The 72,089-nt window shown below is 47.1% G+C and overlaps 2 protein-coding genes and 1 non-coding gene across 3 annotated transcripts; 1 reads left to right on the top strand and 2 right to left on the bottom strand.

The window, feature by feature from the left end:
- Positions 1–14,815: 14,815 nt before the first annotated feature.
- LOC123171349 (serine carboxypeptidase-like 51) lies at positions 14,816–51,681 on the top strand. The gene is made up of 13 exons (XM_044588885.1): positions 14,816–14,945; positions 15,025–15,119; positions 15,208–15,315; positions 15,421–15,573; positions 49,403–49,514; positions 49,653–49,696; positions 49,809–49,876; positions 50,006–50,111; positions 50,216–50,452; positions 50,575–50,646; positions 51,171–51,223; positions 51,328–51,466; positions 51,613–51,681. Exons 1-13 carry the CDS (start codon positions 14,816–14,818, stop codon positions 51,679–51,681), a joined length of 1,386 nt encoding a protein of 461 aa, XP_044444820.1.
- A 1,856-nt stretch (positions 51,682–53,537) lies between these two features.
- Positions 53,538–53,619, bottom strand: TRNAS-AGA (transfer RNA serine (anticodon AGA)). The gene has a single exon. It is a non-coding gene; the product is annotated as a tRNA-Ser (tRNA).
- Positions 53,620–55,107: 1,488 nt separating this feature from the next.
- Positions 55,108–56,150, bottom strand: LOC123167704 (ethylene-responsive transcription factor RAP2-13). Its single transcript, XM_044585560.1, has one exon. The coding sequence runs from the start codon at positions 56,007–56,009 to the stop codon at positions 55,506–55,508; it is 504 nt and encodes a 167-aa protein (XP_044441495.1). The 5' UTR covers positions 56,010–56,150; the 3' UTR covers positions 55,108–55,505.
- Positions 56,151–72,089: the final 15,939 nt, after the last annotated feature.

Below are 72,089 nucleotides of genomic sequence, written 5' to 3'. Positions count from 1 at the left end.
GCCGCAAGCCTCTGTAGCCACGAGAAATCAATCTAGGACCTCTCTGGCACCCTGCCGGAGGGGGCCATCATCACCGGAGGCCATGGAGGAGGATCCCGGAGGGGCCATCATCGCCATGAAGGCCAAGGACCAGAGAGAGAACCTCTCCCCGTCTAGGGGGGAGGCCATGGAGGAGGAAGCACAAGGGGGAGAACCTCTCCTCCTCTCTCCCGGTGGCACCGGAGTGCCATCGGGAGGGGAATCATCGTCGCGGTGATCGTCTTCATCAACATCACCATCATCATCACCATCCTCATCTCTTTTACGCGGTTCACTCTCCCGCACCCCGCTGTAATCCCTACTTGAACATGGTGCTTTATGCCACATATTATGATCCAATGATGTGTTGCCATCCTATGATGTTTTGAGTAGATATCCTTTGTCTTTGGGTTAATTGATGATCTGGATTGGTATGAGTTGTGTGTTTTATTATTGGTGATGTCCTATGGTGCTCTCCGTGTCGCGCAAGCGTGAGGGATTCCCGCTGTAGGGTGTTGCAATACGTTCATGATTCGCTTATAGTGGGTTGGTGAGTGACTGAAACACAAACCCGAGTAAGGGGGTTGTTGCGTATGGGAATAAAGAGGACTTGATACTTTAATGCTATGGTTGGGTTTTACCTTAATGATCTTTAGTAGTTGCGGATGCTTGCTAGAGTTCCAATCATAAGTGCATATGATCCAAGAAGAGAAAGTATGTTAGCTTATGCCTCTCCCTCATATGAAATTGCAATAGTGATTAGCGGTCTTGTTAACAATTGCTTAGGACAATTCCGCACACCGACCCATCATTATTCCACACTCTCTATTTATAATATTTAGTAATATATTCTAACTTTATGATAACATCACCTACTTTTATATTTTAGCTCTCCGATATCATACAAAGTTATCCTCTTCATACCCACAACGTAGTTTTATTTCTCGTTTTTAGTTGGAAGCAAACGTTCGGTGTACGTAGAGTCGTATCAGTGGCAGATAGGGCTTGAGAGAATATTGATCTTACCTTTAGCTCCTTTTGGGTTCGACACTCCATACTTATCACTTCCACCTTTGGAAATTGCTATGGTGATTCCCAGCACTTGGGGATTATCAGCGTACAATTGTCGTATGGGCTCTGAGAATCAAATTCTTCGTTAATTTCTTCACACTTAGACTGTTAGTCTTGATTGATTGAAGAAAAACGTTTCTTCGTGTGTTGCACATCTAAGTCATCAATTTTGCATAAGTGTTAGGATGTGTGTCCTTTTCAAAGGACATTCGAAGATTCTAGGATATTTAGCTCACACCTCAACTTGCTAAATCTCTTATCATCCAAGAGCTTTGTGAAGATATCGGCTAGCTGTTCTTCAGTCTTCACATGCTCAATAGAGATGTCGCCCTTCGACACATGATCATGAAGAAAATGATGACGAATCTGAATGTGCTTTGTCTTCGAGTGCTGAACTGGGTTATGAGCAATCTTGATGGCACTCTCATTGTCACAGTAGAGAGGCACATTCTTCATGTTGACGCCGTCGTCCTTGAGGGTTTGCTTCATCCACAGCAATTGAGCACAGCAAGTAGAACCAGCAGCAATGTACTCAGCTTTAGCAGTAGACAGTGATACACAGTTCTGTTTCTTCGAGGACCACCAGACCAAGGATCGTCCAAGGAAATGGCATGTGCCTAACGTTGACTTGCGGTCCACATGATCACCAGCATAGTCAGAGTCTGAATATCCAATGAGATCAAAAGCCGAGCCCTTGGGATACCATCATACAAGTGTTGGTGTGTGAGCTAGATATCGAAGAATATGCTTCACATCCTTATGGTGTGATTCCTTTGGTGTAGCTTGAAATTGGGCACACATGCAAACATTAAGCATAATATCTGGCCTAGATGCACATAAATACAATAAAGAACCAATCATGGAGCAGTATACCTTTTGATCAAAGTCAATACCATTTTCGTCAGTGCAGATGGCCATTTGTGGGCATAGGGATTTTGACGCCTTTGCAATCTTGCGTGCCGAATTTCCTCAATACATCCTTGAGGTATTTCTCCTGAGATATGAATATGCCATTGCGCTGTTGATGAATTTGAAGACCTAATTCCCATCATAGACATTTCATATTCCTCCCTCATCATATAACCAAATTCGTCAGTGTAACATTGGTCAGTACAGCCAAAAATGATATCATTAACATATATTTGGCACACAAATAATTCACCATCATAAGATTTAGTGAAAAGAGTTGGGTCAAGTGAACCGGGTATGAAGCCTTTCTTCATGAGGAATTCCTTCAAAGTAACATACCACGCCTGAGGCCATAGAGAGCCTTATTGAGTCTAAAGACTTTGTCTGGATGCTTTGGATCTTCAAAACCTGGGGGTTGAGCAACATATACTTCTTCCTCAAGCTTACCATTGAGGAATGCACTTTTCACATCCATTTGATATAAGGTGATATTATGATGGTTAGCATAAGCAAGTAATATGCGAATAGCCTCAAGATCTAGCAACATGTGCAAAAGTTTCATCGAAATCAATTCCTTCAAGTCGTGCCTTATTCCTCACCACAAGGCCATATTATGATTTGGCTGTGTGTAGCCTTGAGCTACAAGTCATGCCTTATTCCTCACCACAAGGCCATTTTCATCTTGCTTGTTGCGGTAGATCCACTTTGTGCCAATGATATTCTGCTTGCGAGGATCTGGACGTTTGACCAGTTCCCAGACGTTGTTGAGCTCGAATTGATGTAATTCCTCTTGCATAGCTTGAATCCACTCAGGCTCTAGAAATGCTTCATTTACCTTAGTGGGCTCTGTGATAGAGACGAAAGCAAAATGCCCACAAAATTTAGACAAATGTGAAGCTCTTGAGCGTGTGAGAGGACCTGGAATGTTGATGTCGCTGATGATTTCTTAATCTGCACTTCATTTGCGACGCGAGGATGAGCGGGTTGTCGTCGAGGAATTGGATCAGCATTTTCTTCAGCACCGTTTTCCTCGGGTGCATCAGCATGACATTCTTCACGTTCTGGAATGACTTCTTCGGCAGATTCTTCGGTAGGAATGACATCCTCAGTAGCCTTGAACTTGATGGATTCCTCAGGTGATTTTTCATCTAGCACAGGAGGTAGGTGCTCTCTTTGCGAGCCATTAGTTTCATCGAACCGCACATCTACAGTTTCAACAACCTTTTGATGAACGTTGTTGAAGACTCTGTAGGTGTGCGAGTCCTTTCCGTAACCAAGCATAAAACCTTCATGTGCTTTCGGTGCAAATTTAGAATTGTGAAGAGGATCTCTATCCAACATTTAGCACCGAAGACTTTGAAATAACTCACATTGGGTTTCTTGCCAGTGAGGAGTTCGTATGCAGTCTTCTTGAAGAATTTGTGAAGATATACTCTGTTGATGATGTGGCACGTAGTATCAATTGCCTCAATCCAGAAATGACGAGGCATCTTGTATTCGTCAAGCATAGTGCGAGCCATCTCAACAAGAGTCCTGTTCTTGCGCTCCATGATGCCATTTTGCTGAGGAGTATAAGGAGCAGATAACTCATGAGTAATACCAAGTTCATCAAGATAGTCATCAAGACCAGTATTCTTGAACTCAGTTCCATTGTCACTTCTGATGTGCTTGATCTTCACACCAAAGTTGGTTGAAGCCCTCGAGGAAAATCGTTTGAAGACTTCCTGCACTTCACTTTTGCAAGTGACAATATGCACCCGTGTGTAACGAGAATAATCATCAACAATAACAAAGCCATATAGAGATGCTTCATTAGTGAATGCAGAGTAATGGTTAGGACCAAAGAGATCCATGTGATGCAATTCAAATGGTCGAGTGGTAGTCACGATAGTCTTCGCTGGATGCTTGGCCTTGGTCATCTTTCTGGCTTCACAGGCTTCGCATAAGTGATCCTTGAGGAATTTGACATTTTCAATGCCAATGACATGCTTCTTCTTCGCGAGCGTGTGCAAGTTCCTCATGCCAGCATGACCTAGTCGTCGATGCCATAGCCAGCCTTCTGAAGCTTTTGCAAGTAGACATATAGCTGGTTGTGGTCCTATAGAGACAATATACATATCTCCTCTCCTAAAGCCTTCGAAGACTTTGGAATTGTCAGCTTCCATGATCACAACACAACGATACTTGCCAAAGATAACAACCATATTAAGATCACAAAGCATTGTGACTGACATGAGGTTGTATCCTAAGGACTCGACAAGCATGACTTTGTCCATATGTCGATCCTTTGAGATCGCAACCTTACCTAGACCCAATACCTTGCTTTTGCCTTTGTCAGCGAAGATGATATGCTTCAGATGCGATGGAGATAAGGGAACGTCCATCAATAGATTCTTGTCGCCATTCATGTGATTAGTACATCCACTATCGAGGACCCACCCAGTGGCTTTGGGTAGATCATCCTGCAGATGAATTAGTGCAACTTACGAACTCATATACTTCATCAGTGAAGAATATGACATCAATTCATCAGATCAATTTCATCAAGCAATAAAACAGATAAAGCAGTATGAGGACGTGAGAAATGAGGATTCATTTCTTCATGATTAGCCTGCGTCCTTTCAGGCGTTTTTCAGGTCTCCAGCAAATTCTTCAGACGTTTAAGTACGTCTGGAGACCTGACCCTGCATAAGAGATTAGTTCCTTTTCTTCACCACCCACATCTGAATGGGTGGCAAAGAGTTCATCATTCTGCGAGCTCCATAAGAGAACGGTGGCATTGAAGCCAGTCCACTTCGTTTCACATAAGAGGAGTTAGGGTAAGCATATGAATAAGCAGAGAAATTCTTCGAGGATTTATGAACATAATGGTTAGAAGAATAGTGCTCATATTCATAGCCCTTAAATCTTCCCTGCGAAACAGAAGTGTTAGCACCATGATGTTCATATGAGGACTTTGATCTTTTGAGGAATTTGATCCTCGTGAGGAATTTGGTCCGTATGAGGACTTGGATCCATATGAAGAATTTGATCTGGGGTTCCTATTCTTCACAGGTGGTTTCATGATGACATTCACCTGAAGATTTTCAAGGCACCTTTTGGGAACCCAGATTTTCTTCATAGGGGAACCGTTCCTGCAGTTAGTGCCAACATATCTAGAAAATACTTCACCATTCTGATTTTTGAACATTTTATAGTTAGAGTCAAATGACTCATCAGAAGAATGAGGAAATTCACATATAAAGCCAGATAGAGTAGATGGATCTACTGGAGGTCCCTTTGCAGCAACCCATGAGGTTTTGGGATACTGCTCAGGCTTCCAGTATGTCCCATCAGCATTGAGTTTCCTCTCAAAGGCAATACCCTCTTTCCAAGGGTTCCTGTTGAGGATCTGCTTTTTAAGCACATCACAAAGAGCCTGATGCCCTTTGAGGCTTTTGTACATGCCTGTCATTTACAATTCCTTCAGCCATGCATCATCAGTGATACTAGCAATGTCCTCAGATGAGGAATTAGTGATAGCAGAGACAGGTGAAGAATTTGTAACATTAGAAGCATTTGAACATTCAGGTGAAGAATTAGCAGACTCACGTTCAATGCACTTCAAACATGAAGGAACAAATTCTTCCTGGGCAGCGCTGATTTGTTGAGCAAGTAATGAATCGCGCTCCTTTTGAAGATCTTCATAACTCACCCTTAACTTTTCAAGATCTTGCTTTCTTTGAAGAAATTCATAAGAAAGCTTCTCATGATCAGATAAGAGAGTGTTATGATGACTTTAAAGGTTGTCAAACTTAGACTGAAGTCTCTGAAGATTTCCAGTCAAGGTTTTAGTGCGATCCATTTCTTCACCCAACATATCATCACTTTTGTCTAGCATGTTTTGAACCTTTTCAAAAGCCTTTTGTTGTTTCACAGCAATCTTAGCAAGTTTAGAGTAGCTAGGCTTGAGGTTTTCATCATATTCATCCTCACTTGATTCAGAGGAGGGATATTTGAGTACCTTGGGACCCTTTGCCATGAAGCAATAGGTGGGAGCGTACTCATCATCATCGTCATCAGCCTTGCTGTAGAAGCCATTTTATTCAGTGTTGAAGATGGACTTGCTGACGAACGCAGTAGCGAGGGCTAGGCTCACCACACCAGATTCTGACTCCTCAGATGCCTCCTCTTCTTCATGTTTCTCAGATTCAGCTTCAAGTCCATTTCCTTGCCAATGAATGCCCGAGCCTTCTTGGAGCTGCTCTTCTTGTGAGATGAAGACTTCGAGGATTTTGATGATGAAGACTTTGAAGATTTCTTCTTCTTCTTTGAGTCATCAGAACTGTAATCCTTGTATTTCTTCTTCTTTGATTCCTTTTCCCACTAAGGACAATCTTGAATGTAGTGACTGGGTTTCTTGCATTTGTGGCATAGCCTCTTCTTGTAGTCACTGGATGAGGAATCATTACTCCTTGAGGATTTTTCAAAACGACCACGTCTCGAGAACTTCTGAAATTTCTTCACGAGCAATGCTAGCTCCGGCTCAGTTCTTCGGGATCACCAAGGCTACTGCCAGAATCTTCACCTTCAGATTTAGAGACAGCCTTGGCCTTCAGGGCACGTGATCTTCCATAGCTTGAACCATAGAGATTTCTCTTCTCAGCAAGCTGGAACTCATGAGTGTTTAGCCTCTCGAGGATATCAGCGGGATCAAGTGACTTGTAGTCTCCACGTTCTTGTATCATCAGTGCCAGAGTGTCAAATGAGGAATCAAGCAATCTCAGCAATTTCTTCACCACCTCATGGTCGGTGATGTTAGTGGCACCAAGTGCTTGAAGCTCATTTGAGATGTCGGTGAGACGATCGAAGGTTTGTTGGACATCCTCATTGTCGAGTCTTTTGAAGCGGTTGAAGAGATTGCGAAGAACATCAACACGAGAGTCACGTTGTGTTGAGACTCCTTCATTTACTTTGGACAGCCTATCCCAGATAAGCTTAGCAGTTTCCAAAGCACTCACTCTGCCATACTGCCCTTTACTCAGATGGCCACATATGATGTTCTTCGCTTGAGAATCGAGTTGCTTGAATCTCTTCACATCAGCAGCATTCACAGAAGGTGTGACTGAGGGAACACCATTTTCCACAACATACGAGAGATAGTTGTCAATTGCCTCAAGATGCATTCGCATCTTATTTTTCCAGTAGGGGTAGTCCGTCCCATCGAAGGTAGGACACCCAGCAGAGACCTTGATCATACCTGCGGTCGACATAACTAAAACTCCAGGCGGTTAAACCAAAATCACACAGAACAAGGGAGTACCTTGCTCTGATACCAATTGAAAGTGCGTTAAGTCGACTAGAAGGGGGTGAATAGGCGATTTTTATGAATTCTTCACTGATGAAATTCAGGGTGAGGAAATTCCTAAGCGAAGAACTACTTGCAGCGGAATAAGTACTCAGATGCATACATGACATAACATAAACATGGACATCATGATGAAATGAAAACAGATACAGAGTACAGGAAGCATAAGCACAGGATAAAACAAGATGAAGACAAAACAGACTGAAGAAATTGAACTGAGGAATTTTAGAAAGTCTTCAGTCAAAGTCTTCAAACAGATATGAACAAGCACACAACACATTAATGAGGAAATGAAAGAGTTGAGGAAATAGAACAAGTAGGCTTGGTGAAGACAATGATTTGGTAGACCAGTTCCAACTGCTGTGACAGTCATACGTCTGGTTGGAGCGGCTAGGTATTTAAACTTGAGGACACACAGTCCCGGACACACAGTCCTCACCGTATTCTCCTTGAGCTAAGGTCACACAGACCTCGCCCAATCACTCGTGGTAAGTCTTCAGGTGACTTCCAAACCTTCACAAACTCGGTCACTCGGCGATCCACAATTTCCTCTTGGATGCTCTAGACCAGGACGCCTAACCGTCTGGAAGATGCACAGTCTTCAAAGGTAACAAGCGTTGGATCCACGCAAGATCAATCTCTTCAGTGATGCTCAATCACTTTGGGCTTGTAGGTGTTTGGGTTTGGGTTTTCCTCACTTGATGATTTTCGCTCAAAGTCCTCAGAGGATGGGATGCTCTCAAATGACAAGTGTCAGTTTCTCTCGGCGCAGCCAACCAGCTAGTGGTTGTAGGGGGCGGCTATTTATAGCCTAGGGAGCAGCCTGACATGATAAGACATAAATGCCCTTCAATGATATGACCGTTAGGTGGGTAGATATTTTGGACAGCTGGCGCGTAGCACAGCAACGGTCGGAAATTTGACTATCAAATTCCTCAGGGCTATCATGTTCCTCACTTGTAGGCAATCCGCACTGGCGAATTCCTTACTCCTCAGTCAGAACAAATTCCTCGGAGACCAGAAGAACTTCGTCTCTGTCACTGAAGAAGTTGACTGAACTGTACGAGATTTCCAATGGCTTCACTCGAAGGGATTGGTAGGTCTAGGATTTTGAGATGAGCATCACTTGGAAATTTTTCCTTAGTATTTCCTCGACCCTCTTTAACAGTATGGTGTTTCCTATGACACAAGAAAGAGAAAATGAAACTACGAAAACAAGAGTCTTCACGCTTCATGTTCCTCGAATGAATACCAAGTCTTCAAGGTCACACCAATTTCTTCACTTTTAAAGTCTTCAGAAATACAAAGTATTCAATTGAAGAACTTCATTTTTAGGGGTTGACTTTCTCTGTAAATATCAAACTCTTCATAGACTTATAGACCTGTGTACACTTACAAACTCATCAATCCCTTAACCTATAAGTCTTCAATACGCCAAAATCACTAAGGGGCACTAGATGCACTTACACCTCTCATGAAAGCAAAAAAAAGATTTGTTTTCTCCCTTTTTGAGAGGCACATCACAAGAAGCAAATATGTGTCTCTCGTGAAAGAAAGAAAAAAGTTTTTTCCCTTTCCGACAGGCACATGTATGCCTCTCGCGGAAGCAAATCTGTGTCTCTCATGGAACCAACATATTTTTTACACGCAAAAAAATCAAATATTTTTCTCCAGAATCTAGGGAAAGCTGGGCGAAAACCGAAATGCCAAAAAAAGCCCAAAAAACATCTATACCCAAAAACGCGTCTAAAAATAAAAATAAAAATCCTGATGGAGTGCCCAGCACGCGACTCATGTTGGCGGCTAAGAGTGGCGTGCTCTCACTAGTAGAAAAAGGGCCTTTAGTCCCGGTTCATAAGGGCCTTTAGTCCCGGTTCTGAAACCGGGACTAAAGGGTCGTTACTAAAGCCTCCCCCTTTAGTCCCGGTTCTTACACGAACCGGGACTAAAGGCCGTCCACGTGGCCGCAGCCTGGAGCTCCACCTTTAGTCCCGGTTGGTAACACCTTTAGTCCCGGTTGGTAACACCAACCGGGACTAAAGGAAATTTTATGATTATTTTTTCAAAAAAAAAATTGAAATTTTTTTGATTTTCAAATTTCTGAATTATTTTAACCTCTAATCTCTAATCACCCCTCATCACTGCTCAATTTAACCTCTAATCTCTAATCACCCCTCATCATTCCAAATCATCTAACTTCCCGGACGGTCACCCATCCTCTCACTACTCCAGTCTAAGCACGCTTAACTTCCGGGTTCTATTCTCCCTCGTTTTCAAGTTTGCACTTGTTGTTTTCCTGACAATAGTAAGATGTCAATTCTATTAACCCTCAGGAATTTAGCTTGAGCATGAAGTCACACATTTCACTGTTTGAGTTTGAAACTATTGTTCTAAAAAACAATAATTATTTAGTAACACTAATATTTCTTGAATAAGTAGTTTGACCATAGTTTGACCACAGTTTGACCAGATTTGAACAAAATTCGAAAAACTGAAATAATTATTTACTAACACTAATATTTCTTGAATAATTAGTTTGACCATTGTTTGACCACAGTTTGACCAGATTTGACCAAAATTCAAAAAAACTGAAATAATTAGTTAGTAACACTAATATTCTTGAATAATTATTTAGTAACACTGATACTTCTTGAATAAGTAGTTTGACCATAGTTTGACCAGATTTAACAAAAATTCAAAAAAAATAGAAATTTGAGCATAACTTTTTTTTCTTTTAGAATTTGAGGATTCTAAAAATTTGCAAACAGGTCATAGGCTGTCAAAATTGGATGCGGGTTTCGTGCTGAACATTTTGATATATTATACGTTTTTTTCTGACATCGTATGCAAAAGTTATAGCCGTTTTACATTTTCCCTACACTTTTTGCAAAACATGTCTAAATTTAAGTTTTTAAATTTTCCTAACTAGTAGATGTAGTAACATAACTACATCTCGAAGGATTTTAATTTTTGAAGTTTTTATCATTTTCTTTTGCTTTTTACAAAACCGAAAAGGCGATCCACCGGGGGGCGGGGGTAGAGTTTGAAAATGAGCCCTTTAGTCCCGGTTTGAGACACGAACCGGGACTAAAGAGCATCGCACCCTTTAGTCCCGGTTCGTGTCTCAAACCGGGACTAAAGGGCTCAGGTGAACCGGGACTAATGCCTTAGCCGCACGAACCGGGACCAATGCTCACATTAGTCCCGGTTCGTGACTGAACCAGGATTAATGTTAATATTGCCCTGTGACCAAAGCCCTGTTTTCTACTAGTGTCTCACCCGCCAAAAATAACCTGCATGGGGCTCCCGCAAGGGGTACCCCAAGAAAAGCTCCAGCAGTGTGGCATTAGCATTGGCTGGTCTTACGTACACTTCTATTTACTCGAGAAGTCGGGAGGAACGAACGAGCTTGGTTCGTACGCCTCCCTGTCTCATGGCCAACTGTAGGCAGCCCGTCAACAACGTACCGAGCCACAAGTCAGAGAGAAACTTTCCAAGCCCTCTCCCTTTTATATAGGTAGAGTGTGAGATCATCGATGATTAACTTGAGCATACAGATTTATTTTACTTTTTAGAAAAGAGGTTGAAGCCCTCGGCCTCGGGAGCTCCTATACAGCGCTGCAGGCACCCGTTAACAATCCGGCGCCTGCAGCACTGCTAGCATGGGCCGGCCCACTAGCGTGCTGCCCCAAGTTTCTTTAAATTTTTTTACGAAAATAAAAATAAGAAATGAAGAAAGGTTTACAGATTTCAAGAAAAAAGTTCATCCATTTGAAAAAATACATTCACATCTTTAAAAAAGGTTCATAAATTTTCAAAAAGTTCATTTAAATTGAAAAAAATCATCCAATTTATCAAAAGTTCATTAAATTTGAAAAAAGTTCATAGAAATTGAAAAAAAGTTCATGTATTTTTAGAAAAAGTTCATGGAACTGAAAAAAGTTCATCCATTTTCAAGACAAATGTTCATTAAATTTAGAAAAAAGTTCATCAATTTCAAAAAAGTTCACATAATTTTCAAAAAAAAAATCGTCAACTGGCGCCTGGATGGGCCGGCCGATTTACGGACGCCACAGGCGCCAGTTAACAAAATGCACGTTAACTGGCGCCTGTGGCGCCAAACAGGAAATGCCCTCGGCCTCTGCATTTGAGCGTACATGTGATGCGGTGGTGGTCCATCCTACGGATAGCCATTTCCCAAACCTTCCAAAAGTCGAGTCTGGTGGGCCAAAATCATGGTATATTCTAGCCAGGGGCAATCGGTCGCAAATAATATTTAGCGAATATATCATAGCGCTGGCTGCTATGTACCATAAGTGGGCAGCCCATCCAAAAGCGTTCCTTGAAACCGTGAAGCGTCCGTTTTGTGTTGGAACGGTGTTGGGACCTTCCACGTTAGTTTTGGAAAGCTTCCATCTGTTTTTCTACACTGGTTATTTAGTTTTCCTCAGTTTTTGTTTTCCCTTTGTATTCTCACTGGTTTTTCTTTCTATTTTTGTGTTTCTTTGTGTTTTATACTAGTTTACCGTGTTTTTTTCTGTTTTTTTCTTTCTGTTTCACTTGTATTCGGCTCTTCTTCCTTTTTTTGTTTTCTGTTGTGTTTCCCACTAGCTTTTTATTCGTTTTTCTTCTATTTTCCAAATCTTTTATTTTGACAAACATTTTTTAATTCGTCAAGAATATTTGAATTTCGCAAACAATTATTGGAAGTGGTGAACAACTTTTCATATTCTTGAACAATTTTTGTATCGCGAACATTTTTATCAATCACGGTTTTTTAGATTTGTTAACAAATTTATAAATACGCGAACATTTTAAATTTTGTCAGTGTTTGCAAACTTATGAACTTTTTTGAATTCATGAACAGTTTTAAGTTCGCAAATAGTTTAACCAAAATTGTGAACAGTTTTTAAATTCGTAAAAAATTGAATTCAAGGAATTTTATTGATTTGCATGAATGTTTGTGAATTCACAAACAATTTTAAACTCTTGAACATTTTACAACTTCGCGAAATAAAAATTATCCATGAACCTTTTTTATTTATGGGATTTTTTTAATTCGTGAACATATTTTTATTCAAGAACTTTTTATTGATTTCCCTGAACTTTTTCAATTCACAAACATTTTTCCAATTTCGAATATATTTGAATTAACAAAAAAATTGAATTCTATTTGATATAAAAATATTTATAGTGTAGAAAACTACTCCCTCCGTTCCAAAATATTTGTCTTTTTAGAGAAATCAAATGGACTACCACATGCGGATGTATATAGACATATTTTAGTGTGTAGCTTACTTATTTTGCTCCGTACGTAGTCACTTGTTGAAATCTCTAGAAAGACAAATATTTAGGAACGTAGGGAGTATAAAGAAAGAAAAGGTGTAAAAAATAAAAGAGAACTAAAATAAAATCCATACCTGGAAGAGAAAAAAGAAAATAAAACAGAAGGAAAAAAAACCCATATGTGAATGGGGGGAGCACCTATTTAAACGTGTTTTGTGTCCAATAGGCGGGGTGGGATGCCGTCACATGGAATTGAGAAGGAGACCGACTACTGGCGAAGGTGTCAAACTTGCACAATTTTTTGTGAATTCACAAACATTTTTTAAACTTGTGACCAGTTTACAAATTTGCGAAAAAAAATTATCCATGGACCTTTTTTTACTTATGCGAACTTTTTTTTAAAATTCATGATCGATTTTTGAATTCATGACTTTTTATTTATTTCCTCAAACTTTTTCAATTCACAAAAAATTTCAAATTTGTAAATATTTTTTGAATTCACGAATTTTTCTTGAATTCATGAATTATATTTGATTTACAAAATTATAGTGTATGAAACTATAAAGAAGGAAAAAGTAAAAAAAAAACAGAAGAGAACCCAAAGAAATTCCATACCTAGAAGAGAAAAAAGGAGAAGAAAAAGAAGACAGGGAAAACCCATATGTGAATGAGGGGAGCACCTATTTGACGTGTTTTGCGTCCAATGGGCTGGGTGGGGTGCTGTCGCATGGAATTGAAACCGAGACCAACTGTTGACGAAGGTGTGTTTCCAACTAGTAGAGCTAACGATTATAAGTGACCAATGACCAAGTCGAAGTTTAAGAACTAATAGTAGCGGCAGATCTGAACATTTTTTAAAATTTTCGGACATTTCTTGGAAATTGTGAACAATTTTTAAAAGGAAAGTAATGTTTGAGAATCTGAATATTTTTCAAAAAGCTCGAACAAATGTAGATATTTGAATATTTTAAAAACAAGAACAAAATAAAATACGAACAGTTTTTTAAATAGTGAAATAACAATTCCAAAAAATTGCAGTTGTGAAGAAATTAACAATTTCCAACAATTTTTTAAACAACGCAAACAAATGTTTAAATTTCACAGTTTCCAAGTAAATAAGTGATAAAATTTCCGAAAGCTTGCCATTGGGGCATTACAGAAAAGACCTAAAAATTGCCATGTGTTGGAAGACAAAAAATGTCATGGTTTAAAAATTGCCATGTCTTGGAAGACAAAAAATAGGGATTTTTGTTTTTTCAAAAATGAGAAAAAAGGGGTTTTTGTTTTTAAATGAATAACAAATTTAAAAGAATTTAGCTTCAAATACATAAAGCCATTTAACCATATATGTTCACAAAACTGCTTCAGTCCAAGTGGCAAGGGTGTCACCACTCCTGTGGGAGGTTGTGAGTTTGAGACCCCCACGTTGCTCTTTTTTTGTGAAGAGAAAAAAAAAAGATAGGGCGTTCGATAGGATGTTGTCTATAGTGGACGAGTCTGGAAAGCTGACGTGGTACAAGTCTTGTGCAATGATTCGCGCTACATAATTGAACGACAACTAGCCTGTTCGCTGGGAAAACATCTTGAACAAAACGTTCGTCAGATATTATTTTCATTAATTAATTGCATTAATGAGTCGATTTTTAAATTTATTTTGCGTAAAAAAATCCCTATTTAAATAGACATAATTAATTGTATTAATGGCTTGATTTTTCAAATTAATGTTCATTTTCTAAAAAAAATCTTATTAATGTCTGTGCGCGAACAACAATGTACGTATTCTTGTTTAATACTCACTCCGTTCCTAAATATAAGTCTTTGTAGAGGTTTTACTATGAACTACATACAGAGCAAAATGAGTGAATCTACTTCTAAAATGCATCTATATACATCCGTATGTGGTTTATAGTGAAATCTCTACAAAGACTTATGTATTTAGGAACAGAGGGAGTAATAAAGATACAACCTCCACTCAGAAAAATAAAATGAAATAAAGATACAACCCTATACTCCCTCAATTCCAAAAATGTAGTGGGCATAGGACTTTCTGAAAGTCAAACCTACGTCCCACCACCACAGTATATATCCAGCATCACACGGCCTCCTGCGTGCGTCCTGTGGTCCACAACGAGACGACTCCTTGACCTTGTCACACCACAGCTCACGGCGACAGCCACAACCACAATGGCGGCGGCGAAGGTGCTCCTGCCGTCCTCCGCCGCTCTCGTCATCCTCTTCCTCGTCCTGCCCTCCAGCGCCGCCTCCGGCACCGCCGATGGGTCGGAGGAGTGGGGATATGTGGAAGTCCGACCGAGTAAGAAAATTCTTTCCCAATCGATCAGCACTACTGGCCATGGTTACTCATGGTGGCGTGGTTAACAATTGGACTGCAGAGGCGCACATGTTCTGGTGCCTGTACCGCAGCCCCCAACGCGTGGAAAACGGCACGGCGCCATGGCCGACCGTGCTGTGGCTGCAGGGCGGCCCGGTGAGTAACTAGCTAGCATGCACCAATTAACCAAGCAATCCATGGAGTATCCTCCATACTAATTCAATCTGGCATGCATGCATTGCAGGGCGCATCGGGGACGGGCTACGGCAACTTCATGGAGATCGGGCCGCTGGACGCGGACCTCAAGCCCCGCGCCACCACCTGGCTCAGCAAGGCCGACCTCCTCTTCGTCGTAAGTACTCTCTTCTTCTTCCTCCTCCTCCTCGCGTGCGTCCGGGCAGGCGGGCAATGGCGATGGCCGGCCGGTTGATTTCTGATCCTGAGATGGGCCGTGCAGGACAACCCCGTGGGCACGGGGTTCAGCTTCGTGGAGGGCCGCAACAGAAGCCTGATGGCGCGCACGGACGCCCAGGCGGGCGGCGACCTGACGGCGCTACTCATCGAGCTCTACCGCCACAAGACGTGGCTGCAGGGGAGCCCGCTCTACATCGTGCACTACCAGAATAACTGGCGATGCCGACGGCCCCGTCGGCATAGATCGGCCTATCCCGACGGCCCAGCCCAAGCCGTCGGCATAGAAAAGCCGTCGGCGTATATCCATCTATGCCGACGGCCCCCGTCGGCAAAACTCAGCCATCGGCGTCGCGAGAAATATGCCTACGGCGGCCGTCGGCATAGAGGAGCCCGTCGGCATAGAACGTGGGCCCGGCTACCCGGGCGGAAACGGCCTTTTGACGGCGTCAGTCTACGCCGACGGGCTAACGGCGGCCGTCGGCATAGCCCCTACGTCATCGATCCGCGTCGCCCGCCACGTCATCGATCCGCGTCGCTCGCCGGTCCGTGGGGTGGCAAATCTATGCCGACGGCCTGGCCGTCGGCATACGCCTGGCCCATGGATGTTGCCACATCATCGATCCCCGCCCTTTGCCACGTCATCGATCCGTGGCCGTGTGCGCAGGTATGCCGACGGCCTTGCCGTCGGCATACCTCTATTTTTATTTTTTTTCATTTTTTATTTATATTATTTACTTTTTCCTGTTTTTTGCACAATATAAATGTGCCTTATCTAACAAAAAAACATACCCCGATGGTATATCGATTGCCCCCCTCACGGACGTTGCTGCCGCCGTGCCCCACAGCGACGCCGGTGAGGGGGGCACACCCCGGAGCTGCGTGCCGGGTGCCTGCGCCAGCCACCACGCTTCCACAACCGTAGGAGGGCCCAAAGCAACACCTAGCGGCATTGCTACCCCCAGGTACACCGTCCCGTCTAACCGGGCCCTCATACATGCGGGGCGGTGTGGTGCCATGTCTGAAGAGGCGGGACGGGGCCCTGGGGGATAGCAATACCACCGGAGCGTCGCACCGGGCCCTCATACATGCGGGGTGGTGTGGTGCCATGTCCAAAGAGGCGGCACGCATCTCCGGGGTGTGCCCCCCACTACTAGAAAAAGGCTTACTAGTGGCGCACCAGTTTTGCCTACTAATGGCGCACTACTGGTGCGCCACTAGCATCACGCCACTAGTAATTTTTACTAATGGCGCACCGCCGGTGCGCCATTAGTATCTGGTACTCTAATGGCGCACCTGGAAGTGCGCCATTAGTATAGGCCAGGGTGCGCCATTAGTATGCCTCCCAGGGGGCCATATATACCCATGTGCTTTGCCATACTAATGGCGCACTGCGGTGTGATGCGCCATTAGTATCCTTCGGCATACTAATGGCACACTGCTTGGTGATGCGCCATTAGTACCCTCTGGCATACTAATGGCGCACTGCTCTGAGATGCGCCATTTGTATCCTTTGGCATACTAATGGCGCACGTTTGCGGGATGCGCCATTAGTATGTATATTAGGGATTTTTTTTCTTTTCTGATTTTTGCACAGATTACAAAATATATTATTGGACAGAAAATAAGCAGCAGGACACAGCAACAGCAGATTCATCGGATACAATAGAAGATTAGTCTCCGAATACAATTCATCATATTAGTCTCCGAATTCAAATGACCGAACGAAGATAGAACATTACAAGTCTCGAGACCGCGAGTAGCGAGTTTGTCTTCACATTACAAGTCGATATCGATCATCTAAACTACCATCACATAGAAGAGAGCTGCGGTCATCACGATGAGCATCATCGCGATGAAACTGGTCTTCATCCGGTTCCTCCAACGCTCCCTCCTATCTCCCGCTAGATAGCACGCGTATCTAGATTCCGCCTCCGCTCTAGTGGTGTACCCTTTGTAACTGTTACCGCTGAAACGATGAACCTGTCTCCGACACTCCTCCCAGTCGTCGTAGACTCCGGGAACCTTACCCTTGTACACAACATACGACGGCATCTCTGTGCACTAGCCAAACAACAGACAATACATAAGCAATATATAAGTATGCAACAAAAGGATCGGAAGAGAAAAGCAAGACATTAATAGCACGATTCATGGTCCTACTAACAAATAGCATCGATTACATCTAAGTTGAACGGCTATCCAAACCAAAGAGACATACAAGTTCACTAAAGTTTAATTACAACATGAGCTAATGAATGTTTCAGAACTACACATAGCATCACAACTTTTGACTCGACTCATGGGACCGGAGCGTGGATGAAGCCGCCGTCTGTCGTGATGGTCATGAAGTCGCGGGCGTTGTCAGCCTGCATTTGTAGCGTTGTGTCTATCTCGCTGTTGGACGGTTGAAATTTGAGGTAGAACTGCCCCGAGGTACGAAGGACATCTTGATGGATGATTTCTGCAAACTCCGACTGGATGCAAAAGAATTCTTGTCGGATGTCCGCGTCCTGGATTGACGCCAAGCTTGCGGCCCAATCTTTGAGATTATTTGGTAGCAGAAGGTGATTATGGTCCCGCACGATCGCCCGCATGTGATGGAGGGCGTAGTAGGCATCCTTCTGACCGCCAGGCGGCTGCTTGACGCAGGGGAACGTCGTATTGTGGGTGAACACGTGCCTGCCGTACCTACGAACTGGCCTCTTAAAGGTGCCTCCAGATGCGGCGTAGCCGGGGAGAGCATCATCAAGAACTTTCTTGATATTTGTGTAGTCTATCTTGGAGTCACGGTCCGGGTCGAGATACGTGGCCATGGAATATTTCGGGCTTAAGAGGATGAGTGTGCAATGTGTGTCACTGCACAGAACACGGAATGTTAGAAAAAAAAGAACGATCGAAATCTAAGAAATCATATGTTACGGGGCGGTTAGGAGATGACTTACTCGGGAAAGTAAGGCACGAGGAAGTTATCCTTATCTGGGTTTGCCAGAATGACGCCTTCGAGGTGTGAACTCGCGACTTGCCGGTCCCCAGCGCTGCCCAAGATCTTGGCACGCATGTAGAAGGGGTCGACTATCACAATGTCCGGGGTCTTGTCTCTAATGATCCGCATCTCCATACTCAGCGAAAACAGCCGAACGAAGGTGTAGTGCAGCGGATGAAGGTTAAGCATAGCAAAGATGTCATCAAATCGCAGGACGATCGTACCCCCGACGGCGCTATCCACAAAGCCCTTGCCCTCTGGCACCTTGGCCACGAAAACCGGGTATGCCACATCATTCTCTCTGAGACGCCGCTTCTCCAAAGAAAGAACACTGTCATGCAGACTCCGCATAGCACCGGTTGCAGCATTGAGCATATTTGTCGGTAGCATCGGCCTACCCGCCACATGCACCCTCCTCGAGATATCCTTAGGTGAAGGTGGCCCGTCCTGAGCACGGATCGTACTCGGTGCCGGCTGGCTCGCACTGGCGCCCTTGTTAGTCTTTCGTTTCCGTCCCTTCTTCTTGATCTGCTGTAATGGGATCGAGTTCTGCTCACAGACCGCCTTCTTGAGCGTGTTGGGGCTGATAATATTTGGCACCTCAGCTATCTGAGGCTCGGTGAAGGCGGCAGCTGGAGGCGTCTCCTGAGAACTGAACGCCAGACGACGCCTGTTGCAATTGGGTTTCTCCGCCGTACCAGCTAGATCGCGGTCGTCTTTTTGAGGGTTGGGTTCTTGAGAAGGAGGCCCGCAGAACTCATCACCGTACCCATGTTCGGCAAAGTACTTATCGACGTTGGTAAATGTACCGTCGTCGTTGTCGTCGTCGTCCGGATCCTGTGCCATATGCATGTTCGGATCCTGTGCCATAGGGATGTCCGGCATGTCCGGTAGCGTTGCGGCGTTCTTGCCATGGCTTGGCGCTGGCACGACTGGCGGTCTTGTCTGTGGGGTGGTGTCCCCCGCCCCCAAACGAATCTGGCTCTTCGGCCAAAGCAGGGGCCAGCTTACACAGGCGCTGAGGGTCATCACATCATCTTCGTCGGCCCCAGCGGGTCGAATCGGAGGTAACAACTCGTCGCAGCCTGGCAGCACCCGAACCAGTTCAACCCTATACAAGGTGGGTGGCATCGGATTACCGTGGAACACGCGGTTGCCCGGTTGAACGATTCTGCCCTTGGCGACATCGACCAACTCGCCGCCCACGAAGTGCAGGAGAGTGCAAGGAACATCGGTGGCGCCCTGCGAAAACATGTAGGGCGTCAGGGATGCCCAGTCAAAGGCAAGGAGATGAAGTCATCGGCCGAGAGGCTTAGTTACCGTGATGCCGTCGAGCTCGGCTAATGTCGAGGCACCGCCAACGGCGGGCGTGCGCGTGCAACTGACGGAGGGGCCGCTTGCTGGCGAGGTGCCGGCCGGCGTACATCCAGGTGCATTAAGCTCCAATGCCCGTGCCGGCGCCGGAGACACGAATACCGCCTCCGCCGGAGACACCAATGGCGCCGCCTGCGCGTTGTGCGAGTTGCTGGCCGTGAAGCTGGGAACCGGGGGAGGCCCCTGTTGGCCGCCCGCAATCCACGTCGTCAGCCCCTGAATCAAGGTAGGCACAATGGCGGTGAGCGTCGTTCCCAGTTGTTGTTGCACTTGCTCTTGGACAATCTCCGGAATCCGCGCCACTTGTGCCTTGAGTTCTTGAACCTCGCGCGACTGGCTTTCCGAGCTGGTCTTTTTCTCCTTTCGCCCACCAGCGGTATAGTATGACGACCATTTTGTGGACAAGCCTTTGCCGGCCACACGACCAGCTGACGACGGCTTACTGAGCTTATCCTTGTTTTTCATTACGTTCAACGCCCTATTTAAAGGGGTGTCAAAAGGGGAGCTCTGAGATGACCCCGCGCTACTGCTTTCAGCCTCCTGCGGAAGGAATGTGAACCATTTAGAAATTTGGCTTCATTAATTAGAATGCAACCATATGGAGCTAATTATGCGGGGGTGTATTCCTTACCAGAACAAGCTCAAGCGCCCTGGTCTTCGGATCCGTGGTAAGCTCCTTTGTTACCGGGTCCTCCTTGTACCGGGCCCTGACAAAGTTCCTGGTCTGCTTGTCAGGGAATTTCTCGAAGCGGGGCGGTAGGCCTTGCTCGGCGCGCTCCGCGTCCTCCTTGTCCCATATAGGCTCCGCCACTCTGTAACCGCCGGGACCGAGTTGGTGGACCCCTAAGTTCAACTGCCGCATTTCTTTCCCCCACTGACTTGATTCGGAGGTTGCGCTGCTCTCGCACTTGATCTTGAACTCCTTGTAGTCATCTTCGCTCATCAAAGGATATTTCGCCTTGATCTTCTCATAACTATCACCTTTTTCAATCATTGCCTTCACCGTGCTTCTCCATGTAGACAGGGCCGTGCTCATCCTCGTGAGGGCGGCACTGTTCACTTTATTCCCTGAGAGGCGTGTGTTTGCAAACTCATCGGGGAACTTGTATCGTTCATGCAACTTCGTGAAGAGGAGGCAGCGCAAATTCCCTCGGTCCTTATGCCTTAGGTTCTCGGTGTTGATCGAGACGGTGCTCCGGAGAATGCACCCGAGCTGAACCGAGTACCCCTTGACTACATGTTTGGGCGCCGTTGGATGCCCGTCGGAGTTCACTTCAGTAAATTCCTCCTTGACGGTGCCGAGCACGTTCGGGCGCCGGTCCTTCCGTTGCCTCTTCGGTTGGCTGCCATCTGTGCGTGCGCCGCCATCATCAGTGGTGGCATCCTCGGCGGCACCATCAGTGGTGTCATCCCCGACGCCACTAGGGGTTGTGTAGTCAGGATCGGTGTCTTCCGCGGCGTCCTCATAGCGGTGAGGTTCTTCCTCCATCTCCTGGGACAGCTCCCAGAATTGCTTGCCGCCCGAACCGCCGGCCTCATCGTTGTGGGCCATGTTTCGCTCTAAATAGGAAAAAAGTTTGGTCAAAAAGTTGGTTATTGTCAAGGAACAAGATCATGGTCTCATCATTTAGGGTTTGTCGACACCGAGGCATCCTAAAAGCTAAGCTTTTATCATTTAGGGTTTGTCGACGCCGAGGCACCCTAAAAGCCTAAGCGTACATCATTTAGGTTCTCATCGACACCGAGGCACCCTATAGAAGCCAAGGTTTCATCATTTAGGGTTTGTCGACGCCGAGGCACCCTAAATGCTAAGTTAAGTTTTCATCATTTAGGGTTTATCGATGCCGAGGCACCCTAGGTTGGGGCTAATCACTTGGCACTAATCACTTGGCTCTATTGCCACCTATGTTGGGTTTATCATCTAGGGTTTATCGATGCTAAGGAGAATTCTAAGTTGGGCGTAATCACTTGGCTCTATTGCCACCTATGGTTTAATGCAGCAAGAATGGCGGGGCAGTTGATCCTACTTAACTAAGTACTAAGATACCCCGGCCCATGCATTAGTCGCAAGTACCCCATATGTCCTATTTTTAGCAAAGTCATGCTAAATTTCACGGAAAATTTCAGCATGACCTTTGCTGAAAATAGGACATATGGAGTACCCGAATTTGCCGGAACGGAAGTTAATCGACATTCCAGAAAACTCAAGGGCCTCTAGGGGTACCTGCAAATTCATCACGACACAATGGTCGGAGACAAAACATGATGGGCAGGCCAAATACTCATGTCACAAGTAATTCAGAGGCATCACAATAAAGCAACACCCTGCACTAGCCTAAAAACAAGTGAAGTTTCACCCATATAAGAACAACTTTATAAAATCAGAGAAGTTGCTAAATTTTTTGTATCCTTCATACACACTGGAGTACAATGCTTTATAATGTTCCATCATCATTACAGAAATCCAAGAAACACATGGTCTTGAGGATATTCTTTATGACTGATTATTTCAGTTTTACATGCAGATTTTGACCAAAAAACACATGGTCTTTTTAACAGTTTTCAGTTTGGACAGAATACTGAAAACTACAGTTTGGACAGAATTCCTAACACTTTGGTCTTCTAGTTACAAAACAAAACTGACATAATTCTAGATGCCATAACTGAATTTTCCTTTGGCATCTAAAAACTGACATAATTTGGATAATTCTAGACCAACTGGCCTCTGTGAATGTCTAGTTCGTTTTCCAACATATGAGATGAAGATCTAAGTGCTCAGCTACTTGATAGTGTTATAGGATATAATATAAATGAAAATTAATTTTAAGACAGAAAAATAATAATTTCGGTGACCCCTGCCAATACAACTAAAGAATATGACAAGAAAATAACTAGAGTATAAGTTGGCAGTATTTTTGCTAAAAAAATTGCATACAAATTTAGTAATCAATGTTTGGTGTAGTATTATCCATTTTAGTCGTTTAAGAGATAAGATAATTTTTCCTTACCATAAATTATGAAAATGAATAAAACAATATACACTTTTTGCTAAATTTGGAGTTACTTCCTATAACAGTGATGACAGAGTAGTGTAAAGTATATTCTCCTAGCAGTATGTTCCATCTTGTAAAAGAAAGGAAAGAAAAATTGTTTTCTAGGCATAAAAAAAGAGACCTTTTACAGTACAACAAGTTATTTTGGACCGTTTATTTTTTTGATCTAGTGACCCAGATTTGCTAATACTACACCAACAATTGTTTTCTAGGCTAATACTACAGGCTCCCAAACTGACATAATTCTAGATGCCAAAGGACAAGAGAGGTTCGGCATGTATCGTACCTCCTCCTCTGCTTTGTTCAGGTTGGTCTTGAGTATCTCCTTGTCCCTCTGCAGCGCTTGCACTTGTTCAGTAAGCTGCGCATGAGTAAGTAAGATGAATGTTGGAGGATCAGTCAGGTTGGTTAAACAGCAGCACTGCACTAGTAATTACAAAGTAGCCACCGCAGTAGCACATAGGAGTATCATGCAAGCAAGCAGAGTGTTGAATGATGGTGACAGAGCTCTGGAGTTCACATGACACTTCCAATTAGTTCATAGCAGTAGCACAGAGGAAGGAGGAAGGAGGAGAGGTACCTGGTCGCCGAAGGGGTCGGGGTCGGCGAAGGGGTCGCGGTCGGGGTCCGAGCTTGTCCGGGTCCTCGCTCGCCGCGGTCGAAGGAGAGCAGGGACCGGTGGCGGAGGACGGCAGGGGCAGGCGGGATGGGCGCGTCGGGGCCGCGCTCGCCGGCTGCTGCAGGGGCCGGAGGAGGCCCTCGCTCGTCGGAGGGAGGAGGAGAGGAGAGGAGCGGGCGGCGCGCGCTCGGCCGATCCCGTTCGGGGGGCGCGGGGCGGCGGGGGTGGAGTCCCGCGGGGTCGGGGCGGCGGCGTCGAGGCAGCGCAAGACCACAGCGGCGGACGGCGTGCAGGCGCGGCGGACGGAGGGGGCGGAGCAAGGGGGCGGCGGCGTACGGTTGGGGTCGAGTGGGGGATCTGGCTTGGGAGGGAGGGAGGCCACAGTGCGAGGGGAACAAGTACGTCGATTCTAATGGCGCACCTTCCCTTGGTGCGCCATAAGTACGTCAACTCTAATGGCGCACCTCCCCCTGGTGCGCCATTAGAATTTGGTTTTACTTACTAGCCCGACTGGTCAGGTTATATCCCACCTAACCCTATCTCCATCAGAACACGCCCACTAGCCCGACTGGTCAGCACGCAGCGCACACACTAGGAGGTCTTGGGTTCGATTCCCAGGCTCCCCAATTTTTATTTTTATGCATTTAAAATGTTGTTTGATATTTATTTGTGTTTAAATATGTTCAAACTTGTTTAAATCATAACAGTAATATTTTTTTTTATAAAAACAGTAATGATTTTTTAAAAAATATCATCAAATTTGTTATTTGAAAATATAATCAAATTTGCTTTTTTTGCAAATTTAGTTGCATTCATTTGTGACGGTGGAGCGGGCCGGGGAGGGTGCGGGGGGTCGTCGGCGACGGCCAGTGGAGCGGGGGAGGGTGCGGTGGGTCGTCGGCGACGGTGGAGTGGGGGAGGGTGCGGGCTGGGGGTCGGCGGCGGCGGCCGGTGGAGCGGGGGAGGGTGCGGTGGGTCGTCGGCGGCGGTGGAGTGGGGGAGGGTGCGGTGGGTCGGCTGCGGCGGCCGGTGGAGCAGGGGAGATGGTGCGAGATCGAGTGTCCATGAAATTTAAAAACATTCATGAGTTCAAAAAGTGCCCATGAAATACAATCGAGAAATGAAGGCTACAATTTAAATACAATCGATCTTAGCTAGCTATCTGTTCACAATCTTCTTGCCCTTATTTTTCGTAAATGGAGTTCTTCTCTTGAACGGACGTCCTTTAGGTAGGGTGGTCCTGCTTCTTCTTGTGGTGTATGCTGATACTTCATCGTCGTCGTCATGTTCCATCTTCGGGTCGCCGTACTTGTCGAAGTCTTGCTCATTGGCGACTCCATCCATTCCGATGATCTTCCTTTTGCCTCTCCTCACGACAACACGACTGGGCTTTGATGGGTCGGTAATGAAGAAGCATTGGTCCACTTGGGAAGCCAGTACCCATGGCTCATTTTTCGCGGTGACGTTCGCGCCTGCGGTCTTGGATTTGGCTTCGGGTATAACCATGGTGGTGAAATACCGGTCTTCTTTTATGACGCTCTTGGCCCATCTGACACGGAACATCGGGACCTTCTCTCCAGCGTAGCTCAGCTCCCAGATCTCCTCGATCCTTCCGTAGTATCTGTCCTTGTCGTTACCGGTGTAGGATTCCATTGTTACCCCGGAGTTCTGATAACCATCGCTCTTCATGTCCTTGTCCTCGGTGTAGAATGTGTAGCCGTTGATATCGTACGCCTCATACGTCATCAGGTTGTGCTCGGCGCCCTGTGACAAGGCGAATATGAGTTGTTCTTCCGCGGAAGAATCCTCATGTAAAGGGTACGACAGAAGCTTCTGCTTGAACCAACGCGTGAAACATGAGTTGTGCTCTTTGATTATATCTCCGTCCGTCCTCTGTTGGCCTCGGTCATTGTACGTCTTCTCAATAAACGTTTTGTGCTCTACCACCCAAGGATCGACCACGTCTATGTGTTGTAGCGCGACTAGGTTTGCTCTTTCAAAGTCGGCGAGTCGACCATCGAAGTCGACATGCATTTCGCGGCGACCCTCACGGTGACCCCATCCAGCGAGCCTGCCGAGGTGCCTGTTGACGGGCAGACCAACGGGGTTCTCGATGCCTAGATAATTCGTGCAGTAGGAGATGCACTCTTCGGTCAGAAAGCCCCTGGCTATGCTTCCCTCTGGACGTGACATGTTGCGAACGTATCCTTTGATGACACCATTCATCCTTTCGAACGGCATCATGCTGTGCAGGAACGTCGGCCCGAGTTGGATGATATCCTCCACGATATGGACCAGCAGATGCACCATAACGTCGAAGAATGCGGGAGGGAAGTACATCTCAAGCTCGCATAGTATCACCACGATCTCTTCCTGTAGCCTTCTGAGTTGCCTCACGCCAACCGACTTCCGAGAGATGACGTCGAAAAAGTTGCATAGGCCAAATAGCGTTTCCCGGACGTGCGCGTCCATGATCCCACGGATTGCAACTGGAAGTATCTGCGTCATCAGCACGTGACAGTCGTGAGACTTCATCCCGCTGAACTTCTGCTTCACTGAGTCTAGGTATCTGCTTATCTTCCCCGCGTAACCGTAAGGAAGTTTTACTCCTACGAGGCAGGTGAAAAACTGATCGATCTCCTCCTGACTTAGAGTGAAGCACGCGGGAGGGAAGTCATTTCCGGTCTTCTTGGCCTTTTTGCCTTTGCGACGACTTTCCGTGTCCTGCTTCGTCTCATCATCATCATCATCATTAGCGTGAAGCTCCTCCCTGATGGCCATTGATTTCAAGTCTGCCCTTGCTTTTGGCCCATCTTTGGTCTTCTCTGGCATGTTGAGCAGGGTACCAAGCAGACTCTCGCACACGTTCTTCGTGATATGCATGACATCAAGGCTGTGAGGCACACGGTGGATCTTCCAGTACGGCAAGTCCCAGAAAACAGACCTCGTTTTCCATACCTTCAGCAGTGGCTCTGGCGCCTTTCGCTTCTTTCCCGGCTCTGGCGCCTTTTGCTTCTTTCCCGGCAGTGGGCAATCTTTCCATTTTTTTCAACAGCTCGTCTATTTCCTCGCCGCTCCTCGTACGCAGGCGTCTTCGGGGTTCGGTTTCACCATCGAACAATTCCTTGTGTTTCCTCCACGGGTCATCGTCGCGAAGCCACCTTCGATGTCCCATGAACACGGTTTTCGAAGACTCGAGATCTCTATCTAGCTGGTGATACGTTGTGTCATCCATGCACCTAACGCATCCAGAAAATCCGTGGACCACCTGCCCCGCGATATATCCGAAACCGAGATAGTCGTGCACCGTCGTGAGCAGTGCGGCTCTCATAGGGAAATATTCTTTCTCTGCGGCGTCCCACGTATTGGCTGGCGTTTTCCACAGCGTGTCTAGCTCCTCTTCCAGCAGCCCCAGATATAGATTGATGTCGTTCCCTGGTTGTTTCAGCCCTTCAATTAGCATACTCATGTGAATGTACTTCCTCTTCATGCACAACCAGGGGGAAGGTTGTACATCCACACAAACACAGGCCAGGTGCTATGTGTGCTTCTCTGGCTGCCAAACGGATTGACTCCATCGGTGCTCGCGCCCAGCACGATGTTCCTTGGATCGTTCCCAAATTCTGGGTGTTCGAAGTTCAACGCTTGCCACTGGCTCCCATCCTTAGGGTGACTCAGCATCTTGTCTTTTTTATTTATCTCGGATCATTTGCGTCATCTTCTCGCTTCTTCTCCTCCCTATCCGCGTGCCAACGCAGAAGCTTTGCTACCTTAGGGTCCGCGAAATACCGCTGCAGACGAGGAGTGATCGGAAAGTACCACACCACTTTTCGAGGAGCTTTCTTCCTCTTCTTGTATCGAGTGACGCCGCACACCGGACATATGGTAGACTCCGTGTGCTCGTCCCGATAAATGATGCAATTGTTCATGCACACATGGTATTTCACGTGCGGTAAATCCAGAGGACACACGATTTTCTTCGCCTCCTCGAAACTGGTCGGGCACTTGTTCCCCTTGGGAAGACGTTCGTGCCAGAATGACATGTTCTCGTCGAAGCATGCGTCGGTCATTTTGTGCTTTACCTTCATCTCCAGAGTCATGAGCGTTACTTTCAGGCGGGTATCCTCGGGCCTGCATCCTTCATACAATGGAGTAACCGCGTCTATCTCCAGTTGATCCAGCTTGGCTTTCTCTCGGGCGGCAGCTCTTGCGTTATCCGTCTGCTTGAGAAGCAGCTCTTGAATATGAGGGTCCTGCACCCAGCCCATCGATGGTCCATCGTCGTCTGCTCCGCCGGCATCTTCATCTTCATGATCACGCCCTTCGTCTGCACCCGCATCTTCCTCATCATCATGTCCGGCATCTTCTACATGATGACTGTGTACAGCATCACCGTCGTGATCATGTCCTGGAGATTCTTCGTCTTCTCGCCCGCCCGAGCCGCGGTGGTTGTCTTGCTGCCCATCCTCATTTCTTGCCCGACCCCCATGGACGACTTCGTAGTCATCTTCATCACCTTGCCACCGATAGCCATCCATGAAACCACGCAAGAGCAGGTGGTCCCGCACCTGCCCGGAATCCGGGTCCGCAATAAGGCTCTTCAGCTTGCATCTTCGACACGGACATCTTATCTCCGTCTCGTTCTTTTCAAGCATCTCGGCCTTCGCGGAGCTCAAAAACCTATTCACGATGCCTTCGGTCATCGTGCGGACCATGGTCGCCTGCGGGGTAGAGCAAAACGATATTTTAGAACCAAGAAAAAATTTGGCATGACTTTCCCTAAAAATAGGACCAAAAAGAATGCATAGTGCCAAAATTCTCGCCGAAACGGAAATGAATCAACATTCCGGCAAAATATTGGCAACTATCGCATTTCAAATACCGGTACCTGCAAACACAAACATATATGCAACACCACAAACATATGCAACACCACAAACATACATAGATCTAGCTAGGACATAAAAAGTGCATGTGCACGTTGTTGGAGGGAGAACAACATAAAGATAGCTTCCCCCTTACTTACCTATCAAAAAAAGGGGGTTTAACCACGTAATTTGGATGAATTTATGATGCAAATGAGGTGAGGAGGAGGAGGCAGCCGAGACAAGCTTGGAGGAGGGAGGAGAGAATGAAGTGGGGAAAGTGAGTGGGTAGGTGTGGCTGTCCAAAATATCTAGCTCGTCCCAGGTTACTAATGGCGCACCACCACAAAATGCGCACCTGGGAGCAGTGCGCCATTACTAGCTTAAACTAGTAATGGCGCACTGCACCAGGTGCGCCATTAGTAGTTTTGCAAAAAAGTAAAAAGTAAAAAAAATATTGTACTGGTGCACTGTGTTGCTAGTGCGCCATTACTAGTTACAACTAGTAATGGCGCACTGTGTCATGGTGCGCCATTAGTATGTCTGGCAAAATAAAAAAAATTGTTACTAATGGCGCACCGTGTGTCCGGTGCGCCATTAGTGTATTTCACACTAATGGCGCACCAGCACATGGTGCGCCATTAGTGGCCATTCCATCTATAGCCCTTTTCCTAGTAGTGCCCCTCACGGACGGCGGCGCCGCCGGCACCTGGAGGGGGGAAACGGACGCGTCGGGTCTACACGGAGGGGATCTTGCTGTGGGTCTGGCCCGGATGTTGCTCCAAAGTGTTCCTATGGGCTGACCTAACACAACCGGGTGGAGAGTTCCACTGGTCAAAGCCCGTCCGTGTGAAGTCAAAGGGTTAGATCTCCTGGTCTAACGCTACAGGGTTAGGCGGGACGGGGCCCCTAGGGGGTAGCAATGCCACCGGAGCATCGCACCGGGCCCTCATACATGCAGGGTGGTGTCGTGGCATGTCCGAAGAGGCGGCACGCGTCTCCGGGGTGTGGCCCCCCTCACGGACGGCGCCGCCGCCGGCACCTGGAGGGGTGAAACTGACGCGTAGGGTCTCCACGGAGGGGATCTTGCTGTGGGTATGGCCCAGATGTTGCTCCAAAGTGTTCCTATGGGCTGACCTAACACAACCGGGGGGAGAGTTCCACTGGTCAAAGCCCGTCCGTGTAAAGTCAAAGGGCTAGATCTCGTGGTCTAACGCTACAGGGTTATGCGGGACGGGGGCCCTGGGGGTAGCAATGCTACTGGAGCGTCGCACCGGGCCCTCATACATGCGGGGTGGTGTGGTGTCATGTCCGAAGAGGCGACACGCGTCTCCGGGGTGTGGCCCCCCTCACGGACGGCGCCGCCGCCGGCACCTGGAGGGGTGAAACGGACGCGTAGGGTCTCCACGGAGGGGATCTTGCTGTGGGTATGGCCCGGATGTTGCTCCAAAGTGTTCCTATGGGCTGACCTAACACAACCTGGGGGAGAGTTCAACTGGTCAAAGCCCGTCCGTGTAAAGTCAAAGGGCTAGATCTCGTGGTCTAACGCTACAGGGTTAGGCGGGACGGGGGCCCTGGGGGTAGCAATGCTACCGGAGCGTCGCACCGGGCCCTCATACATGCGGGGTGGTGTGGTGGCATGTCCGAAGAGGCGGCACGCGTCTCCGGGGTGTGGCCACCCTCACGGACGGCGCCGCCGCCGGCACCTGGAGGGGTGAAACGGACGCGTCGGGTCTACACGGAGGGGATCTTGCTGTGGGTTTGGCCCGGATGTTGCTCCAAAGTGTTCCTATGGGCTAACCTAACACAACCGGGGGGAGAGTTCCACTGGTCAAAGCCCGTCCGTGTAAAGTCAAAGGGCTAGATCTCGTGGTCTAATGCTACAGGGTTAGGCGGGACGAGGACCCTGGGGGTAGCAATGCCACAACCCATAGGAACACTTTGGAGCAACATACGGGCCAGTCCCACAGCAAGTTCCCCTCCATGTAGACCCGACGCGTCCGTTTCCCCCCTCCAGGTGCCGGCGGCGGCGCCGTCCGTGAGGGGGGCACACCCCGGAGACGCGTGCCGCCTCTTCCGACATGCCACCACAACACCCCGCATGTATGAGGTCCCGGTGCGACGCTCCGGTGGCATTGCTACACCCCCAGGGCCCCCGTCCCGCCTAACCCTGTAGTGTTTGACCACGTGATCTAGCCCTTTGACTTTGCACGGACGGGCTTTGACCAGTGGAACTCTCCACCCGGTCGTGTTAGGTCAGCCCATAGGAACACTTTGGAGCAACATCCGGGCAAAAGCCACAGTAAGATCCCCTCTGTGTAGACCCGACGCGTCCGTTTCCCCCCTCCAGGTGCCGGCGGCGGTGCCGTCCGTGAGAGGGGGCACACCCCGGAGACGCGTGCCGCCTCTTCGGACATGCCAGCACACTGTACGGCATGTATGAGGTCCCGGTGCGACGCTCCAGTGGCATTGCTACCCCCCATGGCCCCCGTACCGCCTAACCCCCCAGGGTCCTGGTGTCACGGGCGTCGCACCGGGTACCGGGTCCCATACAGACGGTAAACTAATCATTGAATTGATTAAAAACTCCGGTATTCATCATTGAAAATGTACTATCACTGTGAAACCTTTAGTGCCCGGGCACCGGGCCGGCTGCCCGGGCACTGAAAGTTTCACAGTAATTGTCCACTTTCTTCATATAAGTCTAATGAATACCGGAGCTTATAACGAATGGATTAGTGAACAATTTAAACAGGTCAAATTGCTTTTCCCTCTGCGAGGTGGGACTATTTCTTAAAAAAATTATGGTTTGCATATATGCCGACGGCCTAGCCGTCGGCATAGGCCTCCCATCTATGCCGATGGCCGGGCCGTCGGCATATGTCCACGTTATCCACTCCCCCTGGGCTGCTGACATGTGGGCCGAGCCTATGCCGACGGCCATGCCGTCGGCATAGGGCCAACCTTATCCCCTCGGCTACCCTCCTCCTCCACTCATTTCTCTCCCTCACCACACCCGACCCCGACCCCTACAGCCACCGCCCACCTCCTCCGCCGCCCGCCCTCCCCGCCCCGACCCCGGGCCGGCAGCCCCGCCCCGACTCCGGGCCGGCCGCCGCCTCCCCGCCCCGACTCCGAGCCCGCCGCCGCCGCCCGCGCCTCCCCGCCCCGACCCCCCTCCGGCCTCCCTGCCCCGACCCCCCTCCGGCCGCCCCGCCCCGACCCACCTCCGGCCGCCCCGCCCCGACCCCCCTCCGGCCTCCCCGCTCCGACCACACGCCGGCCGCCCCGCCCCGACCCCCCGCCGGCCTCCTATAACACCCCAAAATTTTTGACCTTGTTTTATTAATTAAAATTTTGCCAGGAAATTAAATTTTTCTGGATTTCTCTTTTGATTTCAGAACCTCTCTTTTCTTTAATATTGTGGAGTTTGACCTCAAGTGGAACTTTCCAAAAGTATTATTGGACCTGTATACTCTCTCAATAAAACAATTCTTTATCAGTGGATTTATTTGCATAATTGTTTTTCCTGAGTTTTATTCTTTTAAAATGATCTTTCAAAAATTTGGAGCCTCTTTTGCACTGCAACCATTTGATTAATGCATTTAAAATTTTCACCAAAATTTGGGGATGTCATGTGATGTTCCCACATCACTTTTATGCAAAAACATCTTTTGGTTATTGGAGATTTTGAGCTCTACATCAACTTTTCAAATCTGGTCCAGTAGGTATTTTTGCACTACAACCTATTTAAATATTTCCCTGTAAATTCTTCCAAGTGTTTGGAGATGTCAGTAGATGCTTATAACTCAGCTTCATGCAAAAACCCAGGGATGTTCTTTGAAAATTTTGAGTGAATCAACCTCATTTTCATTCTGCTCCAGTTTGGTGATATGTACTGCAACCCTAATTTATTTTGCTCTGGTGCCCATGAGCTTTTTCCTACTTATAGTCCTCCCTACCAAACCCTTAAGTCCAGGAGATTGGACCCATTGGAGTATTTTTAGTGCATGCAATGATAGCTTTTAGTTTCTGCCCAAAACTGGTTTTCTCAGAAACTTGCACTAACAAATTTCTGTTTTTGCCAAACTAACCTTACCACCTTCTTTGGCTACTAAAGAGACTAGGATCTGGAGCTTTTGGCCACCCCAAGAGTTGCCTAGATGCCCATGGCATTCTGTCAAACACCCTGTGTGCAGGAGCAGTTTTGGCATGTTTTCTAGTTTGCACTGTGTACTTAATCCACTGACCCAGCAACCTTGTCCACTAAGATCCTAGCTACTCCTAACCTAGGTCTGCTAATTGCCAGCCTCACCCAAGCCCTATGGCACGCTTTGGCATTTGGCCGAACAGTTGGCGTGCGCGCTCTGGGTGCGCCTAGAGCGCACGTTTTGCACGCGCGCGCACCGAGCCGCCGCGTCGCACTGCCGCCCTCGCCGCGTCCCACCCCTGGCCCTTGCTCACCTGCAGAGCCACGCCCTGCCCTCGCCCTCTCGCCAGAACCCTCCAAGCCACCCCTGGCGCCCTACAGCGCCGCCGTCAGGGCTCTGCCATGGACGGCGCCGCCCAAGCCACCCGCGCGCGCCAGCTGCCCCTGGGAACAGCCCGAGCTCATCCACATACTCGTCGGCACGCGCTCCTCGCCGCCACGTCGCCCTGCAGCTACAGAGCGACGGTCGCCGGCGTTCTTATCCACGGCCGCCGCGGGATCAACCTCGAACGCCTATATAAGGGGACCCCGAGCTCGACCAAGCCCTCGGGCAACCTCGTTCTATCCCCCTAGTGCCCCAACACCCAGCAATCGACGTCGGGAAGCTTTCTTCCCCGTCTCCGGCCAGTTCGGTCCCCGCCACAATCCAGTGCAATGCGTCGCAACCAGACCCTCCCCCATCCATCCAACACCACCACCCGTCTCCCCATGGTCTTGCGGAGCTGCCCAGCGCCTCAGCCTCGACCAAGGACCACTATAGCCCGAAGCCCCTTTTACTCCTGAACCACCGTCCGCCGTGGAGCTCGCCGCCAGTGACTTCCTCTGTCCCCACCTGCCTAGCGCCCACCGGGAGGACCGCCCTAGACTGGCGGATCCATCCCTGCCCTTGGGGCCCCATGGGGAGCTGCCGTTCGCCGACGGCGATCGCCGGAGTCCCGCCTCCGCTCGGGCAGAGAGAGAGGAGGGAGAGGGGGACTAGTCAAACCTGACCAGTGGGCCCCCTGGACCCAATGTCAGTGACCCACGCGCCACCCACGCTGGCTTTAGTGGAAGCGCAAAGTCCCGAGTACGTCTCCTCTGCTTCGAAAGCTTATTCTGTATCAAAACGTTTTCTTTTTCTGGTTTTATTAAAAACAGAACTTTGACTGGCTATATCTTTTAAAATAAAACTCCAAATGAGTTGATTATTTTTCCTACCTCTCTCAAATTTCATCTAGTTTATTTTAAGATTTATTTCAAAAATATTTGGGACAACTTTTTGTACTGTTTTTGAAATATATTTTATTTGCATATTTTTCAAAATAGGAAATGGAGAGAGAAGAAAACTTTCAAAAAGTTTTGGAATGCACACTTCCTCTCCACAACCTAAAGGCAAGCATTCTGAACTCTGGCATAATATTTTTGTGTGGTGTTTTGGTACGGTTACGACACCCCTTGACTTGGAGCATACGTTATTTTTTAAGTGACGATAAAGTCATACGCATGAGTGCATATTGGAGATGCTTTGCTGTTAGTAATGGATATGCTGGTGATGGTAATCATCCTCGTAAGCTTCTCATGCATACCGGAAGTAAGTCGGGAAAGTCGCGGTCTTGGGTAGACACGAGCTTCTCCCTAGTTCCTCGTTGAGACGAGTATGTCCGGTATGGTATGGTGAGGCTTGATGAGTGGTGAGTTTATCTGTTAATGGAAACATATTTGTCATGCTAAGAATACTTGGACCTCCTGAGTCGGCCGTAGGTCGAGTCTTGTTCAGTAACTCCCCCTACTTGTGTCGTATTACCACTTGTCCCTGCCGCAGGTAGGGTACGGTTCAGTAAGTTGTCAACCCCGTCCTAGCACACACCGTACAGAGAGGCCATGGTGGAAGATACCGGAGGCCTCCGGTAGGCATGCCACCTGGTCCGGGGGCATGGGTGTTTCCGGTTGGGACCGAGAGGGGGGCACCCCTTAGAGCGCGCGATATAAATTTGATCCCATGCTACGTCGAGGTTGTAGCCTCCCCACTTAGAGTTTTGCTTGACAGGTGTCGTGGGTGATTCCAGACACCGGTAAGTTAAGCTGGTGTGTGCAGGGCAGGCGTGTTTTCAATTAAAAGGCCGTAGGAGGAATTAGTCCCGATGGACTAAATAAATCCGTTACTCGTGGGTAAAGAGTACACCCTCTGCAGAGGTTAAATCTATTCGGATAGTCATGTCCATGGGTAAGGGCTACAGTCTGAGATGGGTCTAGTAACGGTCTTCGGATGGAGAAACGGCTAAACTAGAACATAGTAACGGTCTTCGGATGGAGAAACGGCTAAACTAGAACATAGTAACGGTCTTCGGATGGAGAAACGGCTATACTAGAACATTGGTTATGACCTATGACATATGAGGACTATGTTTATTATTATTATGGACTAACCATTTACATTATTTGAATTATTAAGTATCCCTGGGACGGTTCTACCTCCTGGATACTCACTGCGATTATTATTTATAAGCCCTTTATGTGGCGTCGCTCAGACGCCCGACTGCGGCATGCTTGTTATTTATTTATTCTTTATAAGCCCTTTTTGTGGTGTCGCTCAGACGCCCGACTGTGGCATGCTTGTTATTTATTTATTCTCTATAAGCCCTTTATGTGGTGTCGCTCAGATGCCCGACTGAGGCATGATTTACCTTATTATCCTTTCGAGGCGTCGCTTCAGACACTCGATCGGTGCATTCTAATTTTACTCCCGTATTGCATATTCATATTTTACCCGCATGCATACATCATGGACTTCGTTCTTTCGTGACAGACGTTATGATCATAGAATATTTCGGAGCATGATTACCCCTTGTTATATTATACCCGTGTTCATAATGTTTGCGAGTACATTCAAAAGTACTTACTGGCTTGTCCCTGGCTATTGTCTTGGCCAGATTTCTCGCATGGTGATAAGCATTGCGATGACAGCCCCGGAACCTGTGCAATGATGATAGCAGCCTCGCGAAGATAGGAGTTATCCTGGTCAGCTGTTCCTGTGGGGAAATGGAGTCCCATAGACGCAGTTGAACCACAAACCGCTTCCGCCATCAACCACTAGAAACCAAGTGTTGTACTCATAGGCCACAATGGTCTTGTACTACATATTTTGTACTTTGCTTGGAATTCTTGTATCAAGTTGGTGCCTCATCAACTAATAGTAATCCTGGGGCTGGTGAGCACAAAGGCCATTTTCTGGGAATTTAATATCCCGAAAAACCCGGTCCTGACAAACTTGGTATCAGAGCCAGGCTGACCATTGGCTAATCCTATCTTAGCCAGGTCAATAAACCTAGGTTAACCAGCCCACCAGACCTTAACCTAACCCCGGCCAAGCTTCTCGCGTAAGATAGCCACACAGTGACCCCGACGCTTTTGGCAGTCGGTGCCCAACCTATCAGCCTAGCCTGTCGATCACGCGCCAGTGACCGACACCTAGCATGTCTCATTCGCAAGCGTGCGAAGGAAGACTCCATCTCCTTTTTCTATAAAAAGGGCATGCTAGCCTCAACCCAGCACAGCACAGCCTCTTTCCCAAACCAAGCCACGATGCCTGGCCCCATTGTTCACAATGAGACCACAGCCACCAACCTTGGAGGTTTTGTGACCGTGCTCGCAAACCTCACCCACCGTGCCTATGCATTAGAAGAGCCCCCAGAATATGTTGTGTACCAAGGACTCATGAGCAGTGAGAGCCGTCAGTTCTGGGCCACTGTACACATCTATGGTAGGGGTCTATCACCAGAACGCCCCTACAGGTTCACTGGAAGGACAACTTCCTTTGAGCCACAAGCCATCCAACTGGCAGCTCGAGAAGCTATAGTTCAACTCCGGCACTTGTCGCCCAGAGTTAACTGTCGCTCGTTTTACTACTACCCTAACCGTAACGGGTATGGTAGGCCGCCCCAGGTTGCCAACGGAGATCACGAGACGGATCCTGCACTATTGCATCTGGTGCGCTATGTAAGTGCACTAGAGGAACTGTTCGATCAAATCACCCTTGATCTGATCGCAGCTCGTGGAGAACTGGTTCGCCGAGCCCCGGCGAGAGGAGAAGAGGAGCCCGACGCCGAAAATCCAGTCGTGCTGTTCGGACACCCAATCGAGTCCTTGCGGTCTGCCCCAGCCATCGGCCAAAATACCTTGGTGTCCCCAGAAGTGCTTCGTCGCCTTTTGGGAACACACTCCAACGGGGTTGTGGCCAACAATCCCCGCGATGGTCATCATCGCAACCCCGACCCTGCAGCCCCTCAACCTCATCCGGCTAATCCCGACGGTGAAACCCGTGGAGAAGCCTCGACGTCCTCAAGGCCAGCCCACTTAAGACATTAACGAAGTTGACTAAGTCGCTCGAGTAGTAACGAGCCTTAATATTTCTGCGCCTTGTAATTGTGTGATCCTGTATCACCATTATTAAGTGATGTCTGTTTGTGCGCCCCTACTTTTAAATAGTAGCCAGGCATAAGTACGTCAGTGTACAGTTACATTTTTTTTATTCCGGGCGCAGCTACCAAAACCACCCCGACGACACCCACAATATGCGTCACATTTATGAGATATGAGTATCTGTGGCTTTGACCCCGACCCCAAACTAGTTAGCCTTCACCACGGTAAATAACCCAGCCACAATGCTATATAAAAGGCCACCTCGTGACCTTGCCAAGTGCCCCTCACCTTGTGCGCAACACTCACAGCCATTTCTTTGCCATGCCGACCCCCAGTATTTATCTAAGAACTCCAGACGCAACCCCGGGTAGTTTTGTTAAATTACTATGGGACTTTACCTGCAGTACCATGAGTGCCATCCATCCACCCCAGTACGAGTTGCTCAAATCGAGGATCACCCCTTCCACCTCGAAGTATTGGGCACTGGTGCACATCCCTTCCGCAAACCCAAACCAAGACCCAACGGAAGTTTCCTTCGTGGGGAAATCCATGCCGACTCCGCATATGGCCATAGAAGCTGCTGCGTACGAAGCGCTTGCTCGTCTTCGATTCGCGGTACCCTATGCCAGCGAACGAGGGTATTATTACTTTCCGAGTCGTGCAGCACCCGGAGAAGTAGCATCTTTTCTCGGTGGGCGAATTGAGAGAGATCCGGTACTGGCCAACCTTGCCCAGTATGTTATCGCTCAGGAACGTTTGACTCAGCGGGTAATGGGTTATCTCCAGAGCCTCGCTGATTTGAATCCTCAGATCGCCATCGGCAGACCACTGAGGCCCGACCAGGAGAGACGCATTCATCGGCTAGTCAACCCGCTTCCCCCGATAGAAGAAGAGTGTGCCCCTGTACCAGAGATGTTTTCTCAGGACCCTGTCCTTTTGTCGTTTTCCTTGTAAACGTCATAGCTATGTTTATTTGTGTGTTGCAGCTTATGATTGTACCCTCAGTTTGTGCAATGAGCAAACTCTTGGTTTCAACTAATGGGAGTATTATTTTTAAAACAACCCTTAGCAAATCTCGAGGACGAGATTTTTCTTAAGGGGGGTAGTGTTGTAACACCCCAAAAAATTTGACCTTGTTTTATTAATTAAAATTTTGCCAGGAAATTAAATTTTTCTGGATTTCTCTTTTGATTTCAGAACCTCTCTTTTCTTTAATATTGTGGAGTTTGACCTCAAGTGGAACTTTCCAAAAGTATTATTGGACCTGTATACTCTCTCAATAAAACAATTCTTTATCAGTGGATTTATTTGCATAATTGTTTTTCCTGAGTTTTATTCTTTTAAAATGATCTTTCAAAAATTTGCAGCCTCTTTTGCACTGCAACCATTTGATTAATGCATTTAAAATTTTCACCAAAATTTGGGGATGTCATGTGATGTTCCCACATCACTTTTATGCAAAAAACATCTTTTGGTTATCGGAGATTTTGAGCTCTACATCAACTTTTCAAATCTGGTCCAGTAGGTATTTTTGCACTACAACATATTTAAATATTTCCCTAAAAATTCTTCCAAGTGTTTGGAGATGTCAGTAGATGCTTATAACTCAGCTTCATGCAAAAACCCAGGGATGTTCTTTGAAAAATTTGAGTGAATCAACCTCATTTTCATTCTGCTCCAGTTTGGTGATTTGTACTGCAACCCTAATTTATTTTGCTCTGGTGCCCATGAGCTTTTTCCTACTTATAGTCCTCCCTACCAAACCCTTAAGTCCAGGAGATTGGACCCATTGGAGTATTTTTAGTGCATGCAATGATAGCTTTTAGTTTCTGCCCAAAACTGGTTTTCTCAGAAACTTGCACTAACATGTTTCTGTTTTTACCAAACTAACCTTACCACCTTCTTTGGCTACTAAAGAGACTAGGATCTGGAGTTTTTGGCCACCCCAAGACTTGCCTAGATGCCCATGGCATTCTGTCAAACACCCTGTGTGCAGGAGCAGTTTTGGCATGTTTTCTAGTTTGCACTGTGTACTTAATCCACTGACCCAGCAACCTTGTCCACTAAGATCCTAGCTACTCCTAACCTAGGTCTGCTAATTGCCAGCCTCACCCAAGCCCTATGGCATGCTTTGGCATTTGGCCGAACAGTTGGCGTGCGCGCTATGGGCGCGCCCAGAGCGCCCGTTTTGCACGCGCGCGCACCGAGCCGCCGCGTCGCACTACCGCCCTCCACGCGTCCCGCCCCTGGCCCTTGCTCGCCTGCAGAGCCACGCCCTGCCCTCTCCCTCTCGCCAGAACCCTCCAAGCCACCCCTGGCGCCCTACAGCGCCGCCGTCAGGGCTCCCTTGGCGGCACGCCGGCGTCGGCAGCAGGCTCTGCCATGGACGGCGCCGCCCAAGCCACCCACGCGCGCCAGCTGCCCCCTGGAAACTGCCCGAGCTCATCCACATACTCGTCGGCACGCGCTCGTCGCCGCCACGTCGCCCTGCAGCTACAGAGCGACGGTCGCCGGCGTTCTTATCCACGGCCGCCGCGGGACCAACCTCGAACGCCTATATAAGGGGACCCCCGAGCTCAACCAAGCCCTCGGGCAACCTCGTTCTATCCCCTTAGTGCCCCCAACACCCAGCAATCGACGTCGGGAAGCTTTCTTCCCCGTCTCCGGCCAGTTCGGTCGCCGCCACAATCCAGTGCAATGCGTCGCAACCAGACCCTCCCCCGTCCATCCAACACCACCACCCGTCTCCCCATGGTCTTGCGGAGCTGCCCAGCGCCTCAGCCTCGACCAAGGACCACCATAGCCCGAAGCCCCTTTTACTCCCGAACCACCGTCCGCCGCGGAGCTCGCCGCCGGTGACTTCCTCCGTCCCCACCTTCCTAGTGCCCACTGGGAGGACCGCCCTAGACTGGCGGATCCATCCCTGCCCTCGGGGCCCCGTGGGGAGCTGCCATTCGCCGACGGCGATCGCTGGAGTCCCGCCTCCGCTGGTGCAGAGAGAGAGGAGGGAGAGGGGGACTAGTCAAACCTGACCAGTGGGCCCCCTGGACCCACTGTCAGTAACCCACGCGCCAACCACGCTGGCTTTAGTGGAAGCGCAAAGTCCCGAGTACGTCTCCTCTGCTTCGAAAGCGTATTCTGTATCGAAACGTTTTCTTTTTCTGGTTTTATTAAAAACAGAACTTTGACCAAACTTTGACTGGCTATATCTTTTAAAATAAAACTCCAAATGAGTTGATTCTTTTTCCTACCTCTCTCAAGTTTCATCTAGTTTATTTTAAGATTTATTTCAAAAATATTTGGGACAACTTTTTGTACTGTTTTTGAAATATATGTTATTTGCATATTTTCAAAATAGGAAATGGAGAGAGAAGAAAACTTTCAAAAAGTTTTGGAATGCACACTTCCTCTCCACAACCTAAAGGCAAGCTTTTTGAACTCTGGCATAATATTTTTGTGTGGTGTTTTGATACGGTTACGACACCCCTTGACTTGGAGCATACGTTATTTTTTAAGTGACGATAAAGTCATACGCATGAGTGCATATTGGAGATGCTTTGCTGTTAGTAATGGATATGCCGGTGATGGTAATCATCCTCGTAAGCTTCTCATGCATACCGGAAGGAAGTCGGGAAAGTCGCGGTCTTGGGTAGACACGAGCTTGTCCCTAGTTCCTCGTTGAGACGAGTATGTCCGGTATGGTATGGTGAGGCTTGATGAGTGGTGAGTTTATCTGTTAATGGAAATATATTTGTCATGCTAAGAATACTTGGACCTCCTGAGTCGACCGTAGGTCGAGTCTTGTTCAGTAACTCCCCCTACTTGTGTCGTATTACCACTTGTCCCTGCCGCAGGTAGGGTACGGTTCAGTAAGTTGTCAACCCCGTCCTAGCACACACCGTACAGAGAGGCCATGGTGGAAGATACCGGAGGCCTCCGGTAGGCATGCCACCTGGTCCGGGGGCATGGGTGTTTCCGGTTGGGACCGAGAGGGGGGCAACCCTTAGAGCGCGCGATATAAATTTGATCCCATGCTACGTCGAGGTTGTAGCCTCCCCACTTAGTGTTTTGCTTGACAGGTGTCGTGGGTGATTCCAGACACCGGTAAGTTAAGCTGGTGTGTGCATGGCAGGCGTGTTTTCAATTAAAAGGCCGTAGGCGGAATTAGTCCCGATGGACTAAATAAATCCGTTACTCGTGGGTAAAGAGTACACCCTCTGCAGAGGTTAAATCTATTCGGATAGTCATGTCCATGGGTAAGGGCTACAGTCTGAGATGGGTCTAGTAACGGTCTTCGGATGGAGAAACGGCTAAACTAGAACATAGTAACGGTCTTCGGATGGTGAAACGGCTAAACTAGAACATAGTAACGGTCTTCGGATGGAGAAACGGCTATACTAGAACATTGGTTATGACCTATGACATATGAGGACTATGTTTATTATTATTATGGACTAACCAATTACATTATTTGAATTATTAAGTATCCCTGGGACGGTTCTACCTCCTGGATACTCACTGCGATTATTATTTATAAGCCCTTTATGTGGCGTCGCTCAGACGCCCGACTGCGGCATGCTTGTTATTTATTTATTCTTTATAAGCCTTTTTTGTGGTGTCGCTCAGACGCCCGACTGTGGCATGCTTGTTATTTATTTATTCTCTATAAGCCCTTTATGTGGTGTCGCTCAGACGCCCGACTGAGGCATGATTTACCTTATTATCCTTTCGAGGCGTCGCTTCAGACACTCGATCGGTGCATTCTAATTTTACTCCTGTATTGCATATTCATATTTTACCCGCATGCGTACATCATGGACTTCGTTCTTTTCGTGACAGACGTTATGATCATAGAATATTTCGGAGCATGATTACCCCTTGTTATATTATACCCGTGTTCATAATGTTTGCGAGTACATTCAAAAGTACTTACTGGCTTGTCCCTGGCTATTGTCTTGGCCAGATTTCTCGCATGGTGATAAGCATTGCGATGACAGCCCCGAAACCTGCGCAATGATGATAGCAGCCTCGGGAAGATAGGAGTTATCCTGGTCAGCTGTTCCTGTGGGGAAATGGAGTCCCATAGACGCAGTTGAACCACAAACCGCTTCCGCCATCAACCACTAGAAACCAAGTGTTGTACTCATAGGGCACAATGGTCTTGTACTACATATTTTGTACTTTGCTTGGAATTCTTGTATCAAGTTGGTGCCTCATCAGCTAACAGTAATCCTGGGGCTGGTGAGCACAAAGGCCATTTTCTGGGAATTTAATATCCTGAAAAACCCGGTCCTGACACCTCCCCGCCCCGACTCCGCGCCTCCCCGCCCCGACCCCGGGCCGGCCGCCCCGCCCCGACTCCGCGGCGCCCCGCGCCTGCCCCGCGCCGGCCGCCCCGCCCCGACCCTCTCGAAGGTGAAAATTTTATGTATTTTTTAGTGTTTTTAGTAATTTTGTAGCTAGTTAGATAGGTATTTAGATAGATATTTAGATAGTTAGATACATAGTTAGATAGATAGTTATATAGATAGTTAGATAGGTAGATAGTTAGATAGATAGTGAGATAGGTAGTTAAAAAAAATTGGTTAGATGAGATGCTATATGTTGCATATCTTGCAAAAAAAATTGGTTCGATGAGATGAATCAATGATTATGACGAATAGGTGATAATGATGATGATGAATATGTGATGACGATGATGAATATATTGTTAATGTTGTTAGTTTTTTTGCCTACATGATGCAAAAATAAATGAATGCATGTTTAAATGTTTTAAATATGCTCTATTAGTTGTGATGTTCTAATTTTTTGTCGCGATGGAATTTGCAGGCTTTGTGGTGTCGCATTTCATCGGAGTGACCGTTGTCCGACGCGTTGGTCCCCCTGAGCATCCCTCTGCTGTTCAACTACTTCCTCTACAGCCGAGGGTGAGCTACAAGTCCATCTCCTCCCTTTTTTCATATCACTAGATTTCATTCTCAAGTCACCTGGCGTAACCTAGGCGTCTCCCGTCCGAAAGGGTTGCATCGATAAATATGCATTCAATTGCATATTTATCACCGCAGCTCTTTCGGATTGTCCATCGTTTTCCACGGACAGCCCGAGGATGTGTAGATTGGGTATGTTCTCCATGTTCTACCCTGTTCCGAGACAGGATTTCGGCGGCGCCTCCCCATTGTTCTCCGGAGCACATTCTCCCGGCTATTTGCCGAGATGTGTATCTGGAGAATAGCGGGGAGGTGCTGCCGAAATTTTATCTCGGAACGGGGTAGAATGGAGAACGTACTCAATCTACACATCCTCGGGTGGGATTAGGACCCATCTTTACCTATTAGAGATGTAGGTGGATTCAATGCGGTAGAAACTGAAAATTTGATGTGATTAATTTATGTGAATCCTTAATTATGTTGTGTGGCTTGCAAAAAAGCAGAGGATGGCAGATAATCAGTGGATGTACAGTGGTTTTATCCGTCGGAATCGAGTAACATCAGAGTGGATCGCGAAAACCGATGTGTATTTGAAGGAGATATTCCGTCGTCCAATGAGAATTATCCCACCATGCCCCTATGCGAGATGTGCCAGACGTCACCGTAGAAATCAGATGGACATGAGTGAGCACCTTCGCACGCACGGATATATGCCAAACTTTGACATGCCGCCGATAAACATAGCCGAGCAGGACCGTGGTAGAGAGGAGGTGATGCGACAACGCATCGATGGATATGAGGACGACGGGGTCAGGGACATGCTAGATGATGTCATTGTTGCAGAAACGACAAATGCGACACCTTCATAGAATGAACCGGAGGAGCCGGAGGCAACCGCAAAGGCCTTCTTGGAGGTCTTGGCCTCGTCGAAGAAACCTCTTTATGCGGGTGCGAAAATATCTCAGCTGGATGCCATCTCGCAACTGATTGCAGTCAAGGCTGAGTACGGCTGTAGCCAGAAATGCTTCGAAGCATTCTTGGGAGTATGGGCTAACAGCCTCCCTGAGGGTCATGAACTGCCGAAAAGCATGTACGATACAAAGAAAATCATGAAGGCACTCTCTATGGATTATGAGAAAATAGATGTTTGCCCGAAGAATTGCCTTTTGTTTAGGCACGAGTATGCGGATGACAAGTACTATAGGCAGTGCGGTTCGTCTCGGTACATTGAGGTGGTCGGTGAGGATGGTGAGAAAAAGCAGCTAACCATCCCCATTAAGGTTCTTCAGTATCTTGATTTTATAAAAAGACTGCAGCGCCTTTTCATCACGAAGGAGTCTGCCAAAATGATGAAGTGGCACAAGGAAGGTATAAGGTACTTATCTGGCTAAAACACATTTTGAAGTTCACCGATGGTTATGCATCGAATATAAGTAAGGGAGTCAATCTTTCAACGGGCAAAGTGACCGGCCTGAAGAGTCATGACTACCATGTATGGATTGAGCAGATAATGCAGGTGATGGTTTGAGGCTATGTCCCCGAGCATGTCTGGCAAGTGCTTGCCGAGCTAAGCCATTTCTTCCGCACGCTCTGTGCTAAAGAAGTAAGTAAAGACGTGATTGAAAAATTGCATAAGAAGGCACTGGATTTGATAGTCAAGCTAGAGAAGATCTTTCCGCCAGGCTTCTTTACACCGATGACACATCTCATTCTGCACCTCGCGAACGAGGTATTGTTGGGGGGTCCTGTGAAAAATCGCTGGCAGTACGGCCCTGAGAGACAGAACAAGCATCTCCAACAGAAATGTGGAAACAAAGCTAAGATTGAAGCTTCCATAGCTGAGGCAGTTATCCTAGAGGAGGTGTCAGACCTCAGGACATCATACTATCCAGACCACGTTCCCCATCTGCATAACCAGGTGCCTCGATACAATATAGAAGAGCCGAAGTATCAACCCAGGCTCCATCTATTCAACGCACAAGGTGGGAGGGCTGGGGCCTCGAAACCTTATAACATGCTACGACAAGAGTGGGAGGACCTCATGTTCTATATCTTGCACAACATCAGGGAAGTTGAGGAAGTGTGGATGAGGTAATACCACTACACCATTCCTTTATGTCTTCCACATCATCATGTTCTATGTTCACTTAGTCCCGGTCTAACACCGCTTTTCTTTTTTTAGTGATTTCGTTCAAGAGGAATGGACGGGAATGAATCCTCCTACTGAGGCGGAGGCACTTACTCTTCTCCGTCATGGAAACCCTGGACGTAAAAATTTTGTTGCTTGGTTCATGGAGAAAGTAATTTTCCACACTCCCCTATTAAATACCTAGTTCAACATTTATTAGTTAACTAATGCACGCAACAATTTCAATTATACTTGTAGGGAAAAGATCTGAACATATCTATGGATGATGAATTGAGATGGGTTTCCATGGGTTTTGACCCTGCCGTCATGCATGTAAAAAGTATGATGTGAATGGGTATCGCTTCCATACAGAGGAGCACCAGAACAGCCGGCCTGATCCCAAAACTATAAATACCGGAGTGTACACCCCCAGTCAAAATTCAGTAGACTACTACGAAAGGGTACAAAATATATACGAGATTAAATTCCACCAGGGGCGCGAGACCCTAAGTCTGCCTATGTTCAAATGTCGATGGTTCGATCCGCGGGAGGGGGTAAAACATACGCCTTCCATTGGTTTGGTCGAAGTTAAACCATCAACCGTCTATGCCGGAGCCGATCTCTTCATTGCGGCTACCCAAGCTACACAAGTATATTATCTGCCTTACCCATGCCAGAAAGAGTACCTAAAGGGTTGGGAAGTTGTGTTCAAGGTGTCGCCACATGGTAAGCTACCGAACCCGAATGAAGACGATTACTACAACATTAACCCCATGACATACGAGGGAGTGTTCTATCAAGAGCAACCTGATGATGATGATGTGGTTAGAAACGATGACGCTAGACCATTGGGTGATGATGATGTGGATCCAAACGACGACGATGCACGGAATGATGGTGAGACCATTGTCAATGAAAATGACATACTTATGCTAGAAAAGTTAAACGAAGACGCTGACGACGAGGAAGAGCCTCCACCTCCGTCAGACAACGAAGCTGATATGATTGATAGTGACGATGAGACGGACCGAGAAAGAGGTTACAACAGTGATGATTCATATGGTTTCTAGCAGATGTACGTTTCAAGTCTTTTTTTCTATAGTTTAGGAATATGCCTTTTTATGCATTTTTATTAATGTGTTTATTATCATGCATTTTCCTTCATTTCATTAATTTACTAATTGCTTATTCTCTTTTCAATGCAGGTTCGTGGAACATGGGCTAGGGGAAGGCCGACGGCGTGGGTTTCCTATGCAAGGTCGTCAGCCTGCCTAGTCGGAGTGGTCGAGCACGTAATCCTCCCCCCCGGCTACTTGACGATGACTCCTCACAGGGAGGTCGAGGGAGAGGTGCCCCTAGAGGAGGAGGGGGCGGGGGGAGAGCCCCTAGAGGGCGAGGTGGTGGGGGGAGAGCCACTACAGGGGGTCGCGGCCAGAAAGAGCGCACCCTCACCGACTTAGGGGTGTTGTCTTCGAGGCCATCCTTTAGTGAGGTACCCTCCTCTAGTGAGGTACCCTCCTCTGGCGAGGAGGAGGAGGAGGACGAGGCAGGCGAGGAGGAGGAGGAGGTTCGGGATGGGGCCGAGGAGGTGGAGGAGGAGGAGGTTCGGGATGGGGCCGAGGAGGAGGTGGAGGAGGAGGACGAGGAGAAGGAGGATGAGGAGGAGGTTGGGGAGGGGGAGGCAGGCGAGGAGGAGGGTGGTGGCGGGGATGATGGTGGTGGTGGGGAGGGGGTTGACAACAAGGGGTGGCTGCGTGGTAACGCAAAGCTACCAAAGCAGGTTCCTGCTACTGAGGAGCAGAAGTGGCTCATTGAGCCCACAGGGAAAGAGTAAGTGCGACTTTATAATAATTTCATTATTTTGCTTGTCACATGCTCATTCCGGTTGTTATTTATTTTGCTTGTCACATGCTAATAGTTCATTCTTTTGCAGCAACTGGATATATTCTAAAGGGGTCCGTATTCCCAACGGCCTCATCACCGTCTTGCCGAAGTTACACTGGCTGGGGTTGTACTGTCCGGATCCAGTCAGGCACCCGGACCATCGGGTCTTGGCCACGAGCTGGGAGCACTGGGAAGCGGCCCTCCACGCGGACCATGGGACCCATGCCAAGGCCGTGATCACCACTTTCTGGGTGAGTTCTCTTTAGAAGCACAAGTCCATTCTAGTTTCATGAATGATTTAACTCATGGCTTCTTCCATTCTTGTTTCATGCATGATTGTAGAAATTCTATCGAGTTCTTCCGGAGCACATGGCCAGAGCGGACCAGATCGTGCTGCGCCAATGCAAGAAGAAGGCCCGCCAGATGCAGTACGAGGTGCGCTATGTGGCCATCTCGACATACCATCACGACTATCTTGGTGTGAAGATGACCAAGGAAGACGCGCGGAGGATGGGCATTACCTTGGAGAGGGACGAGTTCTTGAAGGTAAGTATAAAAGATTTTTCATTATGCTTTCATTACCTTGTGGTACATTTCACCATTTCGTGTTGACATGCCATTATGCTTTCATTATGTAGGTGTTACCAAATTGGTGTTATGGAAAAGACCAGTCCTGGGCGGCATTGGTGGATCTTTGGTGTGATGAGGCTGGAGCCTGGGCGGCTATGAGAGTCAAAAACAAGGCTAACCAAGGGAAGGAGGGAGTACATGCTCAGGGAAACCGAAACCACTGTCTCCACAAGGCAGTTAATGTATGACTAACCCCATTAAACATTCTTCTTCTTCTATTTACCATCACTTTCTTATGTATGACTAACCTCTGTTTGGTGGTGCAGGAGGAGAAACTGAAGCGGCCGCTCTCACACATGCAGGCATGGGAGATCGCCCATACGCGGAAGGACCCCAAGCCTGGCGAGCCCAAGTACTACGTCAAGAAGACCGCGCATAGGAAGAAGGCCTACTCCGATGGGTATCTGGCGTTACATCCTGACACACCTGACCCCATTGCGGCGGATCTGGACGAAAGGGTGGTGGTGGGCATGGGGCCGAAGGAGCACGGTCGGGAGGCGGTTCTCGATGCTGTGATCACTCCTACTATCTCCTACACACAGCTCCGTCGGATCGACCCGACCCTGAGCCAGCGCACGAGCACGCCCATGAGCGGTGCACCGTCACAGTCCCTCTTTCAGGAGCAGCAAATTGTAAGTATTTTCCCTTTTATCTTCATTGCTCACTTTATTTTCTGCATTTAGTAGTTTTATGAGTTTCATCATGTCATACTGTAGGCCTACATGGAGTACACACGCCAGGAGACCATGGCGTGGCACGACCGCCTTCATGCATACCATCAGCAGAGGGATCGCCAGATGCAGCACGCTTTTAGGAAATGGCGGCCGGCAGGTGTCCTCAATGGCCATCAGCAGAGGGTCCTCCAGCACAACCAACGTTGCTGACCTTTGAGGAGTTTGTGGCACAGAACGCTGGCCCCTCGCCGGTTAGTTCATCCCCAATCTATTCACTCAAAGCATATCATGCCTTTCAACACAGTCATATATCCCGTTAATATGTCTTTTCAACATCCAGGGAACCGGTGGATCAACCGTTGGCGGTGGTCTTCGCAGCACTCCCGAGTCACGGAGCCCGACCACTCCGATCCACGCAGGCGGAGGCGGAGGTGGAGGTGGTCTTGGCGGTTCCGCTGCCGCTAGCAGTGACGACCTGGGCTTCGGCGGTCTTGGCGGTGACGACCTCCGCGGTGCTCGACGTCCTGGCGCTTAAGCCTTTGGGTCACATTGTGGCGGTTCTCGATGCTAGGATACTTATATGCTTGTGATGTTTCTTATCTTATTGTTGTTTCTGAGATTCTTATATGCTTGGTGGTGATGATACTTATATGTTTATGCTTTGCGATGCTTCTTATGATGTGTGATGATGAATTTGTTGTATGATGCTGCTCCTTATTGTTACGTGATGCTGCTTCTTATATATGTTGTGTATATTCAAATGAATTGAGCTGAAAAGAAACAGAAAAAGGAAAAAAAACTGGACAGAAACTATGCCGACGGCCTGGCCGTCGGCATAGGCCTGGCGTGAGCTCCCAGTGGCCGACACGTGGCAGGTCTATGCCGACGGCCTTGCCGTCGGCTTAGTTTGAAACTATGCCCCAGGAGCGCCCAGTTTCTGACACGTGGCATGTCTATGCCGACGGCCTAGCCGTTGGCATACTATGCCGACGGCTAGGCCGTCGGCATAGACTTGCCCCAGGAGCAACGGCTTCTCGCAACGTGGCGAGAAGCCATTGGTCAACACTTGACGGCGGCCGCCGTTAGGCGACGACGTTGCCGACGGCCAGGGCCGTCGGCATGGATGTACGGCCACCGTCGGGATAGGGGCTATGCCGACGGTCATCCTGGCTACGCCAACGGATATGTTGCCGACGGCCCTATGCCGACGGGGACCGTCAGCATAGGCCTATCCCGACGGCTAGTCAGGGCTATGCCGACGGCCCTGGCCGTCGGCATAGGGTGCGATTCCTGTAGTGGTGGCCGAGTCCTACGGCGGCAAGTTCGCCGTCACCACCGCCCTCGCCGCGCTCAAGGCCATCCGCCAAGGACGCCTCCACGCCAAGCTTGGCGGTACAGCCAATATCTTAGCAAATCCATTAATTGATGATTAATGAGCTAGCAGCATGCTGCATGCATCTAATAATAATAATATCCATTAATAGATTTTCGGTGTATACTAATAATTGTACGTACTAACCATTCATGCAGGTGTGGCCCTCGGGGATAGCTGGATTTCACCCGAGGACTCCGTGGTAAGTCTAAGTAATGAGATAGCTGTGGTTGCAAAAATCAATCGAGTAACTAATTAACAGAGTTACTCCCATATATTTACTGGATTCTTGTGGATTGGTTTACTGGATGCAGTTGTCGTGGGGGCCGTTACTGTACCAGCTGTCCCGGATCGACGAGAAGGGGCTGCAGCAATGCAACAGGTTAAAACATTCCAATTCTGCAACGCGATCTGCATGTTTTTTCGAAAGTACGCCAATAGCGTATCATATTTGCCATCATGCATGTTCAAAACCTTACGTACTTTTGACCTCTAGTACTTACCTACGCAGCCTGGCGCAGCAGATCAAGGCGCAGCTCAAGGCGAAGCAGTACGCGGCGGCCGAGAAGTCATGGGAGAAGCTCGAGTCTGCCGTCCACCAGCACAGCAACAACGTCGTGCGCATCTTCTTCCTCCCTCCTTCGCCTCTACTGCATCTGCTTTGTGTTCAAACTTCAAATTAGAGACATCGTGATCGTGGGGCTCGATCGTGTGGTGGCAGAACTTCTACAACATCCTCAAGGACAACTCAGCGACGGACGCGGCGGCTGTGAGAAAGGTGGGGTACACGAGCTACCTGAGCTCCAAGGCGACGAGGGAAGGCGGCCTGGACGGCCTCATGAACGCCGAGGTGAAGGCCAAGCTCGGCGTCGTCCCCCAAAACTTCACCTGGGGAGAGCAGGCGGGCGACGTGTTCGAGGCCCTCAGAGGCGACTTCATGAATCCTAGAATCAACGAGGTGATTGATCGATTCATTCATTGTTTATATTCTCCCCCTAACTAGTAGTAATTTCATTGCAGCTAATTGCAACCAATGGCTCGATTAATTAACCTACTGTGAGTGATGGTGGATATATGCAGGTTGACGAGCTCCTGAAACTTGGCGTGGAGGTGACCATCTACAGCGGAGGGACGCGGATTTTTACAGCTCAGGTTTCTGGACACCCCTTATCCTTACCCTCCAACATTGCTTTAAGATCTGTGCTAGACAACTAACTTTGTATATCAGATTTTCTCTTTTTTGTTTCTTCAAAATAAAACAACATATGAACTTCAAACTTTGCAAGACACCAAAACGTTCTAACTAGAATGTGAGAAAAAACTTTCAGATTTTTTTGTTAAACATAAATATACGAAATTAGATTTTTTGTATTAAAAAATGTACTTAGTATTTATATTGCACGAAAAATTCTAAAAGTTTTTTCCCACATTCTAGTAAGAATGTTTTGTTGAGCTGCCAAGTTTGAAGTTCATATGTTGTTATATATGGGAGAAACAAAAAAGACAAATATACTCGCACGAATTGCGATGCAAAAATGAGTGGCCAGATAAGGGGGTGTAGGAAAACCTATGCTTTCTCAAATGTTAACCTACAGCGGACAGGTATATATGGGTGAAAGACCCAAGCTCACGCGCATTTGTAATGAGATCCAACTAATCAACGTTGGTTCTGGCAGCTCGATCTCATCTGCGCAACCAAGGGAACACTGGACTGGGTCCAGAAGCTCAAGTAACTGCTGCAACTCACCTCTGCAGAATCCACTTCTCTCTTTCTCTGTGTTTGTAAGGACAATTGAGTTTATCCGTTGATGCATGTGTATATGTTGTCGTCAGGTGGGAAGGCCTGAAGAAGTTCACGGACGCGCCCAGAAAGCCGGTCTACTGCAAGGTGGGTGAGGCGGCCGGCACCCAGGCCTTCGTCAAGTCGTACAAGAACCTGAAATTCTATTGGATACTCGGATCCGGGCACATGGTAATCCATCACAGCACTTGCACTTGCGCTTTCATCAAATACCTAGGCACCTTATGGGGCCAGGCAGGTGTGCTGCTATATATGCTGCCTGTTGAATGTCCATGGTGGCTGAAATCTAATGCTCGACCGACCTTTTCCTCCGACAGGTACCGATCGACAACCCTTGTCCTGCACTCGAGATGCTGGGTGACATTACACATTCTCCTGCTGGGTAGAAAGAAGAAGTAAAAGAAGAAGACAACGACGACACACCACCCAGCCTTACACCAATAGAAGAAAGGATTTCTGTTTTCTTTTCACAGTTCAATGAATAGAGTCATAGAGAGACATCTGTTTGACCTTTATAGCAAACAGTACTGGTGTTGTGGTGCAGCTGTGTTACTTTTCGGTGAGAGGGTATAATCAAAAATCAAGATTTATTGCATACAGTCCGCGCAGTGGCGACCCGCGGCCAAAATCACTACTTCTCTAACAGATTACCACGGTCGATTGTTTCATTTTGGTTTGATCTACGTTGCTTTGGGTATTAAATTATGTTATGATTGTGTCTTTTTGGTTCGTATATCTTGTTGGGTGCTGATAGAGACGGTATTTGTTCTGAGAGGAGAGAAGGTTTGTTCGGTGTGTGATTGTGGTGTCCTTACAAATTTTGGAGTCGGTGTCAGACAGTGGTCATTGTGTGAGCCACTTGGAAGCTCCTATTCGACATTGGAACCTTGAAATTCCTACTATAACATTCACATGAGCTGCCCCACAAAATTCCCGCAAGCTCAACTCGGCTCCCTGGTCCACTCGCTCGCTTAGTATAATTTTTTCACTTGCTCCATCTTATAAAAAGCCATGGAAGTGAGAGAGGGGCTCACTGATTTTTAAAAATATTGCAAATTAAAAACCATGAGTTTAAAAATATGTTCATTTTTTTTTAAAAAATCTTGGATTTCAAAAATATTCACAAATTTGAAATATTTTTTCTAAAATTAAGAAATGTTAAAAAAATGTTTGTGAACTTACAAAGTATTCATGAATTTTAAAAAAATGTTCAGGGATTGTAAGAAAATGTTTACTATTATTTTTAATGTTGACAAATTGTAATAATAAATGTTCATGACTTAAAATGTGAAAATAAAATAAATGTTCGGCGGCTGTCGATCCCGTTTCATGACTTAAATAAAAATCAGAATCTAGAAATGGTGATTCTTTTTGGTACGCTTCTAAAACAAAACAACATCCTCCAAGATAACCGCTGCTGGAGACCATTTGTCTGGTTAGAAACAAGCATAGGGAAGTGTTCAAGAAAAGAAACAATCATAGCGAAAGAAGAAGAAAACAAACATAGGTGCGTAGCATTGCCCGGCTATCTTTTCTTTTAAAGTTCATTAAATCAAAATATGCTCACTGATTTTTCAAATATTGCAAATGAAAAACCATGAATTTCAAAAATATGTTCAATTTTTTTTAAATCTGGGATTTCAAAAAATATTCGAAAATTTGAAATAAAGTTTGAAAATTTTAATGCTAAAAGATGTTGTAAAACTTAAAATTATTAATGAATTTTAAAAAAATGTTCAAGGATTGTACAAATGTTTACAGTTTTTTTAATGTTCATAAATTGTAATAAATGTTCATGAATTAAAATATGAAAATAAAATAAATGTTCAGCTGCTGTCGATCCCGTTTCTTGGCCCTTCTAGGTCCTTGTGTAGAACCGGCTGCGGTTGACTTAAATAAAAATCTAGAAAAGGTGATTTTGGGGGGGGGGGGGGGGGGGGGGGTACGCTTCTTCTAGTCTAGAACAAAACAAAACAGTGTCCTCCAAGATAACCGCTGCTGGAGACCATTCTCTGGTTAGAAACAAGCATAGGGAATTGTTAAAAAAAACAAGCATGTGAAAGAAGAGGAAAACGAAAGGAAAAAAAAAGCGGGGTACGCTTCTTCTAGTCTAGAACAAAACAAAACAGTGTCCTCCAAGATAACCGCTGCTGGAGACCATTCTCTGGTTAGAAACAAGCATAGGGAATTGTTAAAAAAAACAAGCATGTGAAAGAAGAGGAAAACGAAAGGAAAAAAAAAGCGTGGTCTGCAGGATTCGAACCTGCGCGGGCAAAGCCCACATGATTTCTAGTCATGCCCGATAACCACTCCGGCACGACCACTTGCTTGTTTAACCATTGGCAGTAGGTTAGATAATGTAGTTCCCTTTCCTCATACAGTTATGTAGTACATAAACCGCATTGAACCAGAATGCTAGCAATTAAGCCATCTACACAGCGATCAATCAACCACAATATATACTCGCAGTCTCAAATGTACAGTGGCCGAACAACATCAACTCCTAATTTCACCGTTAGACACTCATCACTCACAAGCTCAGCATCTAGTTTCCTAGCCCATGTGGAGAACGATCGCCGGTCGTCTTCATAGAGACGAATTTTAGATTTCTATTTATTCTTGAGGACCAGCCTTTCCTGATACTCATGCAGTTTATCTAGAGGACTGGGCTTGATTATTAACCAAGGTACTCATGCTTTTAATGGTTGTATGCATCTTTAGTTGGTGTAGAGGTTGAGAAAGTGAAATTCTCCCTCATTTTTAAGAACAAGAACCGAATAGGGAGACCCCCCCCCCCCCCCCCCCCCCCCCCCCCCCCCCGCGCTAGGGCGGCTCGGGTGGAAAACCTAAACCGCGCCGCCGGGCGCCTCCATCCCCATCCTCCCCTCCATCTCCGCTGGAGGAAGCCGCCGGGCGGCTGACGGCGGCGGCAGAGGACCTCTTCCCTCTATGTAATGACTTTGTTAGGCTTCTCTATGGCCCCAATCGGTAATCAAGGGCTTCTTCTTCGACCTAGAGATATAGAGAGATATCAATTTCTTCTGCTTCACTTTGTTTCTTGGCACCCTGTACTGTAATGTACACTATGTGATGACTTTTGCCAGGCTTCAAGATTCAGTTCTTGGGAGCAATTCTTAATATTTGTCAGGCTTCAAGATTCACTTCACAAGCACCATGAGATTATTGTCTTACTTATGGCCCCCATCGGTAATCAAGGGCTTCGTCTTCGACCTAGAGCTATAGGGATGTCAATTTCTCCTGATTCACTTTGTTTCTGGGCACCCTGTACTGTATTGTACACTATGTGATGACTTTGCCAGGCTTCAAGATTCAGTTCTTGGGAGCAATTCTTAATTTTTGTCAGGATTCAAGATTCACTTCACAAGCACTCGTGAGATTGTTGTCTTACTTGTGAGAGTTAAATTCACAGTACAACATGTATCACGACAACCCCTTTTGTTGATACAGCTACTGGTATATTCTTTTCACTTAGAACTTGGTAGGTTTCTCACGTCTGAACAAAATCTCTCCCCTGCATCTTCCTTGAGGCTTATGCAGCAGCTGCGGAGATATCACCCACATCTCATCTCACATGGAGTGTGCTTTCTTTCCCCGTTGCCATTGCCCACTCCATCCTTCCAAACTGAGTTTCAGAGACAGCAAAGCCAGCTTTGGCCCCCAACCTGCTCAGCTTACTAGATTGTATTATTTATTATTATGTGTTGTCAGTGTGATTTTATTCTTCTTAACTTGTGAGCATTCTTTTCTTTTTGGGTCATGCTTCATGTAAGTTGGAAGGGTTTGGACTTGCAGGCCTCAATCCATATGCCTTACTAAGGCGTCTTACTTCTAAAAGTTAAAATGACAGTACAATATGTTACGTAGATGCTAACCTAACCAGCATTATATCTCTGGAATCACTTAAATTTTTCCACAAGAGCGAACATATATAATGATGACTTTTTAGCCGCGCAGAATGCCTACAACCTCATCTGCGCTGGCTGGCCATCCATACACTGGTCACTAATCAGGAGGAACTACTCGTATTAGGAGGAGAGCAGTGAGTCCCGAACTCCCGATCGGTCTCGCAGGAAGGGTACTTGTTGAGCATGAAACTCTCCGACTCGTCCCACGCCACGGCATGCATCTCGCCCAAGTCGAGCCGTTCTCTTCCATCGCCGCCACCAGAGTTCCCGAAGGGCGGGGGCGTTTATTGGCGTGGCCTTGGAGTATTCTTGGACGCGGCGGCGATGGTGCGGGAGATGGCCTGGAGCTTGGCATCAACGGCAGCTTTGAGGGGGGGCCGCGACGAGGCGCCGGCCTTGTCCGGAAAGTTGAGCCGCGCGGCGTCCCCGTGGAGGCGGCAGGCGGCCTGGTCGTAAGCATGAGCAGCCTCCTCGGCGGTGTCGAAGGTGCCGAGCCAGAGCCTGGTCCGGTTGCGCGGCAGCCGGATCTCCGCCACCCACTTGCACCCGTGCCGCCGCCGCACGCCGCGGTACAGCTTCCGCGGCCGCACCGCGGTCTTCATTGGCTGGGCACGAGGAGCCAGCCCGGCCTGCGGGTGAAGAAGACGCGGGCGCGCCTGGACATGCTGAGTATGGGCCGGTCCCATGCGGGCTCCGGCGGGGAAAGGCGGGGGCAAGAACAAGGGGCGAAAGGCCGGCGTCCGGGGCGACGGAGCATCTCCCTTAAAAGGCTCGAGCGCTCCCGCCATGAAATCTACGTACTTGGAAATTGTTTTCGGGATTTTTTCCGGAGATAAAAAGAAAGAGAGGAGAAGAACCTAAAAGATGAGAAATCTAGTCCAGTGAGAATCAAAGAAGATTTTTGTATGGTTGGTGTTCATGGTGGTGCGGAGTCTTGGCCTTGGCCTAGGGAGCTTCTCGTATTTTATAAAGCGTCAAAAGGCTGTTGCTTCCTAATCGCCTCTTCTGTCCAAGTGGTCCATTGGCGTGGCGGCACGTAAGCCCGTGTGGGCTGCGGATGAGCTCAGGGGGTTGGCAGTTAATTGCGTGACGCGCTGGTTGGCTCGGAGGAGCTCCAGGTGGCTTGGGCGGTGCCGTCCCGAGTTTGACTTGGGCGGCGGGACGGTGCCGGTCGGCGCCGGGGGACGGGGACGGGGACGGACTCCGGAGCGGAGAGGGCTGCAGCCGGTGCGGGTGGGTGGCTCAGGCACGCAAGGGAGCCAGGGGAGGCGGCGGGTGCGGGCGGTGTCCTGTCCTGGCGTGCAACACGCGTGCTCTGGGCACGCACACGAGGCGTTCGATGGAATGCTGAGGGGGGGGGGGGGGGGGGGGGGGGGCTAAGAAGCTCTCCTCACGAGTTTTGGAAAGATGGCTATTCTTGTTCTGGTAGAGATGATGGACATGTTTGTTTGGCCGAATAACCAAGTGTCGAACGCAAGTTCATGAGCTTGCAGGTTTCTGCCATACACATGATGTGCTCGATGAAATGAAAAAGTGGCCTAGGGAATTTTGTTGATCATGAAGCTTGGCAGAATGATGTCTCCTTAGATGATAGCGATGATGGCAGGGTTGTTAAGCAGAATAAGAAAATTTCTAGTACAAGTTTTGGTCGAATTCAGTTCTGACCCAGAACTTCAGGGAATTATTTGGTGAACTTCCAAGATGCAAATGGAGTTGATCTTCAGGACTTAAGGGTTTCTTTGGAAGGACTACAAGATGGAAAATTTTCAGAATTGTTTGAGCGAAAGAACATAGGGCTGTAGTAATATGCTCAAAATTGGTCCAGAACTGGAAAGTAGATGTTGTGATCAAAAAATTTAAATGGCCAAGACGGGGTTTTTGGACAAAAATGATCTATATGCATCGGAGGATCTCACATAATATTGTGGCATTTCTAGAAAATTTATTTGAAATAGTTTTAGTGCAACAGGAGCAATTTAGGGTTTTGAAAATGCCATTAAAGAATTATTTTTTGGGAATTTTTATGTTGAAAATATTCCCTACTGAATTTCACAAGTAATGAAGGAATATTATGAATACCAATAATATTTTCAAAAAGTTTTCTGTGTGGAGGAGAGGAATTTGGAGAATAGGAAACAAAAATGACTCTGGAATTTATTAAAAGACCTATTATAAAGATTTTTTTTGTAAAAACTTCGGTTAAATATTTGGGGTGTTACAGTAGTGCACTTGGATCTGGAGATAGATGTACTATACTACCGGACTGTAGCTGGAATTGGCAACTGGATCTGGAGCTAATTCTTCAAAAATATGAAATGAAGCTTCTCCACAAAATGTTTCTACCGCATGAGGGTTCATTTTAGCACCAAATAGACATTTGTTTAAGGATAGCCCCACTTATCACCTGTGTAGAACGGATTTTTTCACTTGAGCTGCTTCTGTTACTCAAGATTCTGCTACTAGTTGGAGGAGTCAGCTGATTTCTCTCATTTTGAGATCTTGAATTCCATTGTAACTCACGGTGTGTGCCTAAAATTGGTTGCATAATCAAGTAGCCTTTAGAAATGAACTGAATAAATAAAAGATAACTAGTAGTGGTACCAATGTTTATACATGTAAGCAGTCACCATCTTTTTAAAAAAAAATTGACCCAAAGTTAGTTGTAAAATTTTAGTTGAACTAATAAAAAAGGGAGAGCTAGTAAAATGATGACAAACGGAGTAACTTATACCTTTTGTGATACCAATGTCTCCAACATACTTGTACTCCTGATCATTGTGATTTGAAGTGATGCTTGCATCTGGTAGTTCTATCCTTTTAGGACCTAGAAGCTGGTACAATGTTTCAGTTGCTCGTTGAAAGAATACAATGTCATCCTCACTTTCGGTGAATTTGATCACCATATGCCTTATGAGTTCTTAAAAGAGAGTTTGAAGTATTTGTGGATCAACAATTGCCTGTATTGGTATTTCTAAGAAGAAATTCTTAAATATGGAGGAAAGATCTAATGGAGAAGAAACTAATATCCTTTTGGGTGGGGCAATGATTGCCAAATGTTCGTCAGGGCTTTGTTGCGGCAAAGTACTTGCAAGATGTCATATACATATGTTCTCATAGTTAGGATTGAATCTTCAATCATTCTTGGAGGAAATTTTGAGACAATACTTGAAGGTTCAGGTTGGCCTATTATTAAAAGAAGAAGAAAAGGAACATACATTACAAGATGAAGCACTGCTAAATACTGTGTTCCAGTATCGTGTATATAGAAAAAGATACCTCAATACTGCGCTCAATTTTCATTTTATCATGAATATAATTTTGAGTGCTCCTTGGAATTGGTCGGACCCTACGCAAGCGGGAGCTACGTGCACCGGGCTGCCTTTGTTTTTGGAATTTTGTAAATATCACCATCCTGCAAGTGATACCTTGATGTGGGGTAGAACCCTAGATGCCCGATCTTTCATGAAATGGAGGGGATCCCGCGAAGAACACGAAGAACACGAGGGGAAACACGAGGGAAAACGAGAGAAACACTCAAGAACAAGTCCAATCACACATCCACTAGACAATCAAACACACAAGATCCACAAGGTACATGAACAACAAAGGGAAAGATACAAGGTAAAGTTCATCTCCATGAGGAGGTCTTGAGGTCTTCTCCGTGAGGAGATCTTGAATCCAAGGTGGATCTTCTCCGTAGAGGCACGCAGTCTCTCTCTCGGTGGAGTAGATCTGGAATGGATGAGCAAAGCTCTATCTCAAATGAGCTACTACTTTTCTAACCCTAGAAAGGACGTGGAGGAGGTCTATCTATAGCCCAAGGGGCGAAGGGGTAAGTGAGGGGGTGAATGGGTACACGGGCCTCGGCCCAAGTCATGCACGCAGGCAAGGCCGGATGATCCGGACGGGGTCCCGGATGATCCAGGCGTCGGGGGTCCGGATGATCCGGCTTCGGTGGAAGCCTTCGGGTGTCTTTGCCGCAGTTAGCCGAACGATCTGGGGAAGGGTCCGGATGATCCGGACGGTGGTCCGGATGTCCGGCCTGGCTCCAGCAGCCGCTCCATCTTCTTCTTCTCCTCTCTTCCGTCTTCTCTTCCACGCTTCCCTCGCGGACGGTGTAGTCCTTCCTTGGCGCTTGCACTCCTCCTCGACATCCATGAAGCTCCGACAATACCTATGCATGCACACGGGAGAAGTGTCAAGTAGTATACCATCCTCGAAGGGGTCAAGTGAACACGTGTAAAGGAGATGATTCACCTTTATGTGTGTGAAGTAGATGTCGCACGTGTCACTTGCCAAACGAACTCTTGACATGGTGATGTCTGTAGGATGCTCCGCATCATCCCCCCCCCTTGGGAAAGATCCGACCTCGGATCAAAAACCAAATCACCATGGGAAAGAGATGGCGCCGCCGTGTAGGAGTGGTCGATCACCAAGTTCTCGTCATCTTGAAGCTCAAAATGGGCACTCTCCCATGTCGCACCGTCTCGTGATTCCTTCGAAAGGAGCAAGGACAACAAACACTTGGAAAAACAAATTTGATTAGCGTTAGTGCAAAACCAAGCATTCAAGCGGTGATTCACCCAACAAGTGTCGTCATCAAGCATAGCATATGGTGTGACAAAGGATTGTGACATGGCATGTAAGTATATGAATTGAGCACAATCAAGGACATCATGGAAACACATATGCAAATGGGAGGTAGAGATGCAAATATGTTTGACAATTGAACAAGCATCTACCTCAAGGTCATAGCAAGCATGCATAAAGCGCTCAACAAACGGTTTATGGTAGGCATAGGAAGCATTCACCACACAAATAAAATGAAGTGTCTAAACACATGAGTCAAGTGCAAGACAATCCAAGCATAATGTGCATAGGGTGTAGTGAAAATAGTGTGGCACTCAACAGAATAGAAAGATCAATGGTTCAACATGTGTGAGGCAATCAAGGCAAGCATGTAGCAATCAATGGGACATGGTATATGTGAAGTGATGACATTGTTGCAACCAAACATGTGAGAGGAACAAGTAATCCAAGAATTAGGTGCAACACACAAGGCATATATATCATGAGGCATGGAAATGTGGAAATGGCAAGTCGAAGCAAGATCTCTAACATGTGCGCAATCAAGTGGTCCAAGATGACCAAGAAGTCTAATGGAGCAAGCAACACAAGTAGTATGATCCATAATATCCAAGCTCATGGTTTGGGGGTTCTCAAAAGAGAAGGATGTCACCTTGAAAGCATGTCCTTGTGCGCCCTTCACAATGCCGAAGCACAAGCAAGTGCGATGTAGAAGTGTCGTGGTAGAAGGTGGTTCGCTCTCGAGAGCTCGAATTGTCAACTCACGTGACGTGGAAGTCGACACAAAGTCCAAGTATTCTACACATGCACACAATAAAGCAAAGAATGTATGCGCATGGTAGATAAACACATCATCCATCATGATGGTTCTCTTCTCTTGCACATAACCATTAGAAGCACAAGTGCATGAATAATATGATGCAACAATGGCAATATTAATGGCACTAGGTATATGGTTCAAAGAGGTAAGGCAAGCATGCTTCACAAGAAATATGTCAAAATCTCCAAATATATGTGAGAATGCTATGGGGGCAAACTCATTATCAAGACTAAAGGCATAGTTGCACTCAATACATAGAAAATCATCTAGCATGAGGGAGGCAACATATGGAGAGATATGACAAGAAGCAATAACAATCATGTGCAAAGCATGTAGATGGTTCTCATCAACGGCATGAAATAAGCAAGTATGAATTATTGGTGATTCAACAAGACAAGCAATCATAGTAATTAAGTCGTGCAAGCTAGTAGTGCGAAGATGCAACATACTAGAGGAAATCATGGCAATCATGTCATGTGAGCAAATAATAGGCATAGGCAATGCACATGACATATCGTAAGCACGAACACAAAGCAAGATCATAGTATCATCATAGGCATGGGGCACAAAGCAAACATGGCAATAACAAGTGATATCTTCACCAAGCTTGCAAATACACATACAAGTAGTAGAATCAATCATCATATGTAATGCAAAGCATGGGTCACAAATGCATGGCAAAGGCATAGTAATGAGCATATCATGCAAAATGAACAGGGCAAGATGGGCATAATATGTAATGGACAACAACCCACAACCATGTGAGGGCCATGTAGAAGAAATGCGCGAAGTCTTTGCGCGAAGAGAGTGGTGGGAAAGACAATCCATGGGATCCCAAGTCATCATTGCTCTCTAGAGCTCGTTTTTTCAACTCATGGGATTGTGAGGTTGACAAGTAAGCATGGGTACCTACACAAAAAATACACAAACGAAAGAAATTGTGTGTGTGGTAAAGGTACACATCATCCATCATGATGTGTATGTGCATGTGAGTGTTAGCACAAGATAAGCATCGCTCAAAGAAATTTGATGCATGGTATAAGAACATGTCATCCGTCATGAAAGAATAGTTATTGTGTATAACACGATGGGGACACAAATTGAGAATGCAATTATATGGCACATCAATAGCATGTTTATTCATGGGGAGCATATTGTGCACACAAGTATTGGGATCATGCAATGGATGGGATGGATCAAAATCTCCTAAAATGTATGAGGAAACTATGGGGGTCTCCTCATGAGCAATAATGGAAACATCATATGGAGAAAATGGACAACATCCAAAACAATGCATATCCGAAGCTAGGTGGCCATGGCATGGCATATGAGATAAATGATGCAAAGGGAGCATATCAATATCATCACAAGAAAAACAAATGCCAATAACCATGGGCTTATCATCTATGCCATATGTGCAAATTGGGTTAATTTTAATGGCATATGCATAGTCACTACGATGAGATTGCAAATAAGAAGTATGGTTGATCTCATTCATAGCATATGACAAGTCAAGCGGATTGTCAAACATGATGTGACCTAAAGAACTGTCACAAGAAATCCTATGTAACATGGCATCACAACTAATAGACTCCACACGGCAATCATCGTACTCATCATAAATGGGCAAGAAAGCATCACATGAGGAAGTCGCACTAGCATGAAGCATGGAAATAGGTGGATCAATATCATGCAAGCAATCAATGTCAAGAATGTCCACTAGTGGGACAAGATCATCACCTTCACCTATGTTACCTTGTTCATTCCACTCAAGTGGTGTAGGTGAGGTGGGAAAGACCAAATGGTGGTCATCTTCATCTTGATGGAACCATGTGGGGGGTGCATCATATTCCACCATGGCCATCGTCTTGTCCAAAGGTAGGACGAAATCGTCGAGGGTCGGCGCGTCATCATATATGGGACCTAGCACCAAATGAGAAGACACAATAGAGGTAGAGGTTAAGTCGTTAGAAATCATAGTGGCCTCACATGCCCTATCATCTATCACACTCTCTCTATGTGGTGGCTCACTCACTCCCTCAAAGTAGGTGTACTCAATCTCACGTATGGTGGAGTCACTCATCTCACTCAAGTGGTGGGGGTTGGGGCTCTCCTCACATGGGAATTGGGGTAACACATCATATATGGGGCTAGTGGTGAAGTCACTCTCACTCTCAATATGGTGGCACAAGTCACTCAAGTCATCATACGTCGCCGTGGTCGAAGGGAAAATCCCATGCTCAACCATCTCGTCACCATCGCCGTGGATGAAGGCCGAAGATGGCACATCATCACTCTCGCCTCCTAAGATGGAAGCATCATCCTTGCTCGTCACCATGTCGTTCGCCTCCAAAGCTTGGTCCTCGAATGGCTCCGTAGTCGTAGTCGTCGCCGCACCGGCTTGAAAAAGCGTCGAAGTAGACTCGGCATCATCAATGCCACAAAGAGGAATGGCGGTGAAGTAGAACTTGGGAGCATCGTCTTGGAGCTCGTCGGGCTTGGACATCGTCCTGGTACTATCCTCATGCTCGCCTTCTTGGGGCTTGGTCTTCGAGAAGTGTGCTTGGGGTGGAGAAGCCTTGGCCTTCATGAGTTCTTATTCCGCCTTGAGAGCACCAATGTAGTAGTCGTCGAGGGACTTGTAGTTCTTGAGGAAGATAGTCTTGGAGATGTCGTTGTGTGATACGTCTCCGTCGTATCTACTTTTCCAAACACTTTTGCCCTTGTTTTGGACTCTAACTTGCATGATTTGAATGGAACTAACCCAGACCGACGCTGTTTTAAGCAGAATTGCCATGGTGTTATTTATGTGCAGAAACAAACGTTCTCGGAATGACCTGAAACTCCACGGAACTTATTTTTGGAAAATATTAAAAATATTGGCAAAAGAATCAAGGCCAGGGGGCCCACCACCTGTCCACGAGGGTGGGGGGCGCGCCCCTGCCTCGTGGGCCCCCTGTTGCTCCACCGACCTCAACTCCAACTCCATATATTCGTGTTTAGGGAGAAAAAAATCAGAGAGAAGGATTCATCGCGTTTTACGTTACGGAGCTGCCGCCAAGCCCTAAAACCTCTCGGGAGGGCTGATCCGGAGTCCGTTAAGGGCTCCAGAGAGGGGAATCCGTCGCCATCGTCATCATCAACCATCCTCCATCACCAATTTCATGATGCTCACCGCCGTGCGTGAGTAATTCCATCGTAGGCTTGCTGGATGGTGATGGGTTGGATGAGATTTATCATGTATCGAGTTAGTTTTGTTAGGGTTTGATCCCTAGTATCCACTATGTTCTGAGATTGATGTTGTTATGACTTTGCTATGCTTAATGCTTGTCACTAGGGCCCGAGTGCCATGATTTCAGATCTGAACCTATTATGTTTTCATGAATATATGTGAGTTCTTGATCCTATCTTGCAAGTCTATAGTCACCTACTATGTGTTATAATCCGGCAACCCCGAAGTGACAATAATCGGGACCACTCCCGGTGATGACCGTAGTTTGAGGAGTTCATGTATTCACTATGTGTTAATGTTTTGGTCCGGTACTCTATTAAAAGGAGGCCTTAATATCCCTTAGTTTTCGCTAGGACCCTGCTGCCACGGGAGGGTAGGACAAAAGATTTCATGCAAGTTATTTTCCATAAGCACGTATGACTATATTCGGAATACATGCCTACATTACATTGATGAATTGGAGCTAGTTCTGTGTCACCCTATGTTATGACTGTTACATGATGAACCGCATCCTGCATAATCTCCATCACCGATCCAATGCCTACGAGCTTTTCACATATTGTTCTTCGCTTATTTACTTTTCCGTTGCTACTGTTACAATCACTACAAAACCCAAAAATATTACTTTTGCTACCGTTACCGTTACTATCATACTACTTTGCTACTAAACACTTTGCTGCAGATACTAAGTTATCCAGGTGCGGTTGAATTGACAACTCAACTGCTAATACTTGAGAATATTCTTTGGCTCCCCTTGTGTTGAATCAATAAATTTGGGTTGAATACTCTACCCTCGAAAACTGTTGCGATCCCCTATACTTGTGGGTTATCATTGTGCAATCCCATCATGGAGTGGAACTTCATTGAAATGGGGACGTCCACACCGGCTCGTCGCAAGGCATACTTCATCTCCTTGAAGTACGCGTCGGTGGACCTGGATCCTTGGATGGTGTTCTCCAATTGGCGTAGAAGTTGTTCCGTGTAGGTTGGAGGCACGAACTCTCGCCGCATAGCTCTCTTCATCTTGGGCCAACTCATGTCGTAGGTCTTCGAAGGTGTGTGAAGCCACCATGTTGACGCGTAGTCGTGGAAGTTTCTTGTGGCGCACTTCACTTGATCTTCGGGAGGGACTTGATGTAGCTTGAGGTAGTCGTCCATTAGGTGCTCCCACTCGAGATACTCCTCGGGTTCTTGTGTCCCATAGAAAGGAATCTCGTGGTCGGTGTCGAGGTCGTAGTAGCTCATGGAAGTCGCGGACTTGAGCTTGGGGAGCTTCTCTTGAGCATAGTCTTGAGGTGCTTGTGGGTGAAGATGCCGCATGTCCAAAGGCGAAGATGCCTTGAAGTCACTTGGCGAAGATGCCAAGGGAGATGGTGAAGTCGTTGAGCGGTTGTTGGTGTTGAGTTCTTGACCTTCACGTTCTTATCGGTGGTGGTGTCGATGCCGATGTGATCTTGCCGGAGATGGTAGCTCGGAAGCAGGTGCACTAGAGCGTCTTCTCGAAGATGAGGAAGACTGCTTGTAGGCCTTGATGAGGGCTTTGATCTCCTCCATTTGATCATCCATATTGGTGTTCAAGTTGTTCGTGGCATCGAACTTGTCGTTGTTGTTGTAGACCGAAGGTGAAATGCCTTGCCTATCCATCACAAGACTCGAGTAGTGGTGAGTAGGAAATGAGATAAACAATACCAAGTTACCTTTTCCCAAAGTTGAGGATGTATCCCGTTTCACTCAATGTGAAATGAAAGAATAGTGGAATTGGTACCGAACTTGTTCACTCACACCTATCAAGTAAAGCTTATGGAGTAGCTTGGTGAGGATAGTGGCACAAAAATTTGATGTAAAATGTTATCAAGAGTCAATAATGTTGAAAGAGATTCACAAATTCGCAAGTGAAACAAGTAGACCAATAGCAATGAATGGCACACGGAAACACACACGCGGATAGATAAATGGGGTCATGCAACCAAGGAATGAGCACAAAATGTGGAATCCACGAAAAACGCTCGTGTTGCACAACTCAAGAGAGACGCTAGCACGATTTCTCAATAGGCGGATACAACACTTGTGCACAACCTATAAGATGCAAAATGTATCATCTTTCTATCCCAAGTATGCTATATATGTATGGTTCCCGGTGTTTCTCAAGATGATCCAAGATGATCGGATATGACAATCTTATGTGCAATGTGGTATGATGCTATGGCTATTGCTTACAAGCTTCTTTGCTCTTTCTCTTTTGCTTAAAAGCTTATTCTTTTTTTTGATATGACCACAATGCGAAATGCACAAACCAAGATAGGAATTTTGTATATGCGGGAACAATCTTGTGACACAATGGATGATGATACCAATATGATATGGTATGCATGCAATGGGAGGTGTAGATCGATGATCACTAATGTGCACAAGTAACGTTGCCGGCAATACTCAAATGGCTAGTCTCGATAGGCAAGTGATGCAAAATGGGCTAGGGGTTAACAATGCAATGGCAAGGAGAATGTACAATGATGTCGTCGAGATTACCGTCCTTACTTACGGTAGGGGTGTCAAAATGATGAAGTGGCCAATGTCGATGACGACCTCGTGGCGAAGATGAGTGGCGGTGTTCTCAATGTCGAACCGTTCCTAATTAGCCGAAACACCTTAGGAAACGGAAAAACCGCGAACTCAAAATCTCCAAAGTCAAATGTCAAATGGTGGTAGCGGAAATGCAATGATGGGTTTTGCGAGTAGGCAATGCGGGGGTGGAGGGTTATTGGGTTATGTGAGTCGGAGTTGAAGGTCACCGTCCCTAAGTAGCCGAAACACTTAGGAGACACAACTCACAACTCAAACAAAATTGGGTTAAGTTGGGGTGGCGGAAGTGTATGGTGGGAAAGCCTATGCGGAAGTGGTGGTTGATGAAGAAGCCACCGTCCCTAAGTTGCCGAAACACCTTAGGATACTCAAGTCACAACTCAAACAACCACATATGTAATGGGGATCAAAATGGGTTAGGTTGCGGAAGTCGGTGGTGGTAATGTTGGGGAACGTAGTAATTTCAAAAAAAAATCCTACGCACACGCAAGATCATGGTGATGCATAGCAACGAGAGGGGAGAGTGTTGTCTATGTACCCTCGTAGACCGTAAGTGGAAGCGTTATGACAACGCGGTTGATGTAGTCGTACGTCTTCACGATTGACCGATCCTAGTACCGAAAGTACGTCACCTCCGCGATCTGCATATGTTTGGCTCGGTGACGTCCCATGAACTCACGATCCAGCAGAGTGTCGAGGGAGAGCTTCGTCAGCACGACGGCGTGATGATGGTGATGATGAAGCTACCGGCGCAGGGCTTTGCCTAAGTACTGCAACGATATGACCGAGGTGGATTATGGTGGAGGGGGCACCGCACACGGCTAACAGATCAATGATCAACTTGTGTGTCTATGGGGTGCCCCCTCCCCCGTATATAATGGAGTGGAGGAGGGGGAGGGGCCGGCCTCCTAGGCGCGCCCCAAGGGGAGTCCTACTCCCACCGGGAGTAGGATCCCTCCTTCCCTAGTTGGATTAGGAGAGAAGGAAGGGGGAGGAAGGAAAGGGGGGGCGGCCCCCCTCCCAATTCGGATTGGGCTTGGGGGGGGGGGCACCCCCTCCTTTTCTCCCTTCTCCTCTCTCCAACTATGGCCCAATAAGGCCCATATACCTCCCAGGGGGTTCCGGTAACCTCCCGGTACACCAGTAAATGCCCGATCTCACCCGGAACCATTTCGATGTCCAAATATAGTCGTCCAATATATCGATCTTTATGTCTCGACCATTTCGAGACTCCTCGTCATGTCCGTGATCATATCCGGGACTCCGAACTACCTTCGGTACATCAAAACACATAAACTCATAATACGATCGTCACCGAACGTTAAGCGTGCGGACCCTACGGGTTCGAGAACTATGTAGACATGACCGAGACACGTCTCCGGTCAATAACCAATAGCGAAACCTAGATGCTCATATTGGCTCCTACATATTCTACGAAGATCTTTATTGGTCAAACCGCATAACAACATACGTTGTTCCCTTTGTCATCGGTATGTTACTTGCCCGAGATTCGATCGTCGGTATCTCAATACCGAAGGAAATATGCCCTAGAGGCAATAATAAAGTTATTATTTATTTCCTTATATCATGATAAATGTTTATTATTCATGCTAGAATTGTATTAACCGGAAACATGATACATGTGTGAATACATAGACAAACAGAGTATCACTAGTATGCCTCTACTTGACTAGCTCGTTGATCAAAGATGGTTATGTTTCCTAGCCATAGACAAAGAGTTGTCATTTGATTAACGGGATCACATCATTAGGAGAATGATGTGATTGACTTGACCCATTCCGTTAGCTTAGCACTTGATCGTTTAGTATGTTGCTATTGCTTTCTTCATGACTTATACATGTTCCTATGACTATGAGATTATGCAACTCCCGTTTACCAGAGGAACACTTTGTGTGCTACCAAATGCCACAAATTAACTGGGTGATTATAAAGGTGCTCTACAGGTGTCTCCGAAGGTACTTGTTGGGTTGGCGTATTTCGAGATTAGGATTTGTCACTCCGATTGCGGAGAGGTATCTCTGGGCCCACTCGGTAATGCACATCACTATAAGCCTTGCAAGCATTGCAACTAATGAGTTAGTTGCGGGATGATGTATTACGGAACGAGTAAAGAGACTTGCCGGTAATGAGATTGAACTAGGTATTGAGATACCTACGATCGAATCTCGGGAAAGTAACATACCGATGACAAAGGGAACAACGTATGTTGTTATGCGGTCTGACCGATAAAGATCTTCTTAGAATATGTAGGAGCCAATATGGGCATCCAGGTCCCGCTATTGGTTATTGACAAGAGATGTGTCGCGGTCATGTCTACATAGTTCTCGAACCCGTAGGGTCCGCATGCTTAACGTTCGTTGACGATATAGTACTATGAGTTATGTATGTTGGTGACCGAATGTTGTTCGGAGTTTCGGATGAGACCACGGATATGACGAGGAACTCCGGAATGGTCCGGAAGTAGAGATTAATATGTGGAGAGTAGTGTTTGATCTCCGGAAAGGTTCCGGAATCCATCGGAAGGGGTTCCGGATGTTTCCCGAAATGTTTGGGCACGAGAACACTTTATCTGGGCCAAAGGGGAAAGCCCAGAAGGTTTTTGGAAAGCGTAAAAGGAAGTTTCGCGGAGTCCAGGGGACAGACGCCAGGGTCCCTGGCGTTTGGGTCCAGACGCCGGGAACCCTGGCGTCTGGCCCTGGAGTCCGAGAAGGACTCTTGCCTTCCGGGTGAAACCGACTTTGTGGAGGCTTTTACTCCAAGTTTCGACCCCAAGGCTCAACATATAAATAGAGGGGTAGGGCTAGCACCCAGGACAGATCAAGAAACACCAAGCCGTGTGCCGGCAACCCTGTCTCCTCTAGTTTATCCTCCGTCATAGTTTTCGTAGTGCTTAGGCGAAGCCCTGCGAAGATTGTTCTTCACCAACACCGTCACCACGCCGTCATGCTGCCGGAACTCATCTACTACTTCACCCCTCTTGCTTGATCGAGAAGGTGAGGACGTCACCGAGCCGAACATGTGCAAAACTCTGAGGTGCCGTGCTTTCGGTACTTGGATCTGTCAGATCGTGAAGACGTACGACATAACGCTTCCGCTTACGGTCTACGAGGGTACGTAGACAACACTCTCCCCTCTCGTTGCTATGCATCACCATGATCTTGCGTGTGCGTAGGAATTTTTTGAAATTACTACGTTCCCCAACAGTGGCATCCGAGCTAGGTTTTATGCGTAGATGTCATATGCACGAGTAGAACACAAGTGAGTTGTGGGCGATATAAGTCATACTGCTTACCAGCATGTCATACTTTGGTTCAGCGGTATTGTTGAATGAAGCGGCCCGGACCGACATTACGCGTACGCTTACGCGAGACTGGTTCTACCGACGTGCTTTGCACACAGGTGGCTGGCGGGTGTCAGTTTCTCCAACTTTAGTTGAACCGAGTATGGCTACGCCCGGTCCTTGAGAAGGTTAAAACAGCACTAACTTGACGAACTATCGTTGTGGTTTTGATGCGTAGGTAAGAACGGTTCTTGCTAAGCCCGTAGCAGCCACGTAAAACTTGCAACAACAAAGTAGAGGACGTCTAACTTGTTTTTGCAGGGCATGTTGTGATGTGATATGGTCAAGGCATGATGCTATATTTATTGTATGAGATGATCATGTTTTGTAACCGAGTTATCGGCAACTGGCAGGAGCCATATGGTTGTCGCTTTATTGTATGCAATGCAATCGCCCTGTAATTTCTTTACTTTATCACTAAGCGGTAGTGATAGTTGTAGAAGCAATAGTTGGCGAGACGACAACGATGCTACGATGGAGATCAAGGTGTCGCGCCGGTGACGATGGTGATCATGACGGTGCTTCGGAGATGAAGATCACAAGCACAAGATGATGATGGCCATATCATATCACTTATATTGATTGCATGTGATGTTTATCTTTTATGCATCTTATCTTGCTTTGATTGACGGTAGCATTATAAGATGATCTCTCACTAAATTTCAAGATAAACGTGTTCTCCCCGAGTATGCACCGTTGCCAAAGTTCGTCGTGCCCAGACACCACGTGATGATCGGGTGTGATAAGCTCTACATCCATCGACAACTGGTGTAAGCCAGTTTTGCACACGCAGAATACTCAGGTTAAACTTGATGAGCCTAGCATATGCAGATATGGCCTCGGAACATTGAAACCGAAAGGTCGAGCGTGAATCATATAGTAGATATGATCAACATAGAGATGTTCACCATTGAAAACTACTCCATTTCACGTGATGATCGGTTATGGTTTAGTTGATTTGGATCACGTGATCACTTAGATGATTAGAGGGATGTCTATCTAAGTGGGAGTTTGTGACACCCAAAAAATTTATTTGACTTTTTCAAACTTTTATTTGATTTGAGGGAGGTTATTTAATTTTTTTTCTTCTAAAGAACTCTCCCTCTCAAATTTTTTCCTTTATGACAAGTATTTTGTTTGGATTCACCCAAAACTTGATCTTTGGTCTTGGAGGTTTTTCCATCTTATGTTGACTCATCACAAATGTTTTTCATTTGGGAATTTTTTTTGAAAATCTTTTTGAATAGCCCTATGGCATTTGGAGTGATCTTTTCCCCTTTCAAAAAAATCCCCTCTTGCCATGACATGAGTGGAAATCCCCTCCCAAAAGCTATCTCCCATCTTTGTGTCAAGATATACTTCAAATCTAGCAAGTTGAACTTCCCCATGATTTTCCTTCCATTTATTTCTTATCAAAAATATTTTCTGCCTTCTACTTTGGCTCTTGGAGATTTACAAAGGAACTACCTTTTCTCCTTTGAGTTTTGCCTCCAAACCATTTTCCCTGGCTAGTCCTTAGAGCCCTCAACCAAGATCCATGATGATCTACTGGTCTCCAGTTCAAATATTTCAAATTGTGCTTGCTGCAAGTTTGGGCCACATTTGTCAAATTTGATGAAATTCATTTGTTTCCTCCTCCTAAAAATCTGAGAAAATTCAGGCAGCCTCTGGATGCATTGAGAGATCACCTCACCAAGTCCCAGCTCAAGAAATTTTTTTCTTCATGCCAAATCATTTCGTCGAACACCTGAAGGGCACTGTTACTGTCAAGTTCAGAAGTTCAGAGATACAGTTTCAGTGAGCCACTGTCGTTTTCTTCAGAACCCCTTCTCGATCTCGCCAGTAGCCGCGGTGGCGCCGTGCGCCCTATGCCTCCTTCTTATCCCTGCGCCGCACGATCGCCTAGAAGCTTGCGGGCGTCGGCGACGAGCAGGTGGAGGTGCGCCACCCCGTGAGCGACGGCAGCAGCGCCCTTTGTGGCTGCCAGAGAGGCGCAGCGTTGGACGGCGCCGTCCAGCGCCGCCCAAGCCACCAGAGGCCACCGCGTGGCCATCCACTCACCCGTGCATGCCGCAGGTCCGTCGTCATGAACTGGTAGGCGCGGAGCGCGCTCCCTGCCGCTGCCGTGCCCGTACGGCCGTTCCGTCGAGGGCCAGTGCATTACGCAAGCCCGACCGAGGTTTGAGCAGAGAAACGGCGCCAGTGATCCTCCCTGATGGTGCCTAGCCTCCTAAATCCCCTGCCCAACCTCTGCCTCGCCGTAATTGCTCGCCGGAGCTATCTCGTTC

This window comes from Triticum aestivum, chromosome 7D (assembly GCF_018294505.1).
Source record: "Triticum aestivum cultivar Chinese Spring chromosome 7D, IWGSC CS RefSeq v2.1, whole genome shotgun sequence".
In the NCBI taxonomy this organism is placed as follows: Eukaryota; Viridiplantae; Streptophyta; class Magnoliopsida; order Poales; family Poaceae; genus Triticum; species Triticum aestivum.
The sequence above is the reverse complement of the archived record's forward strand: the minus strand, read 5'-3'. Positions and strand labels throughout refer to the sequence as shown.

Bases quoted from the DNA above. Each gene is read 5' to 3' on its own strand.
- LOC123171349 (XM_044588885.1), top strand. From the start codon at position 14,816: ATGGCGGCGGCGAAGGTGCTCCTGCCGTCCTCCGCCGCTCTCGTCATC. The intron at 50,112-50,215 runs GTGCGCATCTTC...GTGTGGTGGCAG, and splicing joins ACCAGCACAGCAACAACGTC to AACTTCTACAACATCCTCAA. The intron at 50,453-50,574 runs GTGATTGATCGA...GGATATATGCAG, and splicing joins TGAATCCTAGAATCAACGAG to GTTGACGAGCTCCTGAAACT.
- LOC123167704 (XM_044585560.1), bottom strand. From the start codon at position 56,009: ATGGCGGGAGCGCTCGAGCCTTTTAAGGGAGATGCTCCGTCGCCCCGG.